General features: G+C 38.4%; 1 long non-coding RNA gene across 1 annotated transcript; it reads right to left on the bottom strand.

The window, feature by feature from the left end:
- Positions 1 to 38,191: 38,191 nt before the first annotated feature.
- On the bottom strand, positions 38,192 to 68,528 carry LOC111773853 (uncharacterized). The gene is made up of 6 exons (XR_011439530.1): positions 68,218 to 68,528; positions 67,957 to 68,050; positions 60,118 to 60,222; positions 56,376 to 56,465; positions 54,085 to 54,161; positions 38,192 to 38,384 (listed from the first exon to the last, which is right to left on the bottom strand). It is a non-coding gene; the product is annotated as an uncharacterized lncRNA (long non-coding RNA).
- Positions 68,529 to 72,089: the final 3,561 nt, after the last annotated feature.

The following is a 72,089-nucleotide window of genomic DNA, read 5'->3' as shown; positions in this document are numbered from 1 at the left end:
GGGATAAGGTTTCTGCTTCTAACGTGGAATCTCTATAAAATTAGATTTGGGGAGTATATATATATTTTTGAGTTAGCTGATTTGTCATATATCTCTAAACATATTAAACATGTAAATATGGCTGCCTCTAAAACAAATTACCTTGAATGCAATCTGAAACATACACACACACACACACACACACACACACACACACAGAGGATAAAGCAAGTAAGTAATTGCCTTATTGCTATTAGGAACCAAGATTTTCAGTATAAGAGAAAAGAGACATGTTATAAGATCAAAGGGAAGAAAGAATCAGTTAATCCTAAATTTGGATTGGAAATAACAGTATGAACTCATGATGCATTTTCATGACTTTTTTTCTCTTTTAAGATTGGTCCTGAGCTAATATCTGTTGCCAATCTACTTTTTTTTCCTTCTTTTCCCCAAAGCCCCCCAGTACATAGTTGTATATTCGAGTTGTAGGTCCTTCTAGTTTTTCTCTGTGGGACACCACCTCTGCCTGGCTTAATGAGCAGGGCTAGATCCGCGCCCAGGAACCAAACCCACGAAACCCTGGGCCACCGAAAGGGAGTGTGTGAACTTAACCACTCGGCCACGGGCTGGCCCCCCATGATGTTTTTTCTTATCTCTGTCCATTAAAAAGGCACGGAAACAATGGTTAATCTGTAACAATGAACATCCTGTGGAACCCAGATTGTGATCTCTATTATTTGTCTCGACAAGAAACCAGAGCACCGTGGAGAATGGTGATTCCATGTCTGGGACATGAAATGGGCGAGGTGAGCCAGGAGTACCTCTTCAGACCCAAAAAAGAAAAACACTGTTAAAGCCTCTGGGTTGTGTCAGGAGTGGTTTGGAGCCAACTTGAAAGAATGCCCTCTGGAAAAATACAGGAAAATCTGGGCATCATCAGTAAAGACTACTGCAGTAGCTTGAAATGCAATACTTATGTTAAAATATGCATGAGTTTATAATAATATTTTAAGAAACAAAACAGAACACTTCCTAGACAACCTTTGGAGGAAGTGAGGAATCACACTGTCTGAAAACTGGTAAATAAATGGAAAGAATCAAGCATTTACCCTCTCTCTTATGTGAACTATCTTCATGGTAATTGTTAAAAGAAAAGGTCTTGGTTATAAAAATGATTCTAGCTAATAAATGCAGAAGTGATAATGGAATTAGAACATAACCATTTTGCTCCCCCTAAGGTGATAATGGATGTAGATAATGATCATGAGTGGCTGTCAAACCATTAGCTGGGAAGTGGATGGAAGTCTTTATAATGGATAAATCAAGCTGACAACACCTGAACCCACTGATCAATTTTAATCTTTAAAAAATTGTGGAGGGTGGAGGGAAGACAAGGGTTAAGGGGGAAAAAAAACACCACATGGATTCAAACAGTAAAATCCAGAATGTGGGAATTCTATGACAGAAAGCCCAGTTTCCTCAAATAATAAATCAGAAACAGGAAAAAAGAAGGATAAACTGAGAGAATTGAAAAGACTTCTGAGACAAATCAACCAAATGTCACATGTGGAATTTTTTCGATCCTAATTAAAAAATATGACTTGTGTAAACATTTATGTGACAATATTTATGAGATATTTGGGGAAAATTTGAGCACTGGGTATTTAAAGATATTACGGGTTTATTGGTCTAATTTTAGGTTAAAAATGATATTGTGTTTATGCTAAAAATAAAGAAATGTTTTTATCTTTTTATAGGTGGTTTCTCATGTGATTACAGATGAAATGATATGGTGTCCTGAATTTGCTTCTAAATATTCTTGGGCTGTAGGGGAAGTGAGCAGGGGGTAAAAATAAAACAGGATTGACAATGTGTTGAAAGTTATTGAAACTGGAGGATTGAAATTGATATTTGGGATTTTCCTCCCAAAGTCTGTTTATGATATCCTACCAGATCCTAAAATCGTGACTTTCTGTTTGACTCATGGGCCTTTATATAGCAAAACCTTTTAAGGATTGTTTTAATAGTGATTATGTTGATGGGTGGCTTTTTTTTCCCCCTCCTTAATTTAAGACAGGTTTTAATGGCAGCTAAAAATTGTTGGCCATTTTAATCACCTCCAGGAGTCAGAATCTGTAATTAAAAGAAATTATTACCATTAGCCACAGAAGTAGATAGATTTTTAGAAAGAAGGTTGATTTTGAGATCAACCAAAATTGCCACATACTAGATGTTTTTAAAATATATCCATTTTTTTGCGCATCCAGTGCTTGGTATTTTGAATTAGGCTTTTTTAAAGTAGATACTTTATTTGCATGGATCACTAATGGATAAATATGTGCAAGCTTATTTTGAGCAGTGATAGAAGTTTTGTGAAATGACTATTCTCATTTTTCTCTCCTCTTAACATGTGGTCTTTACAAAGTAGAGCAAGTGAAAGAGATTCACTTTAATTGTCCTATAAATTAACGCCTCCGGTTGCTGCTGACCGAATCCAGCATCTGAAATTGTTTCCTTCATGGACCAGGGAGGATTTTTATTGTTCCTCTTATTTTCAGCATTCACCACAAATTTTTGAACTTGCTGCTTAAGATGACGACTCTTAAAACAATTACAAAAACCTCCCGTGAACTAGAGTATACATATGATTTCCCACCTTGGTAACTAATCTACAATAGATTTTTAAAAATTAATTTGTATTTGGTCTTTGCTCTGAAGTAGGTACTGTCTGCAAGCAGAGCAATTCTATAATCGGCTATCTTAATAATTTTATCTAGAAGGAGGGAAAACTAGAGTGAGGCTAAAACTGTAATTGTTGGAGAAGCAGCAGTCACGCGTTTTACCCAGGACAGGGGACATTTGGTCCATTTTGTGGCTTGAACAACATTCATGTTCTGTCTGTGTTCAGACATGATTGTGGAAGGGTCTTGTTTTTGTCTGGATCCATCATGGGCACAGAGTGGCCTTGTCTGAGGTTGATGTTCTGTGAAGTTCGTGTTCAATGGACGAACACCACGCCCGCCAGCTCCCGGAAGTCAAGTGCAGTCGTCTCTTTCTTGCTCCTCACTCCTTCTAGTCCCTCTCTTTGATTTCCTTCTGGAATTTACAAATATCCATATTCTAGATCATATAGATCTCATGTTGATTTCCTCTAATGTTAGATGAGGGTTTAGCTCTTTTCCACAGCCATTCCCTGCTTCTTTTTACACCCTTCCTAATAGATTTATATCATAATTTTTAGTAAACAGATATTCAGTGTTGCTTTTAGAGCCTTTGCAACTATTATTCACAATTGAATATTTTAGTGAGTTATGTTTTCCTTCTTTACTTCCTGTTTTTCTTGAAATTAAAATAGTTGGTTTATTATTCTTTGTTCCTTTTACTAGTTATCTTTGTACTTATTGCTAGCTCTTCCAACCTTCTAATAACTTCACAGGACAATTTCCCATCAGGTCAATAAGATAGTTAATCTATGCGGACTTTTCTTTCTTCATGAATCTCCATACCTCTCCCGGAGACCGCACTGTCCTCTCCAGGCTGGTTTTGCTCCAGGTGTGTGGTCTGATTTCTTCTCTGAGCTGTTCTTAGAAATTACTAATCTGGAGTTGGGTTCTCTGTTTCCTAAATGTCACACCTTCCTCCTTGGTTTACTAACTTGCGATAGAGCACATCCTCCAGTAGTTTCATCAGGTTAAAGATGGCGCCTCTGCACAGGACATGGCGCTGACAGCCCTCAGTAAACCTGTTTCCTGTGTCACACTGCTCCACTAATGCCATGTCTGGGGCACAGTCTTCTCCCCGGGATATCTCTTCACCATTGTCCTGAAGATGCTCATCGCTTCCCTCCTGGGTTGTATGTCCTCTACTGTGAATCCCTCATCCTCTCTTTTTCTTGGTCTGCTCCATCCTTCAGTATCCTTTCTAGAGAGGGTGCAATGGAGGTAAATGTTTTGAGAATCTGCATTAAGAAAATATCTTTTATTCCATCCTGGCAGTTGAGGAATAGTTTGAATACAGAATACTAAGTTGGGGTTAACTTTCCTTCAGCATCATAGAGGCACTGTTCCACTTTCTTGTTCCTTTTGTTGTTATCGAAAAGTCTAAAGTCATTTGAATTCCTAATTCTTTATAGGAATTTAATGTTTTATTTTTCTTTCTAGAAAATTGTAGAATTTTCTTCTTCTCTGCCAGTCTGAAATTTCACAATTATGCTGTTTTCCGTGGATACGTTTCATTCCATTATGCTGTCTCATTTCCATATGGCATTTCAAGTCCTTCTATTATGATAAATGTTCTTAAATATTTAATTGGTGATATCTGTTCCTTATTTTTTGTTTTCTTATTTTCTGGAACACCTATTTGTCAAATATTTGGTGTCCTGGATTGCTTCTGTGATTTTCTATCTATGCCATTTCCACTTTTTTTCTTTCTTGCTTTACTTTCTGGGTGATTTCCTGAAATGTATTTTGCAACCCTTCTTAGAGATGGTGTTAAACAAATTCTCTTATCGTGTTTTTAATTTATAAGAATGATTTGCAGTTCCCTTAATGTGCCATTTTGCAGCATCCTATTCCTGTTTCGTGAATGTAATCTTCTCTTGTTGCTCTGAATATGTTACTGGTCGCTTTTTATTACACATACTTCACCATGCATAGGTTCAGTTTCCTTCAGGTTTCTTTTGGTTTTCTATTTGTCCCACGCTGGTGGGTTTCCTCAGATAACTGGTAGTCCTTGGTTGTCTGCTTATTATTAAACAGCTAATTGAAAATTTGAGTTTGTGATGGAATTGTCAACTTTAAATTTCATTGTAAGGGAATCTCAGTAAACCGTCTGTTGGGATCATCAGATTCCTGTGTGAAGGATGGGGGTCTGGCTGCCAAAGATATTAGAGCCAAGTGAGGGAGAAGGCCAAGGATTTCAGTATTAGAGATTCATTGTGTAAACCATGTCTTCATTTTCTGTTTTTCTTTTCTTTTTTTTAATAACTGTGCTCGGAACCCCCACCAAGTCCTCTCAGTTTTATTCTCTCATGAAAACAAAATTCTAGGTTTTTGGTGTTCGTGGAAAAGAGAAGATGCCTAAAAGTGTGGAGTCATGGAGGAGATCTTGGGATCTAACTGCTTCTCAAGATGCTCTCACTAAATTCTCCCAATCTCAGCCCTCCACTCTTCAACCTCAGACCCAGAAGTACCTTGTGATTTTAGTTCCTGTGTCCTTTGAGAATTATTCTGTCTAAAGCAGCTTGATTCTCTGCTGTCCACTACTTATTTGGGATTAGGCTTCCTTGGGTCTACAATATTGGATACCATATGCACAACTAGTTTCCAGCTTCCAATTGTTCCTGTTGTCTCTAATCCTGTTCTTCCTGCCCTTGTACCTTAAAAAGCTCAGCATTGTAGTTTTAGTGGAAATTTGAGGAAGAAAAATATTTTCATGAACATCATCAGTAAGGGGACAAGCAGAAAGCTAATGCAAACAGAAAGACACGGCATCATTTCTCTAATATTACTGCCAAAGACGTGTTACCTGCATCCAATATTGACAAAATATCAGATAAACTCAAATTGAGGAACATTCTACAGAATAATTATCCTGTTATCTTGGAAAGTGTCAAGAACATGAAAATGAAGGTAAAACTGAGGAACTATTGTGGATACATGGCAACTAAATGCACAAATATTATTCTGGACTGGATGCATTTTTTATAAGTGGCTTGACTGGGATAATTGACTAAACTTGAATAGAGTATCAGGATTTTATTGACTTAATTTCCTGATTTTGATGGTGGTATTGTCGGTATCTAGGAGAATGTCCTTATTTATAGGAAATACACACTGAAGTATTTGGAAGTGATGGGTATTGAGTCAGCAACTTACTTCCTAATAGCTCAGGAAAAAGAAAGATCTTTGTATTGTACTTAAATTTTTCTATGAGTTTATACTGTTTGACAATAGAAATGATAAAATGTATATGTATATTTAATCCAATGTATTAATCTGGAAAGTCCAAGCTGAACTTTTTAGTATTATTTCTTCATGTACACAATGATATCTTGAGTTGTTCTAGTGTAATTTATTAGTAGGGAGTGTAATTGCCAAGCTTTCCCTTTCTTCCCGTGTTTTGGTGCTTAATGCTACCCTATCACATTTCTTTCTTTCTGGAGGAGGCTTATCCCACTAATTCTCCTCGGCTCCAGAATGTCATGTGAAGTTTGGCATCTTCAGAGCAGTAACACCACGTCCTATATTATTTTGAGATGAATTTATTGGCGATGCCTAATTAAAACATCATCCTTCCTTTGTATGTTTTCAAGAATCTGATCCTTCACCCTTTTACAGTGCAAAGCAATGCTGTCTACATTAAGTACAGTGTGTAAACAGTGACTCAGAATAAAAAGGAAGTCGATTTCAGGAAAATAAGTCCTTTTGGTCAGGGGCAAATTGTGTTCTATACTTTGAGGTGAAAGTCTAAGTTGGAAAATGTGTGTTTACTTGGTTTTCAAAGACCTATCAGGATTGTTTCAATATAAGATATTTAATAATGAATTAAGAGCATATAAAAAGGCCAATCAGATATGTAATTGGCTGATCCCTAGGATATGAGGAACTAGGAAGAAAATGCGTTTATTGGGCAAGAAGTGTGTGCTGATCATGGTTTATAGTGTCAAAATGACCTTGTAAATATTATTATCTCCATTTTAAAAGTGCAAAAACAAGCTCACAGAAATTAAGTAATTTATTCAAGGTCTTTTAGCCGGTACAGAATAAAGGGGTAATTTAAACTCAGATTTCTGAATCTGCAGTGCGTGTTATTTCCACTATAAGTCCTGAACTAAAGGAAAGGAAATTTTTTTTCAAAGATTTTATTATTTTTTTCCCTTTTCTCCCCAAAGCCCCCCAGTACATAGTTGTATATTCTTCGTTGTGGGTCCTTCTAGTTGTGGCATGCGGGGCACCGCCTCAGCGTGGTTTGATGAGCAGTTCCATGTATGCGCCCAGGATTCGAACCAACAAAACACTGGGCTGCCTGTAGCGGAGCGTACGAAATTAACCACTCTGCCATGGGGCCAGCCCAAAAGAAAGGAAATTTTACAGTGTGCTACAAGTTTCACAAAATGGCTGGTAGTGGAATATGTTCCCAACCAGAGAAAATAAATTCCTTGATATGTAGCTGAACTCATCCCTTTTAAAATTGGACAGAAAATAGCAGAGTTCACCAGTTAAAACAAAAATCATTCATTTAATTGAATAAATTAACATGTCTTCATTGAGCATCTGATGTGGGTAAAAGGCAGTATAATGGAGACTATTATTTCTACTTTTTAGTAAGATGTGTTCAAAATGCAAGAGTACAAACATGAAAGATAGATATATTTTAAAGTTTATATTGATGTTATATATTACTTGAACCCTAAAAATATTGGACAACAAAAGGAGATGTAAGCTCCAGTATGAAATGAATTTCTTGATATGTAAATCATAATTAAACCTCGAAGTCTTATTTAAGTTACAAAAATTTAAATATATATATATATTTTAATCCTTGGACTACTTAAGCTAAGTAACACAATTTTAGATGGTATTTTCTAGCAATGCTATAATTGAATTGAAGTATCTGAGTATTATGTCTTGTCTGACTACTTACAGAAGAATCTAGATAGCCTTCCTTTCTTCCAGCCTTTAAGAATAGTTTTTAAAATAGATAAAATCAAAACTTTTCAAACAAGTTATGGTTGTAGCAGAGATGGTGAAATAACTAATGGTCACACATTAGATAATGTATAATTTTATTTGAATGAGTGAATTATAAACTATAGGACACTTTTGACTTGTCCTGGACAAGCACGCTTTGTTCTTGCTTTGTGCAAACGATGGTAGAAAGAGCAAAGCCGTCCTCAATCCCAGTTGCCCTGTAACTACTATTTTCATTTCCAAGAGGACTGTGCTCTTACATTCTTGGCTCTGAAGCCAGTATAAATTATGCTTCCTGTGACTAAAAGATGATATTGGCTATCCCACCCCAGGCTTGGGGCCACCTTGTCTGGGCTATAAGTGTGAGGCAAAGCTTATACTCATTCTCATTAACATTTTACTATTACCAACAGACTTTACCTTCTCAGGAGAAAAATGGCAATTAGTCTCCCTCCCAGGTCAAAGGATAATTATTATTCCAGTGTTTCTTTATTTAAATACCCTTGAAATTTTTATGAGAGAATTCCTATGGTTTTTAGATTGGAATGAGGTATGATGGTTTTTATTCTTGGCATATTGTTTAGGTTCTCTAGGGTTGCTGTTACAAATACCACAGATTGGGTGGCTTGAACAATAGAAATTTAGTTTCTCACAGTTCTGGTGACTAGAAGTCCAAGATCAAGGTATCAGCAGGTTTGACTTCCTCTGAGGCCTCTCTTCTTGGCTTTCAGATGGGCAGCTTCTTGCCTGTCCTCACCCGGTCTCCCCTCTCTGCGTGCGCACTCCTAGTGTCTCTCTCTCTGTGTGTTCAAAGCCTCTTCTTATAAGGATACCAGTCAGACTGGATTAAGGCCCACCCTACAGACCTTGTTTTAACCTAATCACCTCTTTAAAACTTAACTCCGAATACAGTCACATTCTGAGACACTGGGTATTACGACTTCAATATATGAATTTAAGGGAACACAATTCAGCCCATAACAGTTGGAATGCCTATTTTTCAAGCTACACAAGAGATCCTGGAACAAACTCACTTTGAGCCTTCTTTGACTAAATATTGCTAATATTCAACTAAAGTTTAATCAGTAAAAATCTTTCTAAATATTTCTCTATGTTTCCCTATTGAAAATCAAGTAATTGTTTTCTTACCTATTCTTCTTTAGTGGATTTACTCTTTCAAGAAATTTGTTAGTTTTTATCTACGTACACGCTAAATTCTTTCCTAACCCCATACCACCATTTTGTTAACACCTGGTCATTTCTTTTTTATTGCATTCATATAGACGCTACTTTAAGATTATACACATCTTACTCTATACATCCCCACATAAGCAGTCCCATTCCTATTATGTTTTCTACTTACTTCATAAATCTTACGCATTTCAGTACACAGATATCATCTCATTTAGTAATCAAAACACAGTGGATTCCACTTCCATTTAAGATGACATGACCATCACTTCTACTACAATAGCAAGGAAACACTGGACAACTAAAAATCACTTTTTATAAAAGCCACCAAAGTATGGTGGATGAACAGAAGTCTTAATGAACTAAATTCCTAACAGGGATAAGTCCTTCATATAAGAGTAAAGAACAGCAGCCACTTTCATACATGGCACCATTCCCTAGTCTTGGTACTGGCTGGAGCTAGGGGTTTGTCGTAAGCAGAAAGATTTACTGGGCAAAGAGAATAGCTAAAGTTTGATTGACAGAATGATTTGGCATGATGGATAGAAGCATAAGTGCAAAAATAAATCCCTCATTCTGAAAATTCTCATGCCCTTGGAATCTTGCTGATTAAGCAGTAGTGGGGAAATAGCAGGAGAGCCGAGGAGATCTCGCATCACACACAAGCCTGGAATTTAATCCAGAGGTAGACTGAGACTAACCCACCTGCTCCTAGCTCAAATTCTGATGAGAGTAAAGACATGAGCCCCTCAGAAGGCAATAAGATGAACTCAGGAGTTGGACTGTAAGGCAAAGAGAGATTTGTGTAATCTCATTGAAACCATATATACACTGAAACTATATATACAATTAAGATGTGGCCCATGATGGTATCTAAATGATCAGGCAAAGAAAATTGTGAATTCTATCTGGGAAAAAAAACAAAACAAAACAAAAACATATTATCTACTTTAGTCTCTACTGTTCCTTTATACAAAATATTTGACATTGATTTAAAAGTTATGAGATTTATAAATAAAGAGGAAAGTGTGACCCATAGTCAAGAGAAAAGACAATCAACTGAGGCAGACTCATGGGTTACCCTGATTCTGGAATAAACAGATAAGGAATTTAAAATAATTAGTATGAACTACTTACAACATTTAGAGTAAAGATAGATAACATGGATAGAGAATTTTAGCCAAGAAAAAGAAACTCTAATATTAAACCAAAAGGAAATTCTAGAACTGAAAATTAAAGCATACGCTATGAAGAATTCATTGAATAGATTTAATATGATTCTGGACAGCAAAAGAAAGGATCAGGAACTCAGAGAGAGGTCACTAGAAAGTCAAAATAAATATAAAGAGACTACAACTAGACGTGTTAAAGTAAAACTTCTGGAAATCAAAGAAAAAGAGAAAAATCATAAGATCATCCAGAATAAGCAGTGGCATCATGCTCAGATGAACATCAAGAAGAATCACAACTGGCTTCTCAACAGAAGCAATGGAAGCCAGAAGACAGTACAAAGAAAAAAATCATTAACTCATAATTCTATACCTAACAACAGTATTCATTATGAAGGTAAAGTAGAAATATTTTCAGATTAACAAAAGCTAAGAGAACTTATCGCCAGCAGGTCTGCATTACAAGAAACGCTAAAGAAAGAGAATTATAATGAAGGTAAATGGTACCAGAGGAAAACCCAGATCTCCAGGAGAAATGAAGAGCACCAGAAGTAGTGGATATGTTGGAAAATAGTTAAACTTTTAAAAGAGACCATTGATTGTTTAAAGGTAAAATGATAAAGTCCTATGGAGTTTTTAAAAGATATAGAAGTAAAATAGATGAGTGCTAGCAGAGTGAGGGGAGTAAAGGGAAATGTATTGTTATGAAGTTCTAAATCATATATGATGTTATAATATTTAAGGTAGAATGTGATAATTTAAGACGTATACTGCAAGCTCTAGAAAAACTATTAAAATTAGCACAAAATAATAAAGCTAGAAGTCCAATAACGCAAGAAAATACATAATTAGTCTGAAAAAAAAAAAGGAGAGAAGGAGGTAGAAAGGATCAGAGAGTAAATGTGAAAGATAATGAACAAATTGTAAGATGGTAGATTTATTTATTTATTTTAAAGATCGGCACCTGAGCTAACATCTGTTGCCAATCTTCTTTTCTTTGTTTTTTCCTCCTTCTCCTCCCCTCCAAAGGCCCCTATCACAGAGTTGTATATTCTAGTTGTGAGTGCCTCTGGTTGTGCCACGTGGGACGCTGCCTCAGCATGGCTTGATGAGTGGTGCTAGGTCCACGCCCAGGATCCGAACCAGCGAAATTACGGCTGCTGAAGTGGAGCCTGCAAACTTAACCACTTGGCCATGGGGCCGCCTCAAATGATAGATTTAAACTCAACTATACCAGTAAACACATTAAATGTAAATGAACCAAAACACTGTTCAGTCAGAAGGCATAGATTTAGGGGGTGGATTAAAAAATACCCACATATATGCTCTTCGTAACAGAGACACTTTAAATATAAAGACATTTACATTGAATGTAAAATGATGGAAAAAGAGATACCATAGAAACATTAATCATGAGACAGCTACTGAAGCTATTTTAAGTATCAGGCAAAATAGATTTCAAGATAAGCAACATCATAACAAAGGTAACTCTCATTATGATTGAAGGGAAATTCACCAAGAAAATATAAAAATTCTAGATGCGTATGTATCTAATAACACATATTTATAAAAAATGAATCAATATTTGATAGGACTAAAGGAGAAATATGCAAATCCACAGTCCTACTTGAAATACTCATATCTCAGTAATTGGTGCACCAAAAATCTGTAAGAATTTGAACACTTTTAGCCAAACTGATCTACCTGACATTAGAAGAACACTTCACATCCAGAATACAGACTTCACCTGTTCATGGAACATTCCCCAAAGTAAACTTACGCTGGTTATAAAGCAGATCTCAAATTTCAAAGAATTGAAACCTGTAGATACGTATTCCGGGACCAATGAAATTAAATTAGAAATTAGTAACAAAAAGATAACTAGAAAATCCCCAAACATTTGGAAATTGAAAACCATATTTCTAAATAATCTGTGGGTCAAAGAAGAAATCCTAAGAGAAATTAGAAAATGTTTTAAACAGATGACAATGAAAACACACATTTTAACATTTGTTGGATACAGTTAGAACAGCGCTTAGTGGGAGGTTTATAGCTGTAAGTACATGTATTAGAAAAGAATATAAATCCGAAATCAAAGATCTGAGCTTCTACTTCATGCACTGAGGAAAAGGGCAAAGTAAACCCAAATAAGTAGAAAGTAGGAAATAGAGCAAAAAGTAATTAAATAAAGATGAACATTAGAGAAAATTAAAAACAACTGCGAAAACACCCCACAAAAGCTGATTCTTTGAAAAGATTAACAATATTGATAAATCCCTTGCAAGAGTGATCAGGAAAGAGAGGGGCCGGCCCGTGGGGCAGTGGTTAAGTGCGCACATTCTGATTCATCAGCCTGGGGTTTGCCGGTTCGGATCCCTGATGCGGACACAGCACCGCTTGGCAAGCCATGCTGTGACAGTCGTCCCACATGTAAAGTAGGGGAAGATGGGCACGGATGTTAGCTTAGAGCCAGTCTTCCTCAGCAAAAAGAGGAGGGTTGGCAGCAGATGTTAGTTCAGGGCTAAACTTCCTCAAAAGAAAAAAGAGAGAGCGAGGGAGAACACAAATATCATTATCTGGGATGAAAGAAGGATCTTACTACAGATTCTACAGATTTTAAAAGAATGATTAAGAGCTATTATGAACAACTTCAGGCCGATAAACTCAACAATAGATGAAATGAACAAGTTCTTTGGATCCATCTTACAAACTAACACAAAAAGAAATGGAAACTTTGAACAGTCTTACAGACATTGCATTTGCAATGAATAAATTTTTCATCAAAGACAACTCTAGGTCCAGGTGACTTTGTCAGTGAAGTCTCTACCCCACATTGAAGGAAAAAATAACAGCAATAAAATATTACCAATAATCGTTTTTAGGGATAGAAAAACTGGAAATACTCTGCAGCTATGAGGATAGCATAACCCTGGTACTAAAACTTGAGTAGAACATTACAAAAAAAGAATATTATAAGCCAGCAACATTATGATCATAGATGCAAAAATCCCTTAAAATATTATTAGATTGAATCTAGTGACATATAAAAAGGGTAATAGCTTATGACCAAGTGATATTTATTTCATTAATGAATTTTTTTGTTGTTTTATTTCTTGTAAGGAATTTTTTTTAACAATCAAAAATCAGTCCATTCAAATCACAACACACACATACACACATGTACACCAAAATAAATGAGAATAAATGTTCAGGTCAATAGATGCAGAAGATCTATATAGCAAATTTCAACACCCATTTATGATGAAAAACTCTCAGTAAAGTGTAAATAGAGGGGAACTTCCTTACTGTGATAAAGCATATCTACGCAAAACCTACAGCTAGTCTCACACTTAATGAGGAAATATTGAACCTGTTCTCTGTAAGATCTTGAACAAGTCAAGGGTTTCTAGTCTCACCACTTGTATTAAAATAGGGCTGGAGGTCTTAGCCAGTTCAGTCAAGAAAGTAAAAGAAATATTAGGCGTAGAAATTAAAAAGGATGAAGTAAAACTGTATTAATTTCCAGACCACATAGTTGTATATGTAAAAATCTAAAGTAATCCTCTAACAAATTACTATAATCAATGAATTTCCTAAGGTCCTGGGCTACCAGGTCAATCGAAAACATGTATTTCTATATACTGTACATAAACAACTGGAAAAAGAAAGTTTTAAAACAAAACCATTTACTGTAACATAAAAAAAGTCAAATCCTAGGAAAAATATAGTGAAAGATGTTATATCTCTATGCTGAAAACTGCAAAATATTACTGAGAAAAATTAATGCCGACCTAAGGAAGTGAGGTGGAAGAATCAGTATTGTTACGATGTCAATTTGATTCAACATAATTCTAATAAAAAATCCCAGCCCTCCTTCTGTAGAAATTGACAGATTGATTTTAAAATTTATGTACAATTCCAAAAGACCTAGATAGACAAGGCAATCTTAAAGACAAAAAATCAGATTTACCTTACCTGATTTATTCTGTGACTCCATTTACAAATGGAAAAAACGAGAAATCCGAGGAATGGTTGCTGAGAGGGAGTATTTTATGAAAAGGAAAAAGAGGGAACATTTAGGGATGAAGCTGATCAATTTTCAGCCTTGTCCGACTAAAATTAACCTTTTATTCCTGTCTTGGACTGGCCCAATAATTTGAAATGAAGTAAGGAAATAATAAAGAACAACCATAAGGCATTAATCAACAAATTTTGAGTGGAATTCTTGGTTTTTTGGAAACATAGTCCTAGGTTATACTCTCTCTGCACTGATTTGGCCCTTTTTAATCTCCTGTTGCTTAATACGAGGGAGAAGAGAAGTTTCTCTATCTTTCTGAACCACATCCTCAGTCTGACAGCTTCTAAAGCAAAGCAGGCTTTTGTGAATTTCCTGATGAATCTCAGCTGACAATCAGATTCATTTATGGCAGACTGCTACTAGCGATCGATTGGTGCTGAATGCAATATTTAGAATAGTTATTATTCTACGTCCCCTCAAAGGGAAAATTAACTGAGTGCATGTTCATGAATAGCTACCCGTGCCCCTTCAACTAATAGTGGGGCCCAACGTGAAGGCCTCCTGAAAGAGAACGCAGAGTTTCAAGGTTGAGAGGCCCTTTGGCAAATGATAGGTTGAACTATTAGACAGAATAAGGGCAGAAAGATAGTCATTTGGAGCAAAAGTTGTATTTGAAATTAACAGTTAACCAAAACTTATGGAGTGTACTGAGGATTTTTTTTAATGTTTTCTTTTGTTTTTAGAAAAGAGTTCAGGAGAATTAAAACTTCATATTGGCCTGCAGCTGTAGAAAACGTCCTTGGTAACCTTTCATCATTTAATGCATCGCCTTGTGGTGGTCAGATGCTGTACATCACCAGCCCCTTTATGCCTGGCCTGTGCCTACTTGTAGCAATATTCTTAAATCATCGTAATTGGGTTCATTGTGTTTTCCATCACAAATCTTGTACAAGAGAGCACAATTCTCTTACTTCCACCCGTGTCTTCCTTTTCGCCATTCTTATCTCTGATTAGATAAATGTCTCAAGACATTATTTGGAAATTTTACATTCCATATATATTTTTTTTTGGCCAGGAAATATGTACGTGGGTCATAGGCAATCAGCTCTTTGATCTCTTCTCTGTTGCTCTATTTTTTTTATGCTATTTAAGCCTATGTTTTAAATTAGCGATCACATCTAAATATTATGAATAGCTCTATGTTTCCTTTTTTTCATGTAGAATTAGCATTGCAGATATGAATCCTAGTGATCAAGTTAAAGGAAATAACTAAATGAAAAGCCTCAAACACTCCTTTTCTTGAATTCGGAGTAATAGAATCATTTTACAAATCCCATCTAATAAACTCATGTCCAGATTACGTGCTCAGTGAATTCTAAAAAGCATAATCCATTAAAATAGACACCAAATTGATGCTGAAGATGGGATGTGTTATATTATGATTTCAATTTTGCATTTAAAATACCTCCCAATTTATGTTTCTTAGTGGTATGTTGTTTTTCTCTCTGCCCTTGTCTATAATTAAGACTGTGGTACAGCCCCTGTAGACAAGAGGCAGGAAGATAGCTCACCCCTTTTCTTGGGCATCTTGTAAGAAGAGGAACAGAGGTAGGGCAGAAAAGTCAGATAAAAAAGTAATAAAGTAATTCCTTTAGGAGAAGCCCCAAGTGACCACATGCGGCATAGGAACATTAACTGAGGGTTGGTGGCAAGAGATGGTTGACTATGAGGCTGAGATGAGGCTGCTGATTTCTTCATGGCCTATGCAGAAAAAGCATGGAACTTAAAATTTACTGGCTGCTCAGTGAGAAGGTGCAGAGAGCTAGAAGAGATGGCAGACAAATAGGAGTCTGGCTTCAAGATGAAGAAGGTTTCACTTGTGAGAATTTACACGTGGACAATCAAATGGCCAGCACCACAGAATCCACCAGTGGGTATCAAAAATATCTCAAAGGCCAGCCCCTGACCAGTTACCTCCTAGTGTTCACCATTCCAGAGAACAAACTAGACCGGTTGCTGCACAGTACCCACCAGAGAGGATCCAGAGAAGGCCAGTGGGGGCAAGATCCACTTCTACCCTGTATCTCTCACCACCTGTAACCTTAGCCCTACCTCCCACAAACAGCCACACATCATCTGGAGAGGACAGGAGGAGGAGATAGAACCAAAAAAAGACTGCTTTGGACCAAAAAAGAGATAGAAAGAGTGATTATACTAGAAAGCAATGAGCTAGCATACATCGGCAAGTCGAACTTCTTTGTCGTTCAGTGGGGTGAGGACTTGTGAAAAGATCAGGACAGTTATGCTCTGTCCAACAGCATGGGTTCTGAAGCCAGTTTCCTCATCTGTGAAATGAGGCTAGTAACAGGATCTACTTCATAGGGTTGTTGTGAGAATTAGAGGTGTTCATTCACATAGAATATAAAATACAGGTCCTCGTAGTAAGCACTCAACAAATATTAACTATTGTCATTTAGAAATACAAACAAAATAAGTGCTCTAGGTGTTCAGATGAGCATGAGGTTGTTACAAAGTGGAGTGGTCCAGGAAGACTTTCTCTGGAACTGGAGCTTAAGCTGCACTCTTAAAGAAGGAGAGATCCACGGCATAGAGTGAGCAGGAGAGGAGATCCATACACTCAAGTGAAAAGCCAAGCCACATGGGCTGGAATAAACAATGGCCTTTAAGAGAAAAGGGAAGTACCATAGGTGTTTAGGTCTTCAAGTAATTAGGCACACACTAGCTTCTGGAAGAATGTCTTGCATTTGATTTTTTTTCCACCCATTTGTCTTCAGAGGCTCAGAAAGTATGACAATTCCAGAAATATTTCACCAGGTCTACAGGGGCCCCAGGAAGCTAGATCTCTGAAATGGTAAGAGTTAGGCTGGATTTGTCCTAGATCATTCTAGGTCTTGGGGTAAGCCCAGAAGTTTTCCCATCCCTAGATTTTGTGGTTCTCACCACATCCCACAACCTGCAATCCTATCCCCATACATAAGATAGCAAGACACGTCCACAGGCAACAACAAGATCATCTTTTCTGACAATTCAAGGCACACACAAAAAGATTAGGAACAGAAATGGAATATATACATTGAAAATAAGGTTAGGAAGAAAGTCTCATGTTTCTTCCTCATCATTTTCAGTCTTTCAAATTATATGCTGGCACATCATAATGGATTTTTATTGAAGGAAGTAAGGAAGGAATGGGAAAGAAGGAGGCAGAGTTCTGGTGAATCCAGTATATTAAAGACCTTATATTTAGTTCAACTCACCTTCATGAATACATACTATGGATAAGGTTAATAAGATACATGGAGTTCCGACCTTCAAAGATCTTTCAGTTTGTTCTGCTTTCATCTTGGCCCTTTAAATAGCGGTCATCCACACTTGCAATGAGCTCTTTTTCTCTGAGATTCAGCCAGGTAACCTTCCCGTCAACCCTCCTGTCCTGCTGCACCTTGAGTTCATCATTCTGTCTGTCCAGTCATCTTTGGGGTGTACTCGGGCTCCTGATTCAAATTTGTTTCATGATGTTTTTGGACCTATTTATCTCAATTCTTGACCTTATTTCCTCTGCACTCAACTGCTGCCTTTAAATGAACACCTCCATCAAATTAATGAGAATGGAGTGGAGGAAGTCGTGAAATACAATTTTGCAAGACTTAGAGGTTGATTGGACATGAAGTATGAAGGAAAGTGAGCATTAATGGCATTGGTGCAGCATTTTGGAGCCTGATTGATGAGAGCATTTTGACAAAAATAGGGAAAAGTGGAGGTGGGAAGAGATGATAAGTTAGAAAAAGAGAGACTGAGGGCATGGGATGACTAATAATCTGATGCAGGGAATAAATTATGTCTCCCCTACTATCATATTTCAGTCAATGTTTTGATACACATGAACTCGTTTCACCACATTTGTGTGAATTAAGCGCTGTCATAATTACTTTATAAAGGAAGACGCTGAGATTCACTGAGCTTAAATAATTGTCTAAGATTCCAAGATTAGCAAGCAGTAGACTCAGGGTTTATTTCACCTTGATTGAGTTAACCAACTGACTCTAAGTCAACTACTCTACTAGGCATACAAAGGGAGTGAGCAGCTTATATGCCCCCTCCAGAGTTAATTCAGATACAGCCTCCACCCAATCAAAGGGGCACAAGGATGTATTGGAAAGAGCTGGGAAACCGGCTTTCCTCTTTAGGTTCTTGGCCTCTAGAAAATTTGATCTCATCAGTTTATTTCTTGTTTTGAGTGTGAGAATTCTAAATGCAGTCTGTGACATGACTGTTCTGGACTCCCTTATCTCCAAACCTTCCTCCTGTTCTAACAGTCCAAGATTCACTAAACACGATGTCCAATAAAAATTGTATGTGAAAGAGCCAACATACAAGACAGGAGAAGGGCTCATCTCCAAGGCTGTGAAAGACTTCCTTGTGGTTCTAACATTGTCAAGATGCTCATAAATATCAGAAATCCTTAAATAATAAGGAAACCCATGAGAGGTGAGTGACTTGTCCCACATGATGCTCCAAGTCAAAGGAAGGACTTGGCATGCAACCCAAATCAGAATTCAGAGTCCCCTCTGTAGCTGCCGGAACTAACTACCACTGATATATTAGCCATCAAAATAAAAGCAGCTGGAATCTATTGATATTTGGACTCTGTTTGGAATTCCTTTGTTTCTAATGTATTCTAAAAGTATTTTTTGAAAGCTCTCTTAATAATGCAGGATGCTGAAAATGTTTTCTGTGGGCTGTTTGTAAATGTGGGTTATGTGATACACATCTGCAAGCTACATGATGAAGTATTTTGTATTGTATCCTTCATATTTATCATCTTCCCAATCTGATGTTTTGGAAAAAAAGGACTGTGTACTGGGGTCTCGTGCATTTGCCAGTGGTGTTCAGCTTGTTTAAATTATCAGATGTTTTTACTAAATTATAATGATCTTTTATTAAGCACATTTTGGCTTGCAGCAAGCCTCATCTGGCTGGTGAATCATGAGGACATGATTTCGATTCAACAGATTACAGAGAAGGCATTCATTTATAGTCATCACAAGTAACTAACACTTATGGTATTTCTTAATAACATTGATAAGTTAAAATTTGCAACAACTAATGAGGTGTTGATTTAACCAAACTTTATGTAACAGACTTGCTCTAACTCCAAGCTATACTTGTTTTAAAAATCTAATGATTTTAAGAGGTTCTAGCAGGGGAATGAATCCACTCAACTGAAGAACAGTTCTTTAATTGAGGAGTCCTTTTTTTTCTTTCTCTTTTTTTTTGTGAGGAGCAGCTTTCTGAGTCTATAAATAGTGTAGAGAGTAAGAGAGACAAAATCTCCTCCATTCAGCACAACCAGCCAAGTCAGTCCTGGCAGTGAATGGAAACATGAATCCCAGCCTTTGAATCAATTCTTATGTAAACATGTGTACATGGAGAAGCCTTTCTATTTTTGTGATGTAGCTTTATCTTATGCATTTAGGAGATATGTTTTGTGAACAAACCATGGGAAAGGCATTGCAGTAGGTATGTGAGGTGGACAAAGTGTAAGGTATTGCTCTGTTTTCAGGAGGTAAGACGACAAGGACTCAAGTAGGAAGCAATAATGAAAGGGGTCAAATGGGCTGAAGGAAAAGTCACAGGACTAAAGTATAGTCAAAAGTTGACGTGCATGGTGATAAACTTTTTCTTTTGCTCATAGATCTCAATTCCTTTACAAGCACCTATTCCAGCTCAGCAATGAAAAACTTTCAGAACATAATCGTGGGTAAAAGTTCAACTTCAAGCACCTATTTTTTCCAGTCCACTTTCAATTCCTGGCTCTCTCAGACCTATGCTTGTGTTGTCCAGATGCCAGTGTCCACTGTAGTCTTTCTGGTGTCACCCAGAAGGCACCTGAGCTTCACTTTTGTATGGGGCACTTTGAATGACCTTCTGGCACTCATCCAGGCTCCTGTCAGTTTCTTGGGTGAGTGCTACCTCACAGGAAGAATTGCTTCCTTTTCTCACCCCCAGCAATGAGTCCTTCCCACGGCCTCCTGAAGGCCTGCGAACTGGTTTAAGATCTTAGCCAACTCCTGAGGTACACCTTCTACCCGTGGAAAGCTCTGAAACCCATGAGAAGCTTGAGCAACATAGCTTTATGGAAACTGGGGCCTGATTTGGCCCTTTCCCACTTAGCTATGTTACGCTTCCACTTCTCTGCTCTTGTCCCCTATACCCAAGCAACACTGGCTAGATTGCTCTTGTCCTACCACTCTGCAAACTTGAGATATGAAGCAATCCTGAGTCTCTTATGTTCAGCGTCACCCCAAAATATCAAGGGAGATTCTCTCAGTTGTCTCCCCACACCCTCGTCATCACCAAGTGGGAGAAGACAGCCATATGTTTTTATTCTCCTTCACACATTCTCCTATTCCTCTTATAGAAACTTTTTCACTGGTGAGAGAGAAATCATTTTTGTTTATTTTACATGCTGGATAGGTCTCTATTAAATGCAGTAGTTTCCACTCTTAGTTGCAAGCTGTCCCTATAGCAATCCATACATGTGTATCTTGTCTGCCAGAATTAGGGTGGAGGTGTGTCAAAAGCTTGTCCTCTGTTATATCCCTTAACAACAGATCCAGTTCAGACTCTAATCATCTCTCATTTAGACCATTGGCAAAATCCTTCAAATTATTCTCTTTAATTACTACCCTTGACACAATCTGCCACTAGAGTGACCTTTCAAAAACAAAAGTCTTCTTATCTTACCCTTCTGCTCAAAATTTTTTAGAGCATTGCAAACAGTGGTTCTCAAAACACGGTCCTGGACCAGCAGCATCACTATTGCTTTGGAAATGCAATTTCTTGGGCTCCACCCAAACCTACTCTGGATCTGTACATAGGGATCCAACAATCTGTGTTTCCACAAGTTCTCCAGATGATTCTGATGCACAGAATCTGATGATTCTGACCTACAGGCTAAAATATCCCCTGAGACAACTTCATCCAAATTGTTTTTTCACTCTCCTTTGATACTATGCCCACCTTCTCTTACTCCATTCATCTCCTAACCTTGAGTCACATCTACTTGCCATTCCTCCAGTGGTATATTTCTCTATGTTTTTGCACATCTCCTTCCTTGCTTGAGATGACTTTTTCCTCTTGGGTATCCACTACTATCCTTTAAGATCAAATACAGTTAGGATTTTCTCTAATTGTGCCAGCCTGGGGAGGAGCCATGTGACATAAAACCTCTCCTCTTACCTTTTTCTGTCTCTGTGTCTAGGGGGGTGCTTCAGCTTAACCCTGGCGTTTGGGGATTTTCAATGGTGTCTTGTCTATGGAAAGTTACAAGTTGATCTCCTTATGAGGGGGACTGAAATTGGGAACAACGTATGTGGCTATCTTGATGATGTCATCTCAGTCTAGGTTCAACTCTTGTTAGTCTCTTGCCCAGGACTTTGCATAGGAAGCCAGTGAAATAGCACATAAACCTGGGGAAGTAGCAGCTGTAGCAACATTTGTAGCCCAGGAGCACTGCGGCAATGGTGCCCATGGGAGAAGCCATGCCCGAAGCCTGTAGTACGATAAGGGTGGTTGCAATGGCTACCTCACATGCTGGTTCTGTGGAATGAATGAAGCTGTTTTTTATCTTCCTCCTCTTCCTTTCTTCTCGCTCATTTTCCAAACCTACTTCTCTAGCCCGCCCAGTGATTCTCTCTGTTTTCATACATTCTTTTATAGCTTCAGTTGACCAGTTATTTCCTATTACTTGCAAATAAAAACTCTGGCCAGTGCATTTCTCCACGCAATCTTTTAGGATATGCACTGCTATTTTATTCCATTATTTTTATGGTTTATTTACTTACTTTCAAAACTTTTAAATCTTAGAATGATTTGGAGTTCATTTGGAAATGAGAACTGAGGTAGGGAATCCAACTTTTTCTTTTTTTCCTTAAATAGCTAGACCTTGTCTCAGCTCGCTTTATTAAACATTCTATTTTTTCCTCACTGATTTTAAATGCAAGTTTAAAAGTACCTAAAATTCCAGTTGTACTTCTGTACTCAATTCTGTTTCATTGATTGCTCTGCGTATTCTTGTAAAAATCTCTAAATTTTAATTTCTATAGCTTTCTAATTCATTTTAATAAGGGTTAGTACCATGTACTTTTCTCTCTCACACTTTTTAGAATTCTGCAGGTTATTCTTATCAGCTTTTTCTAGATAAAACTCAATATCATGTTGCTAAATCCAATATGAATTCATGGAGCTATTTGTACTGAATTACATTCTCTTCATAGAGTAAGACAATGAAGACTGCCGGAATTGACATTTTTATAAATGTTGAGTCTTCCTATTTAAGAACAAGATAAACATTTTCATATTCTTCTATTTGAGAATGAGATGAGTCTTTTTATATTCTTCTGTAAAGAAAAACATTCTTGTCCTTTTCTCTCTCTACTCCCCTCTTTCGAACTATAACAATGGACTCCTGGGTTTTTGAAAATTATGTGTGTTGTAATCTATCACTGTCATTTTCTTTGATGCTCATATATTCCTCCATCTGGCCAGTGGGAGCCCCTGCAAGCAGTTCGGGTGTCCTTTTGACATGGTTCCATTAATCTTTGGACGTTGACCCCATTAATCCTTCAGGCGGCATTCCTACAATGAGTGGGAAGGTGAATTATGTATGATTGAATTATAAAGTGGGATAAAATGAAGTTGGCTTTTCATTTCACCTTACCTTATACTTCACCTACTACCCTGTGCTTGTCCTTCAAGACTGTTTTATTTTATTCTGTCCTCTGAGCTTCAGCACACTGCAAGTGTGAGATTACGTCTGCTCTTACTATGATTCATTATATCCAAGACATTCAACGATAACACCAACTGTCATTTTAAAGATCTTTGTGACTTATAGAGCCTCACTTACCTGGGATTTCCCCTGATTTGAGGGCAACCTGTATCATTTTCTGCAGATTTTCTGAGAGGTTTCAGCAGGGATAAACTGAAAGCTGTAACTTACATTTGTACGTGGCGTAGAGGTCTCTCTTACAAAAACTGACACCAGGTTACATAGGATTTGATCTAAAATGTTGACCCCCCCAAAAAAATCCTGAAGTGAATATGTTTTTTAATTCATGTAAAAAATTAAAGTAATATATGCTATGATTTAAAAGTATATTCATACATAAAGGCTTTTAATGAAAAGCACCCATTCCCTGTCCCATTCTTTCCCGCCTCCATCCTGTCTCCAGAGGAAATTAATTGAATCTGTTTCTAATAATTGAGAAAGTTACTCCCATCTCACTAAGCATGTGTTTATGCTGCTTCTTTATTTCTCAGTTTTAGACATTCTCTCTTGGCTTTTTGCTTTGATAGAAAAAGATCAGATGAATGTAAAGTAGTTTCCCCTTTTCCCTTCTTTTTCTAATATGGGGATTTAACTCTACCCAGGTTCTCTATTGGATAAATGTGTAACTTTAAGTAATATGGTTGTATTAGTTTGCTAGGGCTGCCATAACAAAGTACCATCATTTGGGCGACTTAAGCAGCAAAAATTTGTGGTCTCAGAGTTCTGGAGACTAGAAGTCCAAAATCAAGGTGCCGGCAGAGTGGGTTCCTCCTGAGAGGTGGGAGGGAAGGATTCATTCCAGGCACGTCTCTTTGGCTTGTAGATGGTCTCTTCTCCCCGTGTCTTTTCACATTATCTTCCCTCTTTGCGTATCCTGTCTTTGTGTCCAAATTTTTCCTTTTGATAAGGATATTGGTCATATTGGATTAGGGCCCACCCTAATGTTCTCATTTTAATTTGATTACCTCTGCAAAGACCCTATCTCCAAATATGGTCACATTCTGAAGTACTAGGGGTTAGGACTCCAACGGATCTTTTTGGGGGAACACAATTCAATCCATAACAATGATTATTTCTTTATTTCCCATTCCATAATAATTCAGGATTCTCTCTGGACGCTCCCCTTTGAAAGATGACGCTGTTAAAATCCGTACTCTTCTCTTAAGTTCTCCTAAACTCTCCATCTCTCACAGTCTCTCTTTTGTGTTACACTTTTAAGTTTCCAGAGTGATTGAGTTTATATCCCATTCTACAAGCATATTTAAGCCTTCCATGTTGTGTCTATAACTTCACTCCAAAATCTGAAATTCCATAAAGAGTATTTTTATTATGATCACATAAATGTTATTCACTATGTACTAGGATTACATTTCCTTTTTGTTTTCCCTGGATTTCACAGTTGCTTTCGTATTGTCACGTTTCCTGCCTTCAGATGTGTTCTAGAGCTCTTTCAGTATCAAATCACTAAGAGTACACTGGGATCAATTTGTCTGGGTTAAAATTCCAGCTCTACCAGATACCAGCTATGTAACATTGGGCTACTTATTTAAACCTTCATTTCTCAACTTATTCATCTGGAAAATGAGTGTAATGATGATAGTAGTCACTGATTTCATAGGATTGAATGTGTTAGTACTTATATGGCTGTTAGAGCAGTATGTGGAACACACTACACTCAATGCTCTAGCTGGTATTATTATTATAACTTTTCAAAGAAAGTATCAAATCTCTAAAATCCCCCCTATTCTGGGCTGAATTATGTCCCCCCTCAAATCCATATGTGGAAACCCTAACCCCTAATGTGACTGTATTTGGAGAAAGGGCATATAAGGAGGCAATACAGGTTAAATTAGGCCATGAGGGTGGGGCTGTAATCCTATAGGACTTCTTATAAGAAGAGGAAGAGACACCAGAGATCTCTTTCTCTCCGCACACACAGAGGAGAGGCTGTGTGAGGACACAGTAAGAAGGTGACAGTCTACAAGACAGAAAGAGTGGCCTCACCGGAAACCAAATTTGCTGGTGGCTTGATCATGCACATCCAGCCTCCAGAAGTGTGAGAAAATAAATTTCTGTTGTTTAGGCAACCAAGTGTGTGGTATTTTGTTATGGCAGTCCCAGCTGACGAATACACTCCCTTTCCCAGCTTTTTGCCCATGGGATGGCTCCAACCACCAGCTCTTTGCTGGACACACTGTCCTCCTTGCCTGTGGCACAGCTGACACAGTGAAATTTCTTGTCTTTGTTTTTCTGCGTTGGAGCCATCATTTCCCAGATTCTCTCTCCCTTATTTTTTTTTTTCTTTCGGTTTCCTCTATAATTTTGTTGACATATATCCTCCTAGAGCTTCCTGAAAAAGATGTTTCCAGGATAAATTTTCTGAGTCATTGAAGGCTGACTATATCTCTACTTTTCCTTCACACTTTATTCATAATTTGGATAGATTAAAAAATTCCAGATTGAAAACTATTTTTCCCTCAGAAAATTTCCTCAAATATTATTGATAAAATGTCTATTCCCATTACTTGGTGGCAAATCTGTTTTTTTGTTCATTTATAGGTTTACTGTTGTTTTAATCTGGAAGATTTTACATTCCTTTCTTCTGGTGTTTTTGTCTTACAATAATGTACCTAGGTTTCTGTATTTTTCATTTATTTTTACAGTCATTCAATATATTTTAATAACTTAAAGACATATCATTCAAATGAGCCAGCTTGTAGGGGCTCCTAGAGGTCAAATTTAGGACAACCTGAGTATCTAAAGTCAAAATGATAATAATGGATAACAACGTATTGACTAAAAATTAGTAAAGTTTAATGAGTCCTTAATGATACCTGAAGAGAGACAGAGCATGCCACACAATAAATGTAAAAGGAATGATAGAATTTGGAATATAATTTTGTTACTCTCAGTATGATGATTGATTCAGACAAGGATTGTCAATGGATGCTAAAAACATTGATTGAATGGAAGGTGGCTGTGAAACAGAATATTCACAGGCTCAAAGTCCCACCTCATGGATTATTTCTTAATCACATCCGGGAAGATATATCTTCTCAATAGATACATCCAATGCTTACCACCTTAATCAAATAATCAAACATAGCGTCACCAATATTGGGAACAATCTCCTGAATTTCCAAGACCTCTTGATTATTTTCTGATTTTTCTTTTTCTTTGACACTGTTTTGTTTTTTATTTTTATAAGTGTAGTCTCTTCTCAAACATCTCTGTGAATACTAATTAGAGTTATTTTAAATTTCTCTTCTGTCCATGAATAATCTCTCTTTCCTCTAAGAATATGCTTTATGCACGATGATATTGGTCTTTACCTTGCTTCTCTTGCAGGTTTTACTTAAATTACTCATACCTCTTGGCAGCCAGGAACAGAGCAATAGCTAACCATGAGCATCGTAAGGAAATGGGGCTTCTTAACCAGGTGAGCTGAGGTTTAGTGTGAGCACTGGAAGATGATCTTAGTTGCTCCATAGACTTTGAGCTCTCTAGTATCTCTAGGGCCCAAGTTTTCTACCATGTTCTGTAAGGCAGGTTGCTTTCCAACCCATTGGCAGCATCCCTGCATGTTCTGTAAGCTGTGGTTTTACATAAACTGTTCAAGTCAACACTCCTCCAACAGCTTCCGACCTTCCAGAAGTGTTTGAGTCTTTTTATCCTCAGATGGCCTCTAGCGCTTTTTATTGTTGTGGGTTTATAGGGTTTTTCCACCTCTACTATTATTTTTCAGTCAGCGTTTGCTGCCGTAACCACTAACCACACTGACTCAGTGGCCTGCAACACAGATTTATTTCCCACTTATGTTGCATGAGTGCTCTGGGTCAGCTGCTGTTCTTCTTGACAATGCTGGCTTGGCTGGGCTCCTCACGTCTTCTCGTTGTGGCACCCAGGGTGAAGGAGCAACATGTATCTGGGGCATGCTGTTCTTAGAGCAGAGAACAGGAACACAACAGAGGAATTGTCAACCCGCGTAAGCCCACTTAAAGTCTTTACTTGGAATGTGACATTAAAACTTCCTGTCGTGTTCCATCGGGCAAAGAAAATCATATAGCCAAGCCCAAAGTCAACAGAGCAGGCAAACATACACCACCTAGGGGAAGCATGGCCACAGTCGGCAGGGATGAATGATTGTGGGCAAATAATATAACCTTTTACCACCATTTTAGTGGATCTTGGGAAAGAGGGAGCTAAAAAGAGTACTCAATACATGATTCATATGAAATTGGTCAAGTTACTTAATTTCTCTGTGCCTCAGTTTCTTCATATGTAAAATGAAGATGAAAAGAGCAATTATATCAAAGGGTTGTTGTGAAGATTAAATGAATAGTGTAGGTAAAGTTCAGTGCTGAGTGCAGAGTCAGCACTTAATAAGTGTTAGTCATTATGATTTTGACTGTGACTGTGATTGTCATGAATAAAAAGATTTGTTGGAGAGCCTTTCAGTATTTCTTTGTAAGAGATATTCCTCCGAAAGAACATGAATAAATTCCAGTGTGGAAAACCGTACCACTTGAAATTTATATAAAGCATGTATGCATGTCCATACTTATAAAACCACTCCACTTTTCATCACCACTGGAATTACAGTGGGAAACACTCAAAAGATCTGGGGAATATGGAGATTTATATCTGTTTTCAGAATATACAGTGATCAGTTAAAAATGATTCAAATTCAGAACCCGCAGTGCTTGCAATAATTTTGCTTCTTTTGTTTATGTTGCGTGAAACTTAAATATTAAACAAAGTTGAGAGTTTGGCAGGGAAGCAAAGCTTTATTCTGCATCTGGTTTCTCTGAGCAAAAGTATGTAAAGGAAAAGGAATGTGATTATTTTTGGTGCATTATTCTTGGAAAGATAATATCAAAAGTTTGAGAGCTTAAGACGCTTTTCTTCAGCTGGAGGATATATTTGTTCCTTTTCATTTCTTGCTTGCTTTTGTTAAATGAAATTTCTTTATTGTATTTCAATGTATTCTTGGCATGTAATTTATAGTATGTACCCAGATTATTTGACTTTGTGATAACTCTGGGAAAAGGTGTGTTCTTACCACTGCCTACCGCAAAATTCAAAGAAATCATGAAGTTCATAAACCAAAACTCTATACCTTCTCAAATTCCTGCTCCAAAAGAAAATGTGTGTGTATATATATATATATATATATATATATATATTTATTTATTTATTTTTGCTGAGGAAGACTATCCTTGAGCTAACATCCCTGGCAATCTTCCTCTATTTTTTAGTATGTGGGCCCCAGCACAGCATGGCCACTAACAAAGCAGTGTAGGTCCATGCCTGGGAACCAAACCTGGGCCATTGAAGCAGAGTGCACTGAACTTAATCATGAGGCCACTGAGGTTGGCCCAAAAATGTATATTTTTAACCACTTTATTAATATATATTTGGGATACAAAAAATGTTTTTATGTAATAGTAAAAAGTTCAAAGGTAGAGCCACTCCAGGTTTACTTATTCCTGACAAGATATTTTCTCTTGGGAAAGAATGGTAAATTATTTGTAAATATCCTAAGCTAATAAAACCAAAAATTATTAGCCCTTTGACTTTGGAAGTAATTGTAGCTAGGGCTAAAATTGACACTCCTGGTATTTAAAACCTAGGAGACTTTTCAGTAGATTTGGAGAAAAAAGGGTTGAATAAACATATCGACTGCTAGCATAGGGGAAGGAGAATCTTAAATTTGAAAGAAACAAAAATCAAGTCCTGAGTTAGAAATTCCTAAAGTCCAGAGATTGTTTCATTCACTGAATATCCTGGAGAAGTAGCTATGGAATATTTAGTAAAAGCAGAAAGTACTCACAGCATGCAAATCATCAGGTCAAATTGCAAATTCTGTGAACTTTGAGTTTGTCCTGGAAATGATCAAGGGACTGGAAGCTTGGTAGAAACAAGCACCAGAACGTTCTGTTCATAAACATAGAAGTGGGGGAATAGTCAAGGATTATGTTTGGACAGGGGTAACCCACTTCTGGTCTTTATGCTGAGCTCTCTTGATAAGTGACTTTCACACCTCATACCTTGGCTCTTCTGTCAAATGTGACCATTATTAATGTTTTAATGATTGTAATAGTATTTTCAAATGTCCTACATGCTATGTAGCTTAATTTTTCATTGCAGATTGAGTTTTATTTGACAAGAAAATCACAAAGATATGTGGACTCATAGTTTTACCTAATTTATAGGAATACCTAGTGTAGGTCATTCCACATGGCCCATTGATATCTCTAGCATGTATTTCTTGACATAAAATGTGCACATGGTTGCAAGCTTAGTCTGTCACAGGTATTTAAGGCAAGCTGGATTACAAGAGTGCTATCATTACATTTTCCTCTTGCACGCATCCACTACTCCCCTCAAATGAGAAGATGCATATTTGAAATTACCACAATTAAGGAGATACCATCCTCCCCCCATTTTTACATTTTTCCTCAGCTTACAGAGAAGGGGAAACATTTGAGCTGGTTGTCGACATGTGGTAATTTGTAGGATCTTGAAATAATCACATTAGCCTTGAGCAGTATAATTGGATGCAGACAGAGGTCTCTCACTGCACAGCTATGCATCCCACAGTAAAGTTTGCTTTGCAGAAGAGGATTCTGGCAGCTTCTGTCCAGGATGAAACATTTCAGCTGCACTTGTCTCGGGGCTTCAGTAATGGTGACCTCAAAGACAGGATGGGGGCCGGCCCAGTGGCACAGCCGTTAAGTTCGTGCACTCTGCTTTGGCGTCTGGGGTTTGCCAGTTCGGATCCTGGGCACGGACCTACACACCGCTCATCAATCCATGCTGTGGTGGTGTCCCACATAGAAGAACCAGAAGGACTTACAACTAGGATATACAACTATGTACTGGGGCTTTGGGGAGAAAAAAAAAAAGAAGAAGATTGGCAACAGATGTTAGCTCAGGGCCAATCTTAAAGAAAAAAAGACAGACAGGGTGGTTGGCTGCCTTGAAAGCTAAGGATGTGGGCAAAGGCGACAGAGCTACTGTACTTAAAGAACACGGAACACAAAGTTTTTCTTGGAATGGAAGGAGAAAAAAAGAAGCTTCTGGGTTTATTTTATACCCTGCTGGGTCTACTTGAGAAACAGCCCACTAGTCCATTGCATGGATCACATTGGACAAGGAGAGAGGCAGCGTGCTTCTGTTGTAAAATGTGGCCACATCCAAATACCCAAGGCTTGGACTACAGCTAATTCAGGTAACAAGTAACTGCTGAAGATCCACTATGTCCTAACACTGTACTAGGCTCAGAAGGGCACAATACAACATAAATAAAACCTGACAATATAAAGTATGAGCAGACAGCACTCTAGTACAATGGTGGTGGAAATATACAATGGTGCATACAGTTTAATGTGACTAGACCTGGTAAAACAGAAAAGCACACACGTACAAAGGATGAGATACTCCATTTTTAAGAGTTTAATCTAGAACAATTATTGCATAGGCAGCTGAGGAAGCATGAACAATGATGCGCATTTTAGCATCATTGGTATGTGTGACCAATTTTGAACAATTTAAATGTCTACCACTAGGAAAGAAACAAATAAGACATGACATTACTAAGTTTATAAGTAGTGATGTGGATAGATCTCAAAAGCAGGATTCTGAGTTAAAAAGAAGTAAGATGCATAAGGCAATAATTATGTAAGGAAAACAAAAAGTCTATACTGAATATTGTATACAGATATGTTTGTGTAAAAGTATAAAAATTTACTGTAAAGGTGACTACCTCATTCATTATTCTGGTTTCCTCTGGGGACAGGAAGAAGTTGAACAAGATAAAATTTAAAAGCTTAGATTATTTTGCAATGGTGTATTTATTTATAAAATAATGTAACTTTAATGCGTGATAATCCTGCATCATAGTTCTGTGGTTGTATTTATAGCAGGCTTTGCACTCTTCTGTATTTTATAAGTGTTCATTTCCCCTTCCCTCACAGTATTTACAATTTCGATTGGGAGCCACATCTAATAGACATAAACAATTGGAGAATATTCACGCAGTAAACTCTGCTATAGAGTTTCCTAATGTAAACGCATTTCAGAGAAGAAAGAGAGGGACCCCAGAGAAGCCCCAAGATCCTTTAAGGGGTGCACAAATTCAAAACAATTCCCATGATAACTCTAAGATAGCACTTTCCATTTTTACTCTCATACCCTCAAAAGTACAGTGGAGATCCTCAGAAGACGGACGATGTGGGATATTGCAACAAATTGACTGCAGAATCAGATAAGAGAATCCAGCTGTCTTCTATTAAGCCAGACATTAAAGAGATTTGTGAAAATGTAAAACAATGAAATTCACAGAAAAAATGCTTTGGATTCGGAAAATATGGAAGCTTTTCTCATAAAAATATGATGCTTACATTCACATGTAATGGATTTATTATTGTTATTTTAAAGGAATACATAAATATGCATTTTTAAATTTTCTCAGTGTTAATTTCTTATTAAATGTAGATAACTATAACGTATGTAAATAAAAGCTCTCTGGACTCTCAATAATTTTTAAGAGTGTAAAGGGGTCCTGAGACCACAAGATTTGGGAACCACTGGGCTAGATTATGCTCGGAAGTGATTCTGGAAGAGGTGGTAGAAAATCCCTCAGAGTAGCAGTCTAGGAAAAAATAAAATAAAAATTTTATCCAGGAAGAGGGAAGAGGCGTGAATAACAGGCCAAAATAATAGCGTTAGAGAAGAGGATCTTGAAAATCAGTTAGTCCAACCACCCATCTGTTGCTTGCATCTCTTCTGCAGCATTGCATCCAGGTGATCATAAGCTTAAAACTCCCCAGCGGCAGCAAAACATGACTGCCCACCGCCATTTATTCTATCTCAGAAAACTCTGACTGCTAGAATTATATTTTACATTGTGCCAATGTCTGTGATTTACTAATAGAGATATGCTTGCATAATTGAAAGGAATTATGTTATGATGATCCCTAGAAAGATGTATTTTGTCCCATTTGCTTCTCACACCAACTCCAGGAAGTAAGTATTTTTAGACAGATGACAAAACAGAGGCTTGGTGTGGTTAAGTGAGTTGGTGAAGGCGGCAGTGTTGAGTTATAAACTAGGAATGAATGAATGATTGAGCTTTCAAATATCACAGTGACAAAGAAAAATATATCAATCTACACGGCTTGAATACAAAGACATTTATATATGACAGTGATTTTGTTGGTAATACAATATTTTATCAAGAATATGATCCCAAGTAGACCATTTATAGCTACCATCATTGTTTGATCTCTTATGCTAGCTTTTAGATTTCCTGTGGACATTCACTGTCTTTCGATAAAGCTCAGTGGTGACCATATAAGTGCTCAAAACAGAACTGACAAATGAGTATATGCATAAAATCTTCTTTCTATAAACCTTGACAAATGGGCTTTGATTTTTGCATAAGAATTGTTTACTTTAAGAAAATCAGAGCATGCACTTTGTCTGGGGACCATGTGTCCAGGAGAGTAGCCATTTTCAATGAAGTATGTGTGAAATCATCCTGACTCACATACAGTTGACTCACTTCTCAGGGGTCATTTCTCTAACACAACATATCCAACAAGCCGCTCAACCAATAACCAATCAACCAACCAAAAAGACAAACCAAGCTCGGAGCTACAAGCGATATATTAGTAATTCAATCTATTAACATATTTACCAACTTTCCAGTGCAGCGTGCAGATGATAGTGGCCTTTTGCTTTCCCTGAGCCACTATATTAAATCAATATTCCTATATCAAAGTTTTTTTTTTTTTTAGGAAGATTAGCCCTGAGCTAACATCTGCAGCCAATCCTCCTCTTTGTGCTGAGGAAGACTGGCCCTGAGCTAACATTCAGCCCATCTCCCTCTACTTTTTTATGTGTGGGATGCCTGCCGCAGCATGGCTTGATAAGTGGTGCATAGGTCTGCATCCAGGATCCAAACCGGTAAACCTCAGCCCACCGAAGTGGAATGTGCGAACTTAACTGCTGCGCCACCAGACTGGCTCCTCAAAGATATTTTTAAAAAAGAAGAATGGTGGAAAATGTGAACCTTAGCTGCTGTTCCTGGGACAGAATCATTTCTCCCCACTAAAGCTTAGGAATTGGATCATTTTGCCTAATTTCTCTGGAAAGCAACAACAGGTGTGGGAGGGACCCACAAAAGGAAAGACTATCACACACATCTACTTTATTCTGGCAAGCAAAGAAGGTTCTGGGATTCTCACTTCATTTCTTCTTGTTTTTACTACTTCTAACATTCCTCTTTTCCAAATTCAAGTTTCTGCCATGAATTACACACTCGTAGCCACTTGTATTCAGAAAGGTTTTGGTTACATTCAATTGTGACCCATGTTTCAATTTCATCCAGCGCAATCTGAGCCTGGTGAATGACTATATTGTCTGGAGCCTTAAGAATTCATGAGCTTCTAGGCAGAAATAATCAGGTTTTTCCATTGTTCTGGAACAGAAGTGCTGTAGCCAATAAGGAGCTGTGGCCACAAGTAACCTCTTTAAATGTGCCCTTTTGACCCTTGAATGATTCAAATTCAATATCCTCAACATCCTAAGTCTGTGGAGTTTGAATAAACGCTAACTAAATTAGAAAAGTACACAAAATTTTAGTTTTTCTCAGACTAACACTCCTTTTAAAAGGGAAGATGGGTTGAGTTGCAGAAAGTTATAATTAATAACAGTAGAGAAATTCCATTGAAACTCTCATTCAAGCAGAATTAGAAAACAAAATGTATTTTGGCACACATTTGAAGTACACACAAATTAGTGTTTTTCTTTTTTTTCTATCATTTTAAAGAACATATTTTTCAAAGTCATATAATCAATTACTTTCTTAAGATGACAATCTTTAGGGGCCAGGTGGTAGCATAGTATTGAAGTTTGCGTGCTCCACTTTGGCAGCCCGGGCTTCACCTGCCTGGGTCTTGGGCACGGACCTACATACCACTCATCAAGTCATGCCAGGGCAGCATCCCAGATGGAAGAACTAGAAGGGCTTACGACTAGGGTATACAGCTATGTGCTGGGGCTTTGGGGAGAAAAAAAAAAAGGAAGATTGGTAACAGATGTTAGCTCAGGGCCAATCTTCCTAAAAAAAAAAAAAAAAAGAGTATTACTTAAAAAAAGATGACAATCTTTAAGTAGCAACTATGCATTTATGACTTTTACATTCTTCCATTTCTCTAATTCTTGTTGACAGATCACTTTAGAAACCAATCCTTGGTTCCTTTGAAAGTATATATAATTTGTTTGCCTCTATTTTTATTCCTTGGAGATTTTCTCATTTTCTGCCTGCCTTTCTCTATCATTGTGTGCTGAAAGAATACTATAAGACCTCCAGGATTCATTAAAGCCCCATTAGAGAAAAGAAAACAATTCAAATGAAGAGATTTGCTTTTGTATAGGCAAATTACTTATCTTCTTTATGTCTTTGATTCCTAGTCTGTAATTAGACTAATAATAATGTCTGTCTCAAGGGGTTGTGAGGCTTAAGTGATTTGTATCAAGTGCTTTGTACAATGCCGGGTGTGGAGTAAACTCAATAAATATCAGGCTTATTAGTAACATTGTTTTCATCTTCGATATTCAACAGATGCTGTATAAGGTATTGAGTGAAGTGCCATTAAGGATACAAAAGATTAATACGACATGGTTTTTGCCTTCCATGAAAATATCATCTTATGTAAAGGTAAGACTTATGCACAGATAGCTAAGATGAATAGTAGAAAATGCTAGAAGGGTGGTATCAATGAAGTGCTTGGGAGGTTGGGAGAAGGGTTAGGATTCCTTCTATTTGGAGGAATCATTGAAAGCTTTAAGAAAGTGTTGGCATTATTTAGCTGAATCTTGACAGAGAATTTAAAAAGAAAACCTAAGTAGTAATATTTTACATTATCTATGATTTTTATAGGTTAAAAATAGTACTTGTTTTAATTTGCATAATCTTTGTTTATCGAATGAGGTTATGCATTTGTCCATTGGTTATTTGCATTTGTGTGTCTGTGTAACTTGTCACTTTAAGTTCTTAGATTGTTTCCCATGAGAGTCTGTGTTTTTTCTACTGTTTTATGAAACCACTCTATATTTTATGGGTGACAAATATTATGTTAATAGATTTCTAAATATCGACCCATCTTTGCATGTCTAAAATTAACTCCACTAAATTTGGCTGTATTCCTCTTCTGTGCTGCTGGATTCTACTTCCTAACTAATGAGATGTTTATATGAGACTCTGTCTCCGTTTCAGCAGTCTCCCCAAAGGCCAAGGGTGAAAAACTTATGCATCCTTGTGCTTCCAAACTCAGGTGCCAGGCCACTTATACAAGATTTGCAAATAAATCTTGTATAATCTAAAGACCTGTTTTGCCTCCTTAGCCCAACACCCACCTTCAAGGTAAAAAAGGGCTATGTTGGAAGCAGAAAGGAAAAGAGAATTTCTTTGGAGAGTGTTGTTGGCATTTGTGGCATTTTTTTCCTCCCTCTACTCCCAGCAAGCTAGGTGAGAAGGGCTTGGGTATGTGACATCTGTCCTTAGCAGTTTGGGAAAAATAAGGACTTTTGGCATATTGAATTTTCCTAAAAAGGCCAAAGTAATGTGCTCTTCCCGAATATGACCAGTTGCCAGGAAAGGGAGGAGTCTCTTTTCCTTCCCATTGAACGTGCCTGGGAAGTGACTGCTCTGTTAGAGCAAAGAATGATGCTCTGTGGCTTCCGAGGCTAGATCATAAAATTGTTCTATGATCTAGCCTCCACCTGACTACTTTTCCTCAGGGGAAGGCAGCCCCCAGGCTGTAAGGAAGCCCAACTTAGTCCACATAGATGGGCAACTTGGGGAGGAAATGAGACCCAACCAATAGCCTGCTTTAGCCATCCGACATACGAGTGAACTACTGTCAGATTGTAGCCTTTAGCCTTTGAGTCTTGCTGTTGAGCCCCAGACATTGTAGAATAGTCCCCTTATGCCCTGTCTGAATTCCCAACTCACAGAATCCTTGAGTATAATAAATGATCATTTTGTATGTGTAAGTTTTAAGTAATTGGTTACACAGTCGTGGTAAGTGGAAGAGAAACGTGCTTGATCCCTGTCTCCTGAACACTGAAGATGAAAGGCTGAAGCTGGAGTTACAGTCTTATAGCAAAGCAAAGTTACAAAGGGGAACAGAGGAGCAGACCACACATGCATTGGCAGCAGGCCAACGATGTGTGACCTTTACAACGGGGAGAGGTGAAGAAGCCAGCCTAAAAGAGATTCTACCCAAGAGAGATGCCTAGAGAGACAAAGGGACCCAGTAGAGGGGTGACTGACATTGCGCTGAGGTTGAGGGACACAGCTAGGGTAGGAGAGGAGTTATATCATCCAATAAACACTGTGGGAAAGAAACCTTTCTCTTTTTCTTTTAGTCTTAAGGCACCAGTGCCAGATTCCAAGTGCATCCACCCAGTTTTACTGTATTTTTCATCGCCTTTTCACAGCCCTAAGCTAAAATTGTAGCTAGCAAGGATGGGAGAGGAAGCAAAAGAGGGAGAGAAGTGGAGAAGGAGCGGTGATCATTCACCCCTAGCGCACTGCAGACTTTCCAACAAGTGGTATCCAAACGAAGGAAGAGAAAAGCTTCAAGAACAGTTCAGGATTATGATTATGATAATTAATTATTCAAATGAAGCTATGCTTGTGACTACAAGTAACAGGAAAGCTATGAGCCACAGCTACATCAAGAGTAGGGTTTGAACAGAGAGTGGGGAGAAAAAATGAAGTCGTGATTTACTTTCACTCCATCAAGTCTGTCTCGTGTATTATAAAGGTCTGCAATTTTCTCTTTTTTGAGAGTGTCATGTGGTGTTTGCGGGAATATTTTAATTATTTCTTACAAAAATTTGGAATCTCTAAACAGTATTGTGTTAACAACATTGAAGTTTTGATAGAATTCACCTGAGAAACTGACTCACCTAGGTACTTTCTTTGGGAGAGGAGCAGGGTGTATGTTTTGACAACTTTATCCATAGAAATTAGTTCCTATAGATTTTCTATGTTCTCAGAGGTCAGTTTTGTTAACCTATTTTCCTAGGAAATGATCCTTTTTATCTAAATTTTATTTGAGTCCAGTCTACTAACTGATTATGGTCTAAATCACAGGATTTGTTAAGCAGAGTTTTCATCTCCATTTACTTATTTATTTATTTATTTTTCTGCTTTATTTTCCAAACCCCTCCCGGTACATAGTTGTATATCTTAGTTGCAGGTCCTTCCAGTTGTGGGATTCCATTTATTTTTTCTTAAAATTTGCTCCTGATAATCATTTATTCTTATCTGGATTCCTATAGCACATGAGATAAATATCTGGCTGATTGTAGCTCTTTTCCTTGTTTGCAGTTAATTTTTCCAAAATATCTATATTTTAGGTTTATGATAGTCACTCTTTGCTAGTTTTCAGCCGTAATATAGAACTTTCACGTGTGTGTGTGTGTGTGTGTGTGTGTGTGTGTGTGTGTGTGAGATTTAAGGGGGATTTGGGGGGTGGGCAATTAAACATCCTGGCTTGTTCACCATTTTGGACCAGAAATATTGGTCTTGTTATTTGTGTTTAATCTTTTCTATCCATGAGATCTATAGCAGCATTTCATTTTATGTGCTTGACATGTAACTGACACCCTATGTATAAACTGGCTTTTTTCCTTATACATATGCCTTTGGATGGGGCTATGGTGAGGCAGGGTCCATTACTGTGCTTACATGGTCAGATCAGCTCCAAGGTCTAAAAGTTTTAGTGTTGTTTCCAATGATATTTACTGCAAAGCCGTGATGGCTTGAACTAAAGCTTCTCACCCTGGCTTTTTTGTATTGTCTTGCATGCCACCTTCTCAACTGATGCGTGTTAAGCTCAGTTCAGTTCATTTCAGCTCAGCAAACATGAATCAAGGTGTTCTATGTGCCAAGCACTGTGCTCAGTACAGGAGCTTATTTTCTAGTGATTTATTCACTTGGCGAGTGTTGACTGAATGCCTGGTTTGTGTCGGGCATTGCTATTCTAACCATTGAGGATACAGCAATGAACAAGATAATGACCTGACTCTCATGCAGTTTGCATTCTACTTGGGGAGAAGAGACAACAAGGAAATCACTAAGTAGAGCTCATAGTGTATATAGTGGGGATGTTGCTATGAAGGAAAATGTAGGAGGGTAATATGGATACAGAATAACAGAAGTAAGGGAAACGATATAAGTAAGGGTAATAAATACATATATACACACATATATGGGTATGTACTGCATTAGTCTTCTTGAGCTGTCAGAACAAAATACCATAAATTGGCTAGCTCAAGGAATGGAAATTTACTTTCCTACAGTTCTGGAGGGTGTAAATCCGAGATCAGGGTGCCAGCATGGTTGGGTTTTGTTGAGAGCTCTCTTCCTGGCTTACAGATGGATGCCTTCTTGCTGTGTCCTCCTGTGACAGAAAGAAAGCAAGCTCTCTGATATCTCTTCTTATACAGGCACTAATCCATCAGACCAAGGCCCCACCCTTATTTCCTCCTCTAACCCTAATTACCTTCAAAAAAGCCCCATCTCCAAATACCATCACATTGAGGGTTAGGGTTTCAACATGCGAATTTGAGGGGACACGAACATTCAGTCCATAACGTGTACACACACACATATCAGGGATGACTCTCAGATAAAGTGGTATTTGATCGGAGGGCTAAAAGAAGTGAGGTCGAGAGCCACGTGGCTACCTAGGGGAAGACCATTCCAAGGAGAAGAGAAACAGGTTCAAAGGCCTTCACGCTGGAGCAATGTACTTGGTGCATTCCAGGAACAGTGTGGAGGCCACTGTGGCTGGGCAGAGTGGAGGCGGCAAGGGAAGCAAGAACAAGAGCTCATGAGATTAAACAACAAATCGGGGACTAGCTCCTGTAAGACCTTGCATCTTAATCTGAGAAAGAAAGCCGTGGGAGGCTTTTAAGCAAAGGAGTGATATATTACAAAAGGCGATCTTTATACAAAGTGATATGATGGTGTAGGAGCATATGGTATTATGATACGGATTTTTGAAGCCTTTTAAAACAGAGAAATATAGCAGTTGCGTGTTAATAGAAATGTTTATGGAGTAACGGCAGTGTCTTTGCTCATAGTCAATGCTGATGTTCAGTCACTGTTCTCTTTGAGTAAAAAAATGCATCCTGCAATACACTCCCCAAACAAGCTGTCTCCATCACTGTGAGACCTCATTATTTAAATGTAATTTGTCAGAAGTTCAATATTTAATTAAAAATAAGTGCATGATTAACATTTTGATGTTAAGATTATATATTGATTCACATGTAAAGATGTAAACTATTGATTTCATAATTGATTGCCTATATATTATCGTAAAGAAACACAATACCTATAAGAACCCGTTTATCTCGACCACGCTCTGGAATGAAACCACGGCCTCCAGTGTTCTGCTCATTTTTAGTATTTATCATAAGGCTGCCTTTGCAATACCCACTTCTTGACATGTTTTGAAAGGGAGAAGTTTAGGAGGCAGACGAGCAAAACAAAATTCCGTGATCAGGTGTAATTCTCCCACCTGAGGCCAAGGAGTTAGATGGAGTGCTGTGATGGCGCTCCCATTTCACCAGATAACAGTAACTTCTAATAAAATATGAATGCCCCTGCTGCCACTTCTCTCTCCTTTCTATCCAGGGTCCACATGAATCAGCAGTGATGCAATTTTTCTTTGTCATACAAACCAAGGAGAAGCTGAAGGAAATTGTGTGTTGACTTAAAAGGAAAGAAAAAGAAAAGACCGCTTCCTTAATTACACCATATGAAATAAAAGATATATCAGTAAGCACATTTTATTTTTTGGTGTGCATATTACATTTCAACAGTTAATAGCAAGTTACAACAATGTCTGATATCTTTTTTCTTTTCTTGAATACAATTTGGATGGTACCATTCTAAGAAAGGGATTATAAAGTTCAGGATCATTCCTCCACGAAAACAGCACTGACTAGTTTAACCAAATTATTCCAATAGCCAAGCAGTTACAAATCATATAGATATTCATTTCATAGTCTATTATTTTTTATGAAAGAAAAGTGGTGGCAAGGTTTTAACAATGTGATGAAACAGGCTAAGGAGCATCCCAAATAATAGTATCTGTGTCCTCTGTCAGGAGGTGGTATTTGTTTTATCACCCCTCAAGACAGTTGTCTCCAAATGTACTCAAAACCCAGCTGCCCTGTTAATGAAGTCTTCACTTCTCCGTGCAGAAATGGGTTAAAGATAAGGTGGTTTGTTTTGTTTTTCGAAATAGTATAATCACCTTAAAGAATCGTCCTTTATTTTTATATTATGTCTTTCCTACATGTTTGGTGTTAAATTGTTTTTTCCCTTAGAAAATAGTTAATAATAATTTTTTCTTGGAAATTTCTCTCAGCTGACTTTCTCCAAGTTCTAAAATTTGCTAAGATTTTTGAGAAAGACAGTCTCATGAGTAGGGTGGCATTTGGGCTTCCATTTTTATTTTCAATCTTGTTTGCAGTGTGTCCCAAATGACCCCATTTCAGATCAGAAGCCTACAGAAGCTAAGAGAAGATAACCTCTTATCTCTTGTCACTCTAGATTTCTCTCTGGAAGATTATATTTCTCTTGGTAAAATATTACCTTTTCTCTCCTTGTGTTACCCTCTCTACAGGAGGCTTAAACATTCCCTGTTGAATTCAGAAGGGGCCATATGATTTACCTGCGTCAGTGAACGTGGGTAAATGTCATATTTGTCTTTAAGAGCCATTTCTTGGCTCACCATCTCTGCCTCTCATTACAGTCTAATCTATAATTTTCTTTTCTCTCCAATTTAAGAAGTCTTTGTTTGAGTTAAAGTGGCAGAAGCATTATCCTATGTTTTCTTCTGGAAATTTTAACTACACGTTGAGGTTTATGATACATCTCAACATTTTAAATTTAATTTAATTTAATGTTGTGTATGGTGTGAGGTAGATGTCAAGGTTAGTTTTTCTAATATGGATATTTATTTGTTTTAGCACCATTGATTGGATATCATTCAAGTTTTTCTTGCCTCAGCAGACAAAACTACTCTAAAAATCCTCACATATTTTGGAACAATAGCATTTTTCTATGATTCTATAAATTGAAAATACACAACTCAGCATTATTGGATCTGTCTTCAATATGGTGGGAGTCTGCAGGAAATAAAGAATTTCAGAAATTGTGTCAAAGTAGATAATTACCTGGTTAAGTATGGGAGGAGTGAAGAAAAAGTTTAGGAAGAGAAATTGTATAAGGAAGCTAGGTGTGCATCTACAATAATTAGAAGTTGGTAGACAACATCTAAAACAAATATATGAAAAATAGTTGTAGAAATGTAAAGTTTAGAAATATGGAGTTAAATGGCAAAAAAGATAACAAACTTTAAGGATCCTCCTGTTGCTTAGGGAAATGGGAGGCAGAGTTTTAATCTTTTGCAATGAAAACCTTTAATACATTGACATTTCTACAGGTATTTGCATATATTAGCTGAATAGTTTTAAATATTTTCAAAAATAAGGAAAAAAAAGTCTGCAAGGATGAACCCGAGTATGTTAGAGGTGATGTCCTGTGGGGAGACGATACTTTGACTCTGTTATATACATATTGCTATGGACTGAATTGAATCTCCCCAAAATTCATATGTTGAAGTACTAACCCCTAAATGTGACTGTATTTGTAGATAGGGCCTGTGAGGAGGTGACAAAGGTTAAATGAGAACATGAGTATGGGACATAATCCAATACAGCTGGTGCCCTTACAAGGAGAGGAAGAGACACCAGAGCTCTCTCTCCAGCGTGTTAGGACACACTGAGAAGGTGGCTGACTGTAAGCCAGGAAGAGAGCTCTCACCAGAAATCGACCCTGCTGGACCTTGATTTGAGACTTCCATCCTCCAGAACTGTGAGAAAGTAAATTTCTGTTGTTTAAGCCACATAGTCTATGGCATTTTGTTATGGCAGCCTGAGCTGACTGGTACACACGTTGTAATTTTGTATTTTTTTCATAACGAGCATATATCGTTTTATGATGAAAATATTTAACAGTAGAGAAAAGAGTTATGCTATAAAAGCAGCATCTCCATATTTCAGAAAATTTGGAAAATTGTAGAAAGCAATCCTTTATTCTTTTCAGTCCTTTGTCTTGCAAATTTATGTCTGTACATATTTTACATAACTGTAATTATATTCTGTGTTTAAGCTTGATCTACTCTTTTGTGTTTCACATAATAAGGTAAATATTAATGTTATTAGTAAAGTTTATAGCTGTAATTTAAATGACTGCAAAATATTTAGTTGGGTTGATATATTTTATCATAATTTTATTTAACCAATTTGTTTTTGGCTGAACATTTCTGTTGTTTATACTTTTCGGCTATTATGAAAAACAGTGTACTGGATATAGCCAAGCATATGGCTTTTTAAAGTTGGACTTACTTCCTTAGGATAGATTCCCAGAATTGAAATTACTGAGTCAAAAAGCACAAACATTTAAAAAATTCTTGATATGTTTTGCCAAATTGTAAAGTTGATGGTATTGATCAATTCACGATTCTAATAGCAATTTCTGGGAAAGTCGATTGTACTTAATTTGGAGCAGTATTAGTCACTATTTATTTAACTTTATCCCTGTTTTCATAGAAAAAACCAGATTTCACTTCTTAAAATGTGCATTTCTTTTATTACTGCTCCCATCCAGTTAAGGGTGGTGTTTTTTAGCAATTAGATCTTTTGTGGTTCTTATTTTGTTCCATGACGGAAATAGTCCATGAACATACATTTCAGAGCCAGCAAATGTGAGATTTGTGTTGTATGTGGAGGGGTATCTGTCTCATATATAAATGAATGTTGACAAGTTAGTTATGCATCTAAACTAATGCTATAAAACATTGCGGAGGAGATTAGAAATGATAGTAGAAATACGACTTTCCCTCTCGGCAGCCCTTCCCCTGAATTCTCTAGCAGCATTTAAGCTGGTTGGTGTCACTCTTTAATATCACACTCCATCCTCACTTCCCTGGTGTAGTGGATGCTGAGTTTGAAATAAAGTTGAAGTAAAGTTGTATCATGAATACTGGCGCTCTGTTAGATATTTTAAACAGAAAAAAAAACAGTACCAAGACATAGGTGTCTGTAGAAGTATCAGGAATGTTCAGGAAGTGAAGGTAAAAACCACTGCTAACATTTAGGAAATCAGGAATTATGGTACTGGAATCATAGCATGCTTCCTCCAATTGTCTCTGCTGCCTGCTGATGTGGGTAATTCACCGAATACTTGCAAGCCAGGGAACTCCTTGTCACTGCAGCCCGTCTACAAGTCTACCAGCTGCTGCCAGAGGAAGTGAATAGCTTCTGCTTCTCTTCTGCCTTCCATGTTTCACACAATTCTCTCTCTTTGGAAGAATTTGTGCCAGCGTCTTAGGAGTGAGGGCTTCTGGGAAATGTAGTAATAGGATTTCAGCCTTTGAAATGCAGGGGAGAGTTGCAAGGGCAGCGATGGCACCGAGTGGACAACAGATTGTAAGTAAAGTTTTCTACCCATTGTACTTTCTCATTTCCTTCTTTGTAACAGAGCCCTAATTGTGTTCATGCATCCACTTCATCCCTGGCTTGAGGATGAGGTACAATTTGGTTGACATGGCATATCCCAGTGATGGTGCACGGTCTAGAGGTGGGCCTGGAATTTATAGCTCTATCGTTTATGTGTACAGGGCATTTCTTTATATCTGCCTTCTATTTAACATGCACAAGAAAGCACATAACTTAAATTTTCACAGGCAGCCATTTTGAAGTCATGAAGATGAGGTTAATATTAAGGGAAAAATAGAAGATAGGAAAAAAAACCCAGTTTTTTGCTGAGAAAGTTTCGCCCTGAGATAACATCTGTTGCCAATCTTCCTCTTTCTGCATGTGAGCCACCACCACAGCATGGCCACTTGACAGTGGAATAGTTCCACACCTGGGAATCAAACCTGGGCCGCCAAAGTGGAATGCACCAAACTTAACCACTAGGTCACCAGGGCTGGCCCCCAAACCCCTTTTTTAAGAACATAATTTTACAACTCTTCATATTATGCCTTACTTCTGAGTGTCTTATGTGTAATAATAAATTCCATTATTGTTTAGGTGAGTTTCTGTCCTGGTTTCTGTTACTTGTTGTTGAAAGCCTCAGAGCTAGTAAACCTGACAAAATATCTGTGCTTTAGAATCTGATAAACTACACTCCACGTGACAAAAGGGGCAGATTGACAGATATTTTTAGGAATTTCTCCAAATGATTATTTCGATGGTGGAAACACCAGATACTACAGCAAACCAAGCCTTGAGGAGATTGTTGAGTCCCTTGGTGTCCCTCAGACTACTTCTCACAGGCCACACTCACCTCTGAGTGGTCACAGAGTCGCGTCCTTTCATACTCATGCTTTGAAGGAGTGTCAGCTATGAAATATTTTATATGCCTGCTAAGTGAACTGAGCTGGAAGACATGAATGAGACCTCAAGGGCAAGATCTGACAATAAACATCACCAACAGTGGAATGGGACCCAGTCATGTATGGAGTGTCTTTGCAGATGTCATATGCCACCAGAGTGTTGTGACACCAGAAGCATATATTTATGGTATATAGAAGTGGTTCAAGGAGTTGGAAATGAAATGATCTAGTCCTAATGTGCCCAGTGCATCCTGGTCTGCATGGAAATTTCTTGGCTTTAGCACTGAAAATCCCACTTCCTGGGAAATCTCTCTACCCCAGGCAAACTGAGATGGTTGGTCATTCCACCTGGGCCATAGTCCCATCTGTCACTTGATAGTCGTGAATCCTTGCAGACATGGGTTCACCTCTCTCGGCCTCCACTCCTCATCTGTTGATTGAGCAAGTTTGAAAAGCTAGTCCCCAGATGCACTTCTAAATCTGAGATCCTGTTCTACCTTCAAGGCTTGCTTCATCTACTAGACTTGACAGAGCTAGACTCATCAATCACTTAGTTCTAACCATCATATTTTACAGACAAAGAGCCTGAAGCTTAGGAAGTTAAGTGACTTTCTCAAAGTCATCCAGCCTAGGCAGTGATGGAGCCTTGGGTTTCCCACTCTCAAGCTAGTATTGTCTTGACTCCACGCTGTTCTATCCACACATTATATAAAAGTTCAAAGAGTTGAATGACCATTCTTATGACAAATACTCACGGACCTGAAAGGTTATTCAGCTGAGCTAAACACCCCTCTATTTCTCTTTAACTCCTCAGATATACCTCCTCTCCAGGCTGTTCTTTGTGCAGTCACTGATCACATCCACCATTTATATGACATTATCTTGACTCTATATGTGGGCACAAACCACCTAGTCAATCTTGTGTCTGTGCAAAGAACTATTTCCTTCTCTCTCCAGGCTTCTCATAGCTGTCATTTTGTGAAAATAGCAGCAAAAACATCCTGCATGATATTATGTTTTTTACCTTCTCTGAATCCCTAAGGGCAACACATTCTTCTGAAAGGTTTGATGCACTGTTGCTTATTACACTTCATGATTTCCAATTTTCTTTGATAAACATTGCAAATAGGATGCATTGCATTAGTGCGTTTTGCATTAAAAAAGCTTTCTTAGTCATGATTTCCTTCAGGAGTGGAAAAAGAAATGTCTCAGTCTTAGCTTTTCCCATTTTAACTTCAGAGGAAAAAAATGCTTTTTTATTTGCTCTTAAATATTTTTACTATGAATCCGGCACTTAATTAGGCCAGATTTCTAATCTATAGCTCATCTCCTACGGTTTCTCTTCTCTTTGACCTTCAACATATGTCCCACAGCTAGCTATTCAATGGACAGTGGCATTCTGATGGTGCAAAGCCTTTTTCTGTCTGTTAATGTGAATATCCCAGCCATGCTGTATCAGTTCATAAAAGAATTTAATCTAAACTCCAACAGGGATTTTGGAGGGCTAACATGAGCCACATGAAACTTTAATTTCCGAGTATTCTATATCTTACAATAAAATCTATCAGATTTTAGATTGTTTCCCTCTATTTGCCACATAGAGTTTTGGTAATGGCCTGAGAATATTATTCTTCACAGTATCAATGGAACACATTTGGCAATGGATGACAGAGTACCAGATTAATGTGGCTTAAATAACAGGCATTTCTTAATCTTATGTAGCAGGTTGTTGGGAGGTTGGCCATTCCAGGACTGGGGTGCTGGCATTCATGACCCATGTTCCTTGGGTCATTCTGTTCTGCTGCCTTCAGTGGTTTATCAATTTCATGGCTGCAGAATGGTGAGTATTACATTCTCTTGGACAGCGTCCCAAGCAGAAAGGAAGGTGGTGGTGACAAAAGGGGCTTTTTCTTCTTGTTTTCTTTTGTATCAGGAGGATAATGTTTCCCAGAAAACTCAAGCAGACTTCCTCTTACCTCTTTGCCAGAACTTGGTCCCTTACCCAAACCTAGACCAAAGGGAAATCCACTTACCATGACTTGGCTTGGGCTACTTACAATTCACATCCTAACAGGGTGAATATTTCTACCGAGACAAAATTAGGGGTCTGTAAGCAAGGGAGACTAGCAACTGACAGCTATGCCACTCTGGTTCCAAGAATGCAACCAGAGATTGCCTTTCCAATCTTAAACCTTCTGATCTAAACTGAGCAGATGAGAAGTGGTTAGTTTTTTAAGAGGTATGTAAACTTTTTATTTTCATGACTGAATCAATGCAAGTATTTTATGTGTAAAATGTGTTGTGGTTCAGGAGTGGAGATGGTCGGCAAAGAAGTTAAGGGCTCCAAAATAAACGTTGTTGGGCGCTGCTGGTTGCTTCAAAAACACAGCACTATCTGACCTGTCAGTGCCTCGGATTCTTTACCAGGAAAACGAGACTGGCAATTCCTTTTGGTCACCCCACTGAACAGGGATAAGGAATGACTAATAGCTTTGAAATGCTATGTAAATGTTAATAGGTTGAGGAACAGGAGAAAAGCTTAAGATTCCAAAGACATTGGCAAACTCCATTTAAGAAAACACAGGTAATGTTCCGAATGCTTTAGATGGCCTGTCGTGTGGAGTTGGTCACTGCACATGAAGAGCTTTCTCCTCCCCTCTCCCTCTTCAAGGCTGTTTCTCATCAGACTCATTTGCATTTTGAGCCCAATGGCCAGATGGATTTCCAAACCTGCATTCTAAATAATTCCTAGTTTTTTGCCATTACTCATAAATGATCAGTAACAACAACAACAAAAAACATAGCAGGATGCTCTTTTTGGCAGTCATTCCTTACAATTTTAGGAGGAGTGCTCAGCTGTTTATGATATAGGGCTGTACAATTTTGGGAAAATGCAACCCAGGTAAAATATGATGTCTAAAGGGAGGAAGTCAGGATTTGGAATGTTTCTGAAATTAATAACTCCAGGCTTGGCCTCTTTAGACTCACATGTGCCAAATCCTTATCAGCTTTGTTTTAGAAACTAGCAAAATCCGATATGTTTTCAAATGCTTCTAATAGGAATTATAACCATATTAAGAACACTTCAGTTTAGAAGCCTTGCCTCTGGCAGAACATTGCTTCCCGAGATGTACTGGTAATTACTGAATCTTAACACTATATTTGCTTAAGCAAAGCATTCCTCTTCCTCAGCTACACATATTTCTTAATTCCCAAATTCCCAGAACCAAGGTAAATCAGCTCCCCATCCTGTTATTCCCTTGGAGACTGCATGTTTTCCTGACAGCTTCCTATAATTCGGACGATGGAGGAGTCTCAGCAGAACAACACACTAGCTTTGCACCTCCAAGTCCTCTTTGCTTCCAAAATTTTGGTCCGTATCTTCTGGACAGCTTGTTTCCTGGGTCTTATCCTCAGAGATTCTGCTTTAGTAGGATGGAAGTCGGGCCTGAGACTGTGATTTTCCAACATGTTCCTCAGCGATGTTGACACTAACCGTCCATGAACCACGGCTGTGGAGGACACCAGACTGCGTTTCCATCTTAACTTGAAGTAATAGGAAACGAATGAACCCTCATCCTGAGGGTTCCAAGTAGTGTTTACTGGCAACTTGATCAGCATTGCCACACTGTTTTTCTTTTTGTAACATACTGTACTGCAGGAGGCCAGAGCCAGCAGTGTTGACATACATCTGTTCCCATGTCCCTGGTCAGAATAGTCCCAAAGCTTATAGGGAGCCATGGGGCTCCCTGGGCTCACACTGGGGATCAAGGTTACATTTCTCCTTCACTGGTTGATGAGTCTAGGAAGTAGCCAAGTGGAGGAATAGGATGATAGACTGCTGGTGAGTGCTCTAAAAAATAAAATCCTATATTATATATACATATATATGCAAAGACACATAAAAATATATATAATGTATGCATACATAATCATATATGCAAACATATACGTGTGCAATCATATGTATATATTTCATTATATGCACATATACAATCATATATAAAATGTATATATGCATATAATCATATATAAAATATATATACAATCATATATGTGTAAATATACAGTCAGCCGTCTGTATGTGTGGGTTCCACATTTGCAGATTCAACAAAAGATCAAAAATATTCAGGAAAAAAAATTCCCCAACCCTAAGCAATACTGTATAACAACTATTTACATAACATTTACATTGTATTAGGTATTGTAAGTAATCTAGAGATGATTTAAAGTATATGGCTGGATGCCCATAGGTTGTATGCAAACACACCACACACACACAATTATATGTGTGTGTATACACATACGCACCACACACAATCAACCTATTAGTCCATTTTAATACACATAAATCTTTAAGTGGATGGGACTTTTCTCATTTCCTTCTTGCATTTCTCAGAATGCTCATTGTCATTTGCATCTTAATTTCCTCCTCAAAGTTGTCTTGATATTCACCCTTTAAACATATTTCTCTGGGCCAGCCCGGTGGCATAGTGGTTAAGTTCACACATTCCACTTTGGTGGCCTGGAGTTTGCGGGTTTGGATCCTGGGTGCAGATAGACGCACCATTCATCAAACCATGCTGTGGTGGTGTCCCACATACAAAATAGAGGAAGGTTGGCACAGATGTTAGCTCAGTGACAATCTTCCTCAAGCAAAAGAGGAAGATTGGCAACAAATGTTAGCTCAGCCACAATCTTCCTCACCAAAAAAACCCACAAAAAACAAAAACCAAATTTCTCAAGTATAAAGATACTTAGGAGTGGAGGCTAGTGGTGTCATATAAGTTATTTTGCTGGCTGGACACTCTCTATTGGGACACCTATCACTATCGGGGTTGGCTGTTTTAATCCCTATCCAATGTGGGAGGAAGCTAAAAAGAGGAATCTGTTCTCTGAGTTCTGAATGTTGCCTCTCTGCTCAGACCTCCTGGAGACATTATCTCCATCAAGGTGAGAATTCTGATAGGTAAGAGGTGCCCTTCTCTCTGGATTCTCATCAAAGGCAGAGCTAGGAGCTCCTTACTTCTCTGTTGTTCAGAATATGTACAAAGGGGTGTTTTTCCTGAGGGTCCTGTGTCAGAGGACCCTCTGTCAATTTTCTTAGAGTGTACAAAGGGTCATTTTTATTGGTTCTCATTGCCATAAATCTAAAGTGCAACCTAGTGAAAGCAGTTCTACAGAGGAAGGAATTAAATAGAGAATTTCTGAGAGTGTTACTGTTTCTGTCTCCCTCCCTCTTCTTTGTGAAATGTCCTTTTCAGCAACAAAAGTGAAACCATGGGTGGGATAGCCTTCAGTTTTTTCTTGGCATTTATAAAGTTGGGCTGCTTTGTGTGAAGGTCAGGCGGCCTTCTATTCAGGCATTTATTCTTGTCCAGCTTCTCAGCTTTCATAAGAGGCTATCAATCCAAGGTTAAGCTTTGCTCTCTTCCTAGGGCTTGTCAGAGCCTAAGACTCCAAACTCATTCCTTCTCCTGCCCAGTTCAGGGAGTCTTATTTGAGGAGAACCTTATGAAGAATACGTTTTTGTCTTTTTCTCTAGATTCTCGAAAATCTCTCTCTGATTCAGTAACACCAGTGAGCTGTTACTAGATCACGATGCTGGTAAAACTATTTTAAACCAACAACATTTTTCATTTGTTGGATACTATTTGTTTATCTAATTCGAGATATATCAATAAGAGCAAAAGGAGTCTACTTATCCCACCAGTTGTATCAATATCAACAAGAATAAAGTTCTGAATGACATCCTGGGAACTCTGCAATCTAGTATGTTCTCAGGATTCTCTCCTTTTGAGTGAATCTTTGACTTAATTTGTGGCTTGCATTTCTAAGTCCATCAAGTGAACTTCAGTAAGGCAAATAACCTTATGGGAACGAATTAGGAATTTAACCAAAAGCGTTTCTGTTATGTAACTCATATGAAACCCAAGGTTCTACATGGCCCTGTATGGTTATGGAATCTTATTCATTGAAACTGTAACATGGTATAACACCTATAATTGTAGAAATGCAAATCTTTAAGTCTTTTGAAAAAAATGCTAAAAGGGAAGTTTATTCTTTGTGCATAGTAAACTCCCCAATCTTCCTTTCTGTCTCAACTTCCCACACTCTTGAAGGAAACAACAATGGCAGCAACAGTCTCTCTCCACTCTCATCCTCTCTCTGCTTCCTCAAACCTCCCCCTCCCAGCTGTGAGGCTCTTCTTCTCTCTCTTTCCCATATAGTCCCTTCCCCATCACACTGCTCCCCATTCTTCTTCTCAATAACGGGCCCCTGGCTACAGGAAGTTTCAACACCTGACTTTCCCTTTGGGCACAGCCACCTGGAATGTGTAGTTCTTTCTTAGTGCCCATGCCTTTTCCGAAAATAAAGGCACTCTGGAATTCTGGAATAGAATTTTGCCTGTGGAATACTTTGCGTGTCCAACCTGCATGTTGGCTTCTGGGGCGTGCAACTGTGCAGTTACACAGGGCTGTGCACTCAAAGGTGCCTGGTGCTTGATTTAAGGCTCTGCTGTTGCCATCTTGAAATTCTTAATAATTATAAACAAAGGGCTCTGCATTTTTCACTGTGCATGACAAATTATGTAGCTGGCCCTGCTGGCATGGCAGGATGCCTGGATTCTGATGTGTTTGAATAGTGAGTTACCACTATTAAATAGTGTTTATGAGCTAGGAAAGGAGCTGGGTTGAAATTTCACCAGGTTCAAGGGAACGGAGGGAGGCAGGAATTTCCCCATGTCTCTTCATAGCCCTTTCCCCACAGGTCGCCTGTGGTCGCTGTATGGTGCTACAGTGCTAGAAGACGGAAGTTTCTTTCTCCTCACTCTGTGTCCGATGATGAGCACTTAGACTTTTACCAAGAATTATTAGGATGTGAGTAACTTGGGGGACTTCAAATGAAATAATTTTGAGTAGAAAATGCCAATAAATATCAATTCAAGATGTATATTGACTTCATTTTGAAGTCATTACCAACTTCCATTTCAAATACTAATTGAGAGAAGCAGATTAAAACAGAAGTGAATCTCCCAGGGAGATGAATCCCAAATAGTTTTGTAGATGCCCGATCTTCAGGAAGCTGAAGCTGAACTCCTCACTCAAGTGTGGGCCATATATAGTGACTTCCTTCCAAAGAGGACAATATGGAAGGAGCGGGAAAAAAAGGTTAACCTGACAGTGAAGAAAACTGACAGACTCTACCTCAGTCAGGTGGTCGACACCAAGAGTGATAAGGCACGTTGATAGTCACATCCTTGATATGTTTCAATGAGAATGGCACCTTATCTCTGTGGTCTTCTTCCCAAACACCCACAAGCCCAGTGTAACCAGGAGACAAACATCAGACAAACCCCACTTAAGGAACATTCTACAAAACACCTGACCAGTACTCCTCCAAACCATCAAAACAAGGAAACTGTCATCAAAAACAAGGACTGGGAGACACTGTCACAGTCCAGAGGAACCTAAAGAGATATGACAAGCAAATGCAATGTGATACCCTGGATGGGATCCTGGAACAGAAAAAGGATATGAGGTGAAAGGTAAAGATATCTAAAAATGTTAATAATAATGTATCATATTGGTTCATTAATTGTGACAGATGTAGGGAAAACTGCGTATGTGGTGTATAAGAACTCTCTGTACTATCTCCACAATTTTTCTCTACATCTGAAACTATTCTAAAACAAAATTTATTTTAAAAAACTGTTTTACCATAGACGTAGTCATAGTAAATTACTGGAAAGCTCTCTTGATTGAATTGTTTCTGCTGAGAAACAGAAAGACATGCTTGGTGAACGTTTCATGACCAATTTCATGATGATTGCCTTCTATGAAATGGAAAAGACCATGCTGCCCAGTAATAAACCTTCTGTCTCCAGCATGCGCTCACTTCGGATTGGAGGCAGGGAGCCAGAGGCAGTTGGAATGAGCAGATGGTGTCTGATGACCAGACAGTGACTTCAAGTCCCTGGAGCACCCAGCTCCCTCCTACGTGTCTACCCTTCCTGATCGAGGGCTGAAGGAACCAGTGGATTGTAATTCATTGTGTTCCAAATGAGTTAACAGGTGACAGATATCGGTGAGTATATTTCATCACATTAATTTTAATGTATTCTACATGTCTGATGTGAAGGACTCAAAATGACCTCCCCATGTTCCTAATTAGTGCTCTCAGTATAACTTCTTTATCATTTCTTCGACCTGGTTTATGTTTCCAATTTTAGCAAATATTGCGATTTATAATTTTTGCATATATAATTGGGGAATTGAACAAGGAGATATCTATGTGGAATCATCACAAGTAAAATATTCCATTGAGGTAATATTGTGTTATGAAAGGTTTCATGGGACTTTTTTAAAGACTTGGGAACCACAAATCTGTCACAAATGCATAGGTGCACATCTTACTGGTTGAACAGTGATTGAAAGATCTACGCAAAATACAAGATGAGGAAGCTGTCCATGTTATTAACATCAAAATGTAAAATTAACTGTAGGCGTAAATCAGTAATCTCAATTCTGAAAACAATTCAAAGATTGTATTTTTTATCTGATATTTAAACATTATTTTAAAAGTTTTCCAGTGACATCTTAACTCATGCATTGTTATCCTCGGATTTTTTCCCCAAATGTTGGAAATTGATTTTCAACATGTTTCTTGTGGTTGAAAGAACACACGTTCTAAAACCCTGAATTTGGTTATAAAAATCAGCAAAAATGCATAGTCTGGTGGTAATTCAACTCTTAGAAAACTCGCCTAATGTTTTCCATTTTTTCCTCTTCGTAATAACAATAAAGCATAAACATGGAGAAAATTCTCAAAGGATATATACCTCAAGAGCTTGATGGTGATTACATGTGAGTTATGTGGTTAAAGATTATTTTAGCTTTATTTTTATACCCCTTTCCTTAATGTTATCTTAATATGTTTTTACCCTGAACATATTCTACTTCAATAATTGGAAAAACAGCACTGGTTCCATAAATCATAAACCATATCACAACTACAATTTGTTCTGTTAAACATTTACTAGTCACTCTATTTACAGTAAGGTATACTGTGAAATTGTTAGTTTAGTTATAATAAGGTATGTTATATTACTGATACAATAATTATTATTACTATGATATGGTACAACCTTATTAATTCTGAATCTGATAATTTCCATGTTAGCAAGATTTTCTTTGCCTTATTTTTAATCAAAGAGGGATTTTCTAAGAAATCTGATAGAATTCCCAAGCTTATCAGAAGATATTAATATAGTCGAGAGAATATTGGGCTTGTGTAAATCCTTAATAATCCTTATTTGCATACAACTATTTTACATACATTTATTTTGTGTACTGAAGAGTAAGCCAAAATATTCTCCCACATCTCATTTCTCATAGAGTGCTTATGACTAAGGAAATGTTACAGATTATTTGCTGATTTTGAATATATTGCAACTGAAGAATAAAAGGTCAGACTGCTCTTATGTTTAGGCCAGGGGATGATTTTTAGGTTTCCAGAAAATTCCCCTTGCCTCCAATGTTATCCTCCACCTCTGTTTGATACCTAGGATTTCTTTTCTATGTGATAGTTGCCTTTCATCTAGGACTAGAACTATGGTTCCAGATATAAATATCTCAGGGACAGGATCACATTGAATTAATCATATTAAAGTAGAACTTACTGATGGAAGATTTTCCGAGACTCGTATTTGCTTGTTGGCATCTTGGTTATTTGGGTCGGGAGTGTAATAGCGGGGAGCTGAAGTAGATGAGTAGGAAACACAGTAGGAAAAACACAATTAGGAAGAAATACAAAGGAAAATTAGCAATTAGCATAAAGAACAAACGTAGGTTTTTGCACTCATTTACTTGAGCCTACTTGACGGACTTGTGTAAGAATTCAAAGCAACTTCTAAATAAAGGTGGTGGAGTAAATGCATGTTTATTCATTCCTCCTTAAGCCCACCCCAAATAACACATAATGGAAAGTATGGTAGTCTTCTCCAAAATGACATTTCGGTCAACAATGGATCTCATATATAACAGCAGTCCCATAAGATGTGTACCATAGATGCTAGGGGTGCAGTGGGCTCTACCATCTAGATGTGTGTAAGTGCTCTATGATGTTTGCATAACAATGAAATTGCCTAATGACACGTTTGTCAGAACATGTCATAGTCAAGCGACGCATGACTGTCGTAGAAAAATACCATCCTCAATGAAATAAAGCAATGGCCATAACCCAAACTCACATTCTCTTTGAAGTCTATCTTCCAAATAATGTGAAATCTACCCTAAAACAGGGGAAGCCACTCAGGGCCACACATGTACCCTCAGATCTTGAGGAGAAGACAGAATTAAGTTCAGCAGCCACGATGGCCCTATCAAAGGGCCTCTGATTAGATGTTGGAGCTTTAGGATCACTGTCGCTGTTTGGAAGAATTGGAAGTATCCCTCTAGGTACCACAAAATTTCAGGGGAGGTGGAGCGGAAGGGGAATACACTCCAGTAACAACATTTCTACTTGACTATGACCCAACCACCTAGCATATAGAGAATGACGGGTGAAGGGAGAATAGTCGGGAACAGGTAGGCGTGTCATCTCAAAGATGTTACCGGCTCCTAGATGGTCAAAACTGAGGAAACGTACTCCTAGAGCAAAGGAAGGAAAGTGAAGGAAGATGTACTAACAGTGTCTAATTTGATGAGAAGTTTGGAACAACCAAGTCCAGGAAGAGCTGCAGATTCTTCCAGTTTCATTCCCCTCTCCATAACACAGGAGCAGTCAGCATAGGACCTATGCACAGGCACTGGGCGGAAACATACAAAGGAAAGAAACATAAGCAAAAGTTGGAGGAAAGAAGAAGTATGACTAAAAAGGAGCCTTACTCATTTAAAAAGTGTAAGGAAAATTCAGAAAAATGGCATTTCATAGCCTCAGAGTAGTCACAGGCAACATGATTTATTACCTTATTTCTTTTAAAGTAAAGCTCAAAGAAGAGACTCAAGGATTCAAAGGAGAGATTATAAGACAACACCCGGAGACAAAAAGCAAGCTGGCTGTGCACAGAGAAGCCAAAGAAGCATAAAGGAAAAAAGACTCGAGAGATAAAAAAGCACAGTAGAAACAATGGAAAATAAAACAAGTATAACTGAAACCTTTCCTCTTGGCCTCTCAATGCAAACTTAAAAAAAGAATGAAGACATAAAAATCATGATGGGGAATATATGGTTATATGACACAAAGATCCAACATATGAACAGAACAGTGGACCTGACAAAATATGTTGAAAGATATAGTAGGAGGAAATTTCCTGGAATAAATTTGTTAAAATGCAGATTGAAAGTGCACAGTGTCTGGGAGAAAAATAATTGGAATAAATTCAGGAATAAAGAATTATACAGGCATGCAGGCTGAAAAGTAAATCACCCCTCAAAAAAAGAGAAAATATCAGATTGATTTCAGAATTCTCCCCAACTACATTCACTGCTGGAAAACAGTAAGTTAATATTAAAAAAAAAAACAAACTCTGACAGTGGGGGTGGGGGAGGGGAGAGAGGAAAGTGTAACCGCGTACTTTCTATGAGCCAAGCTTTCACACAAGTAGAAAGGCAAGGACAGATTCTCAAGCATGAAAGAATTCAGGATTCAGGGACTATAACACCAAAGAGCTCTTGAAAAAGAATACTACTCATAGATGAGTTCCAGTCAAAAGAGTGACATCAAAGTAAGTTACTCAGGAACGGAACAGATAAACAGTGGGGATGAGCATTCACTGCTTTTAAACAGAGCCTTAGGTTTAAATCACTCTGGGAATCACACTTATAAAACAGAATTTATGTGCAACAAATAATAATATATAATAAACATAAAATCAAGATAGGGAGTGAGAGTAACAAAGCATATTTATTCCCTCTTCGTTCATGACAGGGAGTCCATTGATACATACTAAAATAACAAACATATGCTCACCTCTTAATGATGTCATGACCTCCTTTTTACTTAAATTTCGGAGACACTTTTAGGAACCATTCCTATCTCTCATGATGAAGAAAGATGTGCCTGCATTTTAACAATTCCATAGTTTTACTGTAATTCATTTTGATTCTGTTAAATTCAAGTACAGTTAAATGTAATAATCCATAAAGTAAAAATAAAAGGGATAGTTTGATGTGAATTTCTGATCAGTCTTTCTGCCCTTTTACAGGGGGCTGAGAAATGTAGTGGCTAATGGCATAGACTCTGGAGACAGGGTTCAAATCCTGAGTCCATCCCTTACCATGTACATCTCCTTATGCAAGTGCGTTACCTTCTTGTGTTTCAGTTTCTTCGTTAGAAAAGTGAGGATAAAGATAATATTCACTTTGTAGAATTTTTCAAAAGATAAAAATGTCCAAGTGCTATATAATATCTGGCATATTGTATGTGTGAAATATGTTATTTTTATGTACTGTTTTATCCTTGTTTCTTTTAGTTTAGCTAACATGTATTTGGAAAATAGCATCATTATTCATACAAAATAAATATTTTGAATCCAGTGAGAGGCGAAACTAGGACACAACCAAATTTCCTGGCACATAGTCTTCTGCTCTATTTATTGAACTATGTCATCATGACCCTTCAAGAAAACCTTCTCCAAGATTTATTGACATATAACAGTTCAATATGGTTGAGAAGTTAAAAATCCATCGGTTCCATAAATATTTCTTTTGATCAATTACATTTTCTCCATCCATCTGTATGTTTGGGAATTTGATGGAAAACCAGTGCCGAGTTTGGACTAGTTTACCCTCGTATTTGATATTTCATTTTATATTCTCTTCCTCTTGTCACCCACTGAGCTGGTCCCAGGGTATTTCAAATATGAGAAGTAAACTTGTAGACAACAAAGTTAATATGAACATTAACTACATTACGGGATGTTTGAAAAGAAAATAATTGAAAAATAACTTAAAAGCCATTTATAGTTGAGGTATTGCTTTTTATAAAATGACACTTTGAGATTAATTCTAATGTTGAGAAACTTCCATTTCTCTAAACAGCACAATGTCAGATTCCCAGACCTTTATTACTACTGGCATTTCAAGAGCCGTTCTTAAAATTAATGTGGTACCATCATTCTGCTGCTAATTAGATATGAGACAACCCAAAAGTGTCTGCCATCTGTAGATACCTGCCCATCTCATGGGAAATTCTACAACGAGTAATTGGTGCAACTTGGAACAGTATATTCATATGGGCTAATAGTATAAATAAATGATGTTATGCAGATGTAAGCTCACTAGCCTGAGGAAACTATGAAGTCCAGAAATAAACTGAAATTTGAATGAACATACCAAAGCATAGAACTTAAAGTTCCATCCTCTTCAACTCTGCATGCTCTCAAGCAAAAAGGGCTTGGCTTCATTGATATCCTTCATCATACTGAACTACACTGCACTGTACTTCAGTGATATACTTCATTGATATACTCCATTGCCAAAGTTGAAGAGGCACGGTTAGTGAAAGGGGAGGTTGTGACAGAAGAAAAGAATATGAAACAAATAAATAAGAGAAACAGTTCAAGGTATTAAAACTGCGTCTAACTTATCTTTTCTACTTTCTCCACCTTGATAGAAATTTAGGTGGGAAAGTCATAACCCAATGTACATAAGGACATCTCTGCTTTAGAGGGAAATAGAAAATAATGGAGAATGGTGGCCTTGAGCGAAACAGTGGAAGGTCCATATAAGAAAACAAAATCTTAGGCATTTGAGCCTTTCACAGAAGGTGTTTAGATTCTGAGCTGGCTTTATTATTTCTTAAAAATTTCAAAGGGATAAACTTATTTTTATTTTTTGGCACCCTTCAAACTTGATTTCCCCCATCCAATGGGCATCAAGACTAATATTTTCTGGTATCATTTCTAAGAAGGCTATAAGTATTCAGAAAATAGCCAATGTTCATTGAACTTGGCATAGTTCGTCAACTGTTGAATCATCCTCTGCCTAGATCTGGAGGTTGTAACTTCTCTCAGACAGTCTGGAAATGTCTATACTTAGTTTTCCATTAGGTAGCATCCTCTAATATCTTTCATGCCCATATGGTATATTAACAACAAAATAAACCAGCCACCATCTCCGTGGAAACAAGCACAGATGTTTTGAAATATGCCTACAAAAACTACCCACGAATGAACAACCCTATATTTCTCTAATTAATTCAAATATTTTGCTGTCAGCTCTTTCTCTTTGAAGCCACAGATTGTTTTTCATTCTGAGATTCACTTTCTTCCTAATAATAGAAACAGATATGTCCCTTTGGCCTCACTGTCTCAAGATTCAGAAATAAGATTCCTCTTGAAAATCCCAGGCTATGGAGTAATTCATCTGTAATCACCATTTGGTGCCTTTTATTCTCTCAATAAAGGTCGCGTCATAGTCACATGAATGTCATCACTCCTCTGTTGCTGTATCAAGCATTTTCTTCTGGAAGCATTTCTCTTGGATGGGCCAAAATAGATATTTCCATTTAATAAGTTCAGAATCTTACACAGTTCCATTCTATCAATTATGCAAACACCACCTAATATTTGTCTTACATTCATTCAATATGCATCTTTTCTTCCAAATACTACTGTGAACCATAAGACCACAGACCTTTTTTTCCTTTTCATTCTATTGTTCATGTGGATAGAGTGTCTGAAATCTGACATGAGAGATTTTACCTGCCTGGATTCTAGCTTGGGAATGGATTACATTTTTTTCTGTCAACTCTTAGCCTGTGCTAAAGTAATATCAGTAAAACCATAAGACAAGTAGACTGAAGCTTAACACTGAAAGAAACCTCCATATGGATTTGTTTGATGGCATAAAACAATCATTTTAGAGAGAGTGTGGCTTTATTAATAACCTATTAGAAATATTAATACACATTATTATTTTTTAAAAAATTTACTGATAAAATTCACATGAACTTGAGTCCCCTAGAAGTCACATGCATGAGGAGGTAAGAGGCTTGAAGACAATGCAGCTTAATGCAACAGGTGAGGATGAAGCTTCATGATAAGTATGCTATTCTGTTTGCCAAGTGGTAGCTCTCTGGAGAACTCAGCAGTGGGAAGAGAAGCTACTCACACTCACGTGCTAAGAAAAGCCCACTGCCTCCTCTTGGCCCCTAGATGAGCTGAGACAAAAAATTAGAGAAGATAAAATCCTTACTATATCTCCCCTTTGTGGCTCATTTCTGTGCTATGGAAAGCAAAACAAAACTGAAAAACAGATGACACAATTCCAGGCTTCATGGATTTTATCATGTGGTTGGGAAGTTGAAATCTAATCACATGAACCAGTCTCATAAGACTTTTAAAGCCTTGTATCAACAAACACTGAATTTGACTATTAGTGATGCTCAAGTGAGATTAGAGAAGCTTGTTATAAATTATAGCTCATTAATTATATAATTCTTAACATTTTTAGACTTTAGTATTATAATAACTAAATTCTTCTTCCTAGATGAAAGTTCATAGTTCTTAAGGCAATCTCATAGCTCAAATTGTTATTTCAATAGAAGAAATCTTATTTTCAAAGTGTGTAAACAATAGTTTCAGTTTGGGTGGGACAAAATGCTGATGTGTATTTATGGATTTTACTAATGTATCTTGTGTATAACTCAGAAACCAGAGTCAGTGTTATTTAGGAAAGATGAGACAATACATTCTTTATGGAAATTTTACCTCAGAATTTCAATGCTGTCATGATCAAGGAATCCACAAGTTTCTGTCTTCTGGGACATCTGGAACTACAAGTCATGCCTCTGGATTTGATTTCTTAACAAATGTCTGAAAATTGCAAAAGTCGTTGTATGACAATCTCCCCAAATTCCTAAATATCTCAGCCCCCAAATTTCTATGTACTAACACTACACTGAATCAATGGCAAATGAAGCAGACCCTGGGAATTCTATGAGATTAGGCAATGATGGAAAATTTCTGTTAGAATTTTAATCTTTTGAACTCTTCTTATTTATAGAGGAAAGGATACAGATCATGTTTAATTTCAAAAAGACCATTTTACAATGAAGATACAATTCATAATTAATAGTTGACACTAAACTTATTCTATATAGTCACATGGTCTATCGAGAAGTCGACAATCACCATTCCTCCTGGGTTTGGGCACATGATTGAGAAGAGAAAAATGGATCATCACTACCCAATAACCTACGGGTAGGTGGAAAGCAGTGCAACGATTGACATGAGAAAGGAAGCTGAATAAGGTTGCCTGGGTGAAAGAACTTGACAAATTGGGTTTCTCAGAAGAGAGAAAGTTCATCTAGTGTGGCCAGTGTGATCTGTTATGGTGGTGGGAGTGTGGGAGATCATAATGGGCGATGCTCATTTTTGATCCTGAATATCAGTCAAGAAGCTGGGATCTAGAGGGCTGTGGGATCCCTCAAAGAAACTCATGGCATACAGTTGCACTAATTGAGGTGGGTGTAGTCCACCAGACCAAACAGAAGGTTTTGGACCTTCAGGAACAGAGTCTGAAGACACTACTGATTCATAATGCCAACCACAAAGAATGATTACTGGAATGGACACTATTAGAGGCTACAGGATCACCTCACTGGTGTGGGAATGGAAGGGTACTCAGTAACAACCTACCACATCTTAGGCTCAATAAGAAACTTGAGTTCTGAGGAGTTTAAATGCCCAGCTGCTTCTCCTCTTGCCTGTATTCTCCAGTCTATTCATGGAAGCAAGAGCGAGTCATTTAAAACCTAAGACATATCTGGTTACTCCTCTGCTCAAAACCTGCAATGATTCCTTTTTCACTCAGATTGAACATCAAAGTCTTCACAGTTGCTCCAAAGCCTCACATGATCTGGCTGCTGTCTCTGTGGACAGTGATGACAAAATGGAGTAACATATGCCAAGGCTTCTAAAACGGAGTTGGAAGGCCATTAAGGAAATGGGGCTCCTGCACTCACTCTTTACCTAGATGAAATGTAACTTTTGAACTGTGATTCACTGTTTTCAACTTGACCTTCTTTCAAGAAATATGCTTACACTCCTAGATAAGAACTTTTTGCCTTAGAGATGGCCTTAGCAACAAATCACAGGTAGCCAAGAAGTAACAGCTGTTGCCAGCACCAACCACGTGTCTTGCAAAACAACCTGTGTGATTTCTCTCTTCGCCTTTATAAACTGTTGCCTTCTTTGTCTTTTTGGAGCACATTTTGGGTTTCTGCCTGAATCTGCATCTCCTGAATTGCCACGCTAATTGCCTAAATCAGTATCTGCTGTTAAACTGTAGTGGCGTTTTCGTTGGTTGACATCTCTTCTCAGACTATCTCCTCCTGCCAACTCATCCTGTGTCTGCCACTCCTGATGTTTCCTTGAATTATGATGCAGAACCTTTGCAAAGTCTTGTCTCTGCCTAGACTGCTTTTCTCCCAGATGTTTGTTGGCTATATCTGTCAGCTTCTGTGTCTCTGCCCAAAGGGCACCTTCCCAATCATGTCTAACCTACTCTCCTTTTTAAAATTGCAACCTGTGTGTTCTTTTCCCCTTCCTGCCATTACCTACTCTGGTTTTTCTTTTATCCTCCAGCTTCTACCATCTTCTTACAAACCATGGAATTCACATATTATGTCTCTTGTCACTCTCTCCTCACCTAGAATGTAAGTTCCATGAAGATAGAAATATGTTTTGTTTAGTGATGCATCTCCAGTACCTAAGGCATAATGACAAAAGTAACATAAGCTAAAGTTGAATGAATGAATGAATAAATGGAATAGGTAAATGAATGAACTGGCTGATGATTACACCATAGTAAGAGACGGAGATAGGATTTGTGTGTAAGTTGCTTTCCCCTCTTCGCTCATTAGATGTGGACTGAGCTATGCCATGCGTGCTGGGGAGAAAAAAGAGCCACTGCCTAAGCCACTTCTGCTGCCCCTGAACACAACATTGGCTACACCACGGCCTTGAACTCTAGACTGTTAGATTAAAAGTGCAGCAATTTAAAGAATGAGACCTTTGTTTCTGTTACAGAGAAGAGTTTAGTCCCCCAGTGGATCACTTGTAGTCCTGCTCTTTAGCAGCATAAATTGTACTCGAGCCTTATCAATCAGAGGAACTTCTCCCCTGCAACTCCATGAGCTAATTACATTAGTTCAAGATGCAATCATAAAACTGTCATCAACTGAAAAATCCAAGCTGCTATGCTGTGAATGCTTTCCTTCCAGCGTCTGCTGTTAGCTGTGACAGCCTCCATGTTCTCGGGCGGTGATAGTGAGGGTGCCGGGGTGGGCAGTGGACTTAATTAAATCATTAACCTTCATCACCAGTTCTTTTTAAACTAGGAAAAAAACACACCCACGATGTAATTTGGTATTAATATGAAATATGGGTCTTTTAAGTCTTTCTCCTATTCCATTTTTAGAACACAGACATAATTATCATGCCTAGCTGAGCATGCTCTAGAAGGTGAAGTAAATGATGGTACTGGAAGGCATGCATAATTGGGATTAAGCCCTCTGAGGAACGTGATGATGATTTTTATAATTCTGCCCAAATGTGAGTCTTTCTTTACTGAGCCAGCGAGCCCAGACTTGCATGGCATAAATGAGATTACTGGGTCATGGCAGCCCAGGCTCCCTTGCCAATAACATTTAAGCCACTTAAGTCCTTTGGAGACACTTTAGCCAAGGTCATCACTAGAGATGAACTTTCACCTAGCAGGGAGGTCTAGAGCTTGGATGAAAGAGTGGAAAACAAAATGAATGGGTACCAATCACAGCAGCCCTGCTGAGTTCAGACCATGTAACAGGCAAGGGCTTCCAGCCAGAATCCTTCTACCTATTAACAAAGAGGCCTTCAGCATCAGCTTTTCTCCATCTCCTTTCCAAATAAGGATTCCAGGACTCCATGCTGAAGGTGGTTCCTTTTTCAGTAGGGTCTGGTATATGTTTCTGGTCCCAATAATACTGGGAAAATGTGTTAAATGAAACAGAGAAGGACTTTTCCTGTCTTCAAACCCTGTTGACAGCAAGAATTGTTATCCCTTACAGTTTCATTTTGATGAAGGTTTTGAAGGAAGGAGTCTTTCTTTCTCATGTACTCATCTTTAGGGCTGGAGTTGGAAGGCAGAAAGGAAATCAACATGTTATGGCAATTAGTCCTAACAAGAACCTGGCAAGGCCTATATGGGTATTTTTAAATACATTGAAGAGCAAAGGGTTCACAGACTAGTTAGGGAAACTGATCCTGAGTCACACAGTTAGAAAGGACAGACTAGGAAGCTGGCCTTGCCCTCATCTCCAGGTCCACCTCTCTAATTTTTATTATTGGGGAGAACCCAAGGAGGCCTAAAATTATTCCTTAGATATAATTGTATGCCCCTTTCATCCTTGATTTGGTTTTCATAGAGACATGTGTAAGGCATAAGTCAGAGAAGTGTTGCAGTGCCAAGTGCTAAGCGAGAGTCTCTAACTTACAAGCTAATTACAAATATACTGAGCAGATTCCTCTGCCATAGGAACACTTGTGCAGAAAATCTGTGGTTTTTTTACATCTGTGGAATCAGAAGAGAGGAAACTATGCAAAGGTGAGAGTAGTTGACAATAAAACTAGAAGGAAGGGCTGGCTGGCCTGTCCGCCTACACTGCACATTGCATAAAGCGTTGCTCAAACTGATGGATTTCTCAGTTCAATTCTTCCAGCCTCTGAAGTTTCATGAAATGGAGATTCACTTAGATAAGTAAAAATCCACGCTGGAGGATGCAAGCACCTTCAAGTGTTTTAATGGGCTATCAGTCACTGACCCATTGCAAATTAATTTTAGGAGATTGCTTCCAATGCCCTATGTGAGTTCATCTGCATTGGGGGAATCATAGTCAGGTTTGGACGGAGAAAGATTCAAAGCATGAACCCCATTGAGTTTAAGCAGAACTAAGTGGAATAAGTGTTCTCAACCACAGGAAGGTTCTGCATGCCCTGTAGTGGTGGAGATGCACAATGCCAATAGGAGATCTGAGGTCAGAAGAGAGAGTCAATGCACATTTGGCCTAGCGATGGTCAATGGTCTGGCGCAAGAAAAAGGTCTGTTCCAAAGGAGGCAAGAAGATGCACGTCTTTGGGCCCTTCATGGAGCAGTCCTGTCCACGCTTTGGGAAGATGACCCCAACAACCCCTGATATCTGGCACTGGTCCAGGCTGCCCTCTTGCCCGACCACCCAGCCTTCTACTCCTTTGTTATACTGTGTTCACTTTGCTGTCTCTAACGTCAGTCTTGTGCCTTCACGTTCAGGCCCCTGAAGCTCACCTCCTTGTTTCAAAGTTCACATAAAGTTTCTTCTCTGGCTTAAGGATCTTGGCCTGATCTTCTCAGGTCTTGAATTTGCATATCCCCTTGATTGCAGCACATTTACTGGGCTGGGAGACACTCCTGAGGCAAACTCTGGGATCTTTTTTCCCCCACCCTCCATGCCATTAGGACTTACCATTTCCCAACACCCAACTAGGTCCCAGCCTTCCCCACGTAAGGGTAGAAAACCCATCTCCCTACCCTGTAAGTTTTCTTCCCTCCTGCTTCCCTTTCTTCTTGCAGTGCTTGCCATGTTGCTTCTTTGTCTGGTTCCATAAGTGCATTTCAGGCTTGAATTGACTTTTGTGGCTCATGTGGGAACCAAGTGTCTGTGTATAATAATGTTTCTATGGGAAACTGTGCTCTGAATAGAAATAACTGACTTAGAAATAATTCATCTAACACAATTTGATTGTAAGTTGAAGATTATCTCTATTAGTTTCCTAGGGCTGCTGTGACAAATTCCCACAAACTGGGTGGCTTAAACGACAAAAATTTATTTTCTCATAGTTCTAGAGGTGTTGGTAGGACACGTTCCTTTGGAAGGCTATGAAGAAAGTATCTATTCCAGGCCTCTCTCCTTAAGTTGCAGATGCCTGCTGTCCTATTCACATGGCATTTTCCTTGTGTGCATGTCTGTATGTCCGAATGTCCCTTTTTTATAAGGGCTCCAGTCATATTGGATTTGGGCCACCCTAATCACTTCACTTTAACTTGGTTACCTCTGTAAAGACCCTATCTCCAAATAAGGTTACATTCTGAATGTACAGTGAGTTAGATTTCCAAAGAGGACACAGTGCAACCCATAACATGATCTCTTGATGATATGGATGTCTTCACTAAAAAAATCATGTAGTTATTGATAAAAGAGCACAGCAATCTGTGGATGACCTTAACGATAAGCTGCCCCCTTAACGATCAATCAGAGTTTCTCTTTAGGACAAAGATAGATACAACTCTGCATTCTTGGAGAAGCAAAGACTGGGTAAGTACCATAAATAAATATCTACAAATTTGCACCATTTTAATAGGATGGCTTCTTCATCTTATTTAAGATTCTCTTATTACGGGATACTTTTAGAATATTTTCCAAAGTCTGAAAGGGGACAGGAAAATGCCTTTTACCTTAGTATCTCTCAACCTGGCTGCACACTGGAATCACCTGAGGGAGAGTTTAATAAAACATGGATGCCCAGAGATTTGAGGTAACTGGTCTGTGCTGGGGTCCAAGCATCAGTATTTGTTTAGAAGCTCTCCAGGTGATTTTACTGTGCAGCCAGCATTGAGAACCACTGCTTTCACTTAAGATCACCTAATGTTGAGCATTAGTTATTAAGTAGAGGATCAAAAATGTTGTTTTTAATCCACTCCCAAGAGGTGAACATAAAAAGTGAAACACATTTGCCAAGGGAGGAAATATCACTGTCTCTGCAGCTTAGGTATGAGGAAAGGGTCGGTGCTCTCAGAATGCGAGAGGTGGCACCAAGCGCTAACAAATTATAACAGAGGGTGTTGGGGCAGATGTGCTTTTGATTGGACTGCGTTTTCTAATCATAGGGTGGAAATTGTGTTCAACAGACTGTGTCTGACTATATCAGAGGGTGGAGGAGCGCGTGGAAGGAATATGTGAGATGCCTGCCTCTAGGAAAGGGAGGAAAGCATGAGAGTTAAATTCAATACCTGGGATAAATGTGAACGGAGGTGAAACTACAAAACAAAAACATATATAGTTACTAAAGGCTTTACATGGACCAAACAATGCCCTGGGCCCTGGGGATATAAAAATGATTGAGGCACCGGACATGTTGTTAGGGAGCCCACCCATTACTGATGGATGGACAACTATACAATGTAACATAAGGTAGAAGAAAAGGTAACATCTGGAGATATACAGAGAGAGGTGAAGGAATGATTAGAATGCCAAGGGACAAAAAGTACAGAGAAGAGGTTTCTGAGCCAGATACACCCGTGTTTTTAGGCTGCCAGTTTCAGCCACTTAGTATATAGGCGGCCTTAATTAAGGCAGGAAACCTCTGCCTGAACCTCAGTTTTCACACGGGGATAGGGAAACCAAGCTCAATGTATCTTTGTAAGGATTAGTAATAATGGACGTGATATGCCTACTACAGTTAATGGGTACACTGGAAATGGTAGCTTTTGGGTGAACACAGGAAAAGGAGACTATAAAGTGAGCGTGACAATGTAATTTATCACCCAAATTGGGACATTTTTGAGTATAAAAGGAGCTGCTTTAGTAATTATGCTATTATAATAATTTAATAATTATTTAATAACAGGCTAAACTTGGAAGGTCCTGGGCAACCAGGACATGTGGTCAATCTATAAATGATACAGATAAAAATCGCTGCCGGGTGTCATTGATTAGGGATTAAGGACACAGGAGTTTGAATTAGACTGCCTGGATTCAAATCCTGTGTACAGCACTCAGGAGCTGTGTAACCGTGAGTTACTTCATTAGCCAATCTTAATCTCAGTTCCCTCAGTTACAAAATGGGGATAATAACAGTGCCTATTTCATAAATAAGTATGCACATTAAATGTTTAATATTTGTGATGTCCTGAAGATCAGTCTATAGCACATAATAAGTACTCAGGAAGCTTTAGTCAATGCTATTACTACCAGGAATGGTGAAAGATTTACAATCAGACATAAGAGAAGCAGAGGAAAATGGAAGTCAATTATTGCAAAAGAAGTGAAGGACTCAATTCACCAGATGTGGAAACTAGGAGAGCAATGATGGCTTTTGAGAGAAGAATATACCAGCGTCATGGTATCAAAAGACTGATTGTAAACATTTGCAGAACAAGTGAGCAGGAAAGAAATGAAATCTTTGCCTGTAGACCAGTCTTCCTAACAGCTTGGCAGTGAAACATAGAACCAGATGATTAGAAACTGGAGGGGAGAGCAGAATTGAGGAAGGAGAATGAGATCTCTTGGGCTTTCTTGGAGACCAAGAGGAAAGTATTAATGGAAGGTGTGGGCTGGAAGTACAGAGGATGGGAGGGTAATTAATGATCAAAGTTCTTGAGGCGGGGATAGAATCAAGGTCAGATAGGTGGTATCCAACCTTAGAAAGATGGGGAGAAACTGCCCTTATGTGTATTTGCTATGCTTTCTGTTATTGGAATGAGTAAACAAAGAATGGGAGAGGACACAGAGAAGTGTTCATACGGAAGCCCACCTTCTCGCATGGGTTCCTGATCCTCTGCTGCTCTCCTTGGGGGTGGGGTGGTGTTCTTCCATAACCCCTTCTAGACTGTCTTCACTCTCTCCCCCTACAGAGGAAATTTAATAGAATCTATTGAATTTTCTGTCACCTAAATAGATATACATAAATGAGTAATAAAAAGAAATAAACTCCTTTGATTCTGTATCTTATAGCTATCATCAATCACTCTCTTCTTATCTAAGCTTTTGGAAAATTAATCTAAATTTGACTTACCACTTGGCCATCTCCCGTTTGTTCCTAAGACTAATGCCCCGTGGCTTCTGCCCCTTTCTACTGGTCCATGTTTTGGGGAGTTATTTTTGATGGGCCTACCAATGACTTTGAGAGTGAATGGAAGAAGAAGTGAATTGAGAAGTGAATGGAAGTTTTTCCATGTCTATATTACTAAAGCCTCCAGCAGCATGGGCCCCCAACCTCTTTAATGATCTTTCCCACTATATTCTCTTGGTTCTGCTTCTACGTCCCTGACAGCTGCTTCCTTCTTATTCATAGGCTCTCTTATTTTAACCATGTTGCTATTCCTCAGAGTTCTGCCTTCAGCTCATTCTAATTCTAATTCTAATTCTAATTCTAATTCTAATTAATTCTCTACAGATCCCTGGATGATGTCATCCACTCTAATATTTTCAATTTCTTCCCTATTAAGTTAATGATTCTCAAATCTCTAAGTGTATCCAGAGTTTCAAACTCTTATACACAACATCTTGCTTAAGGAAGACTCTGGGATTTCATACAAGTACCTGAAATGAAATGGAGCTCATCAACAAATCACTCCTTGCCTCTCCACATCCCCACAAACTCTGCTTAGTAAAAGTCTGAGTACAGGTTCTGAGGTCAGAGTGCCCCAATGTGAATTCCAGCTCCATCTTTCCCCAGCTGTGTGAACTTATGCAAGCTATTTAACATTTCGGTGCCTCTCAGTTTTCTTCTGAAAATAAAAATAATAAATTTTACCCTCTTTGAGATGTCATGAGGATTAAAGGGAAAAAAATGAAATTCGTGTTGAAAAATGCCTGGTATGGAAGTGCTCAATTAATGATAGCTATTATTGCTCTTTCAGTATTACTCTCTCTTTTTGTGGGCACTATTGCCTACCGACTAACTCAAGCTAGAAACCTGGTAGAATGTTTCTGATTCTCCCTTCCTCACTCTCTGTATCTAATCAATGACCCACCTCCATTGACTTTGCCATCTAAGCATTTCTTAAATTTGTACTCTCTTTTCATCTGTGATACTAGTCCCTTAACTTAGACCCGCATGAAATATTTCCTGGATTACTGACACAGTCTCCCAAAGGGCCTCCTGGGTCCCAGATGTGTCTCCCTCAAATCCATTTTAAACCCAGCCTCCAGAGTGGCTGACTTATAAGCCAAATATGACACCATCACACTCCAGTTTGAAACACTTACATAGCTCTCATGTCTATCTACCCAAGTAAGTTAGACCCTCAGCGTGATGTGTGAACTGGGAGTTTGACGCCAAACCCCTGAAGTATATGCAGGAGTGTCAAGGAGTCCTTGACATAAATAAAACATATAGGCTGAAAAGAGACTGATTCAGCTGGAACTTCCAAAGGAAAGACATGGATGGTTGATGTGGAGTGTGGAGAGTAACAACCTCTTCTTTCCTCATACTCTTCCTCCAAATGTCCTGCCCCCTAACTCACACAATTATGTGCAAATGTACACACGTACACAGGCACACACATCCACATACTACATGAAATAGGAGCAGTGGAAGATGATCACTCTCCACTGACAGCACAAGCACGAGTAGTGGTGTCATGGGGGAGGGGAGACAGGTTTTGACTAAGAAACAAGAGACCCCCAAAAAGGTTAAAACAAAACAACAAAAAAAATTGGAAATATAGAAAAGTTCACACTAGAAATAAGAAGAGATGGTTGACTGAAGTCATTAGAAAAAGTAATGATGGTAATTTTTTGGCCTCAGGAGAACATTTAAATAGAAGATATACATATATCTTACATATATTAAATGTATTATATATAATATAAAAAAGAAATCTAGGGAAAAATGATAGAGATGATTTTCAAATAGAGTTTGCAAACACAGGAATAAGTTGTTTAATCATTGATTTAAAATGTTATCTGAACAGGGTAAGACTTGACTTAAGAGACCCTAATGTAGATCAAGAGAACATGTTGGAGTCTGGGATAGGAGAGGGGGAGAAGAAGTTGGCTGACAGTTTTTTTTTTTTCTGCTTTATTCCCAAAAACCCCTCCTGTACACAGTTGTATATCTTAGTTGCACGTCCTTCTAGTTGTGGGATATGGGACGCTGCCTCAACGTGGCCTGATGAGCGGTACCAAGTCTGCGCCCAGGATCCCAACCCTGGGCCGCTGCAGCGGAGCGCGCGAACTTAACCACTCGGCCATGGAGCCGGCCCCTGGCTGACAGTTTTAATTGGATAATTAATGAGAAACTAAAACAAGACAGTCCCAAGATTCATGCTATGACAGCAGTGCAATGTCTGATTTGAAAAACCCTTATTTCAGTCAGGTTCCAGTTGCAGGTTTCGGATTCTCAGATGCTGTTAGGGGGTCTAGGGTAGAAGCTGAGGACACAGAGAGCACTGTCAAATACTGCCAGAGCTATAAGTCAAGCTCAAAATTGAGAACACATCATGTTGGCGTGTGAATGGCAGTGGGATGAGACCACAATAGCAGAGGTTAGGACTGTGTAGGAAACCAGACAAACAGAAAATGTCAAGGGGAGCGCAGAGGTCTAAGCAATGGGTGGCCATGTTCAGGGAGGTCGGTAAGAGGCAGCGAAGAGGGAGAGGTGTTGCCTGTGACTCAGGAGGTCAGGAGGCTGGTAGAGTTGATGAAGCAAATAGAGTGAATGAAGTTCTGATTCTAGGACCATGGTACTTTGCTATTTTTTCCTATTTACTCTGCTTTCTATCTCTGTGAAGCGGACCTGTGGGTATTCATCCCAGCGAGAAGGTAATCAAAGGCCTGCCAATGAACACTGTCTTGATGAAAACAAAAGGAGGAAATGACCTCATGTAAAATTAATTAAGGGTAGTGTAAGGTGCTTTTGGCTACAAATAACAATGAGCCTAGAGACAACTGGTTACAGAATTAGTTTGCTCAGTAATATAACAAAATCATCAAGGAGCCAGTTCCTTTCCATATTTCCACTCTGCGACCTGTGCCACATTGGCCATCATTGTCTGGCTTGCTCCTCACAGTCACAAAACACCCTACCCTTAGACAACTGTCCACACACAACCTCACCAAGGGCAGGACAACATTGGAACCTCTTATTACAACAACTTTCTGTAATATTGAATAAAAACTTTCCCAGAAGACTTTGAGCAGAGTTTCCCCTACATCTTGTTGGCCAGGATTTTTATCACATGCCTATTCCTTTACCTATTATTGGTAAAGGGCATGGAATAACCATGATTGGACTATACTAACTACCAATCACCAACTGGAGTTATGGAGTAAGTCCCTTGAACACATGAGAGGGGAAGGTGGGACTGGAAGTAGAAAGGAATAACCATCACGTTGGCTGTGCCTGTCTTTGGAGTTTTTCACTGTCATTTAAAATTGCAACATTAGGGAAGACAATCATATCTGAATTAAACTTCTCAGAATAACTACTCTCCCTCGTTATTGTAAGGTTTGACTCCCATGTTATTTGCTATTTCATTCAGGTAGGGATTGGGGAGAATTTGCCTGGCCTGCACTGCTGTCCTCATGGGACGTTGCAGCAAAGGACTGGGGGAGAAGAAGATCATTGGCCTCTGCCTCCATTGCTAAAATACGTCACCAGTCTTTTCTCAATTGCAAAAGCAGAGACTCAAAGTGAATGCACGTCCAGACATATCTCTGCAAACCAAGGCTGGAAATGTGCTCAACTGCAGCTATCAGATGGGCCCACTTAGGAGGAAAGACAGTTCAGGCAGGGTGAGATGATTGCGAGATAATTGCAAAATGTAGAGCCAAGAATTCTTCATTCATGTAAACAAATTTAAGCAGATTAGCTTGAACAGAGTTAAATGTCTAAGGATGGCCTACAGTAAAATTTTAATTTTTTGAATTGCTTGAACAATG

The sequence above is a fragment of the Equus caballus genome, chromosome 6 (genome assembly GCF_041296265.1).
Source record: "Equus caballus isolate H_3958 breed thoroughbred chromosome 6, TB-T2T, whole genome shotgun sequence".
NCBI classification, from domain to species: Eukaryota; Metazoa; Chordata; class Mammalia; order Perissodactyla; family Equidae; genus Equus; species Equus caballus.
This window is presented reverse-complemented; position numbering and strand designations above follow the sequence as displayed.